At 41.5% G+C, this 71404-nt stretch overlaps 5 protein-coding genes across 8 annotated transcripts in view; 4 read left to right on the top strand and 1 right to left on the bottom strand.

Annotated features, from left to right (window-relative positions):
* LOC129867190 (phosphatidylcholine-sterol acyltransferase-like) overlaps positions 1–4144 on the top strand; it is a 4943-nt gene extending 799 nt beyond the window's left edge. For both annotated transcript variants that reach the window (XM_055940418.1, XM_055940419.1), the window contains 5 exons: positions 1619–1775; positions 2009–2124; positions 2206–2301; positions 2446–2670; positions 2948–4144. In XM_055940418.1, the coding sequence (XP_055796393.1) occupies positions 1619–1775; positions 2009–2124; positions 2206–2301; positions 2446–2670; positions 2948–3570 (1217 nt within the window). In that variant the 3' untranslated portion in view covers positions 3571–4144. The remainder of the gene's footprint in view (positions 1–1618; positions 1776–2008; positions 2125–2205; positions 2302–2445; positions 2671–2947) is intronic.
* A 9544-nt stretch (positions 4145–13688) lies between these two features.
* On the top strand, positions 13689–19491 carry LOC129867191 (phospholipase A2 group XV-like). Its single transcript, XM_055940420.1, has 6 exons — positions 13689–13998; positions 14970–15126; positions 17320–17438; positions 17559–17657; positions 18012–18236; positions 18387–19491. The coding sequence occupies exons 1-6, from the start codon at positions 13851–13853 to the stop codon at positions 18896–18898; spliced, it is 1260 nt and encodes a 419-aa protein (XP_055796395.1). The 5' UTR covers positions 13689–13850; the 3' UTR covers positions 18899–19491.
* Positions 19492–26546: 7055 nt separating this feature from the next.
* LOC129867185 (zinc finger protein 319-like) lies at positions 26547–35238 on the top strand. Of its 3 annotated transcripts, none has more exons than XM_055940414.1 (3): positions 26547–26919; positions 29480–29512; positions 29740–35238. In XM_055940414.1, exon 3 carries the CDS (start codon positions 29783–29785, stop codon positions 31583–31585), a length of 1803 nt encoding a protein of 600 aa, XP_055796389.1. In that variant the 5' UTR covers positions 26547–26919; positions 29480–29512; positions 29740–29782; the 3' UTR covers positions 31586–35238. The 3 variants fall into 3 exon arrangements, with proteins under 3 accessions (XP_055796389.1, XP_055796388.1, XP_055796390.1); XM_055940415.1 differs by lacking the exon at positions 26547–26919 and adding an exon at positions 26933–29217; XM_055940413.1 differs by having other exon boundaries at positions 29480–35238.
* A 4317-nt stretch (positions 35239–39555) lies between these two features.
* ccdc113 (coiled-coil domain containing 113) lies at positions 39556–46093 on the bottom strand. Its single transcript, XM_055940416.1, has 8 exons — positions 45869–46093; positions 45603–45741; positions 45050–45211; positions 41941–42096; positions 41509–41745; positions 41142–41249; positions 40876–41031; positions 39556–40606 (listed from the first exon to the last, which is right to left on the bottom strand). The coding sequence occupies exons 1-8, from the start codon at positions 45997–45999 to the stop codon at positions 40529–40531; spliced, it is 1167 nt and encodes a 388-aa protein (XP_055796391.1). The 5' UTR covers positions 46000–46093; the 3' UTR covers positions 39556–40528.
* A 1372-nt stretch (positions 46094–47465) lies between these two features.
* On the top strand, positions 47466–71192 carry LOC129867189 (casein kinase II subunit alpha'). Its single transcript, XM_055940417.1, has 12 exons — positions 47466–48496; positions 65694–65805; positions 66066–66167; positions 66988–67038; positions 67333–67392; positions 67526–67609; positions 67982–68092; positions 68254–68355; positions 68635–68735; positions 70153–70301; positions 70408–70490; positions 70652–71192. The coding sequence occupies exons 1-11, from the start codon at positions 48393–48395 to the stop codon at positions 70482–70484; spliced, it is 1053 nt and encodes a 350-aa protein (XP_055796392.1). The 5' UTR covers positions 47466–48392; the 3' UTR covers positions 70485–70490; positions 70652–71192.
* Positions 71193–71404: the final 212 nt, after the last annotated feature.

Below are 71404 nucleotides of genomic sequence, written 5' to 3'. Positions count from 1 at the left end.
TTCGCTTTAGAGAATAGAATACATTTTAAAAAATACGTTATTTACATAAGTATTCAGACCCTTTTCTATGAGACTTGAAATTGAGATTCAGTTCGTCCTGTTTCCATTGATCATCCTTGAGATGTACAACTTAATTGGAGTCCACCTGTGGTAAATTCAATTGATTCCACATGATTTGGAAAACACACAGCTGTCTATATAAGGTCCCACAGTTGACAGTGCATGTCAGAGCAAAAACCAAGCCATGAGGTCGGAGGAATTGTCTGTGGAGCTCCGAGACAGGATTGTGTTGAGGCACAGATCTGGGGAAGGGTACAAAAATTGTTCTGCAGCATTGAAGGTCCCCAAGAACACAGTGGCCTCCATCGTTCTTAAATGGAAAAAGTTTGGAACCACCAAGACTCTTTCTAGAGCTGGCCTCCTGCCCAAACTGAGCAATCAGGGGAGAAGGGCCTTGGTCAGGGAGGTGACCAAGAACCCGATGGTCACTCTGATAGAGCACCAGAGTTTCTCTATGGAGATGGGAGAACCTTCCAGAAGGACAACCATCTCTGCAGAACTCCACCAATCAGGCCTTTATGGTAGAGGGGCCAGACAGAAGCCACTCCTCAGTAAAAGGCACAGGACAGCCCGCTTGGAGTTTGCCAAAAGGCACCTAAAGACTCCTAGAGAAACAAGATTCTCTGGTCTGATGAAACCAAGATTCAACTCTTTGGCCTGAATGCTAAGCGCCATGTCTGGAGGAAACCTGGCACCATCCCTACTGTGAAGCATGGGGGTGGCAGCATCATGCTGTGGGGATGTTTTTCAGCAGCAGGGACTGGGAGACTAGTCAGGATCGAGGGAAAGATTAACGGAGCAAAAATAAATCCTGCTCCAGAGTACCCAGGACCTCAGACTGGGGCGAAGGTTCACCTTACAATAGGACAATGACCCTAAGCACACAGCCAGGACAACACAGGAGTGGCTTCAGGAAAAGTCTCAATGTCCTGGAGTGTCCCAGCTAGTGCCCGGAATAACAAGGGTTTAACGTAACAAAATGTGTTTAAAGTCAAGGAGTCTGAATACTTTCCAAATGCACTGTATATTTACATCATTTAGTAGACGCTCTTATCCAGAGCAACTTACTTTTATATGAATACTGGTCCCCTGTGGGAATCAAACCCACAACCCTGGCGTTGCAAGCTCCATGCTCAACCAACTGAACCACACAGGATTCCTAATGCCATTTGCTGAGGGTTGGACTGGACTGAAGAGCGTACTGGTATTCCTTTTTCAGCATTTGCGGGGCCAATCAGCGTATCTGCCTGGACAGGAGAAAGTGTTGGGTTAATAAATGTTTTATGGGGGCAGTAATGCCACACATGATGTCCCAGGAGGTGCTGTGTTGGGGAACTGGTAGGGTTTGGATTAGGGTTGGGGCTTGTGTGTTTATATATAATATATATGGGATTGGTCAATGTCTTGAGTCTGTTTGATGGGACAAATCACACAATCCTGTCATCCTCTTCTTTCTCATCTACCATTGTTGTATGCTCTTTTTGAAATACTTTAATTCAAGCTGTGCTGATTGAACAAGTTGGAGACAAAGTTCTAAAAGTTTATCACTTTTGACCAGTGCCAGGGAACCTAGGCAACCAACTTGAGGCCAAGATTGACAAGCCAAGCCTTGTGCATTGGATGTGCTACAAAAAGACTGATGACTTTTTCACACTCTGGATTGACCTAAATATGTTCATGCCAATTGGGATTGACTGTTGGATTGATAATATAAGGTGAGGGGGATAATTAATATAGTCAATGTCATAATTCTGTTTAGATATGATCATTAATTTCAATGTAATGTTTATGGAGCATTTGCTAATTGTTCATTGTATAAATAAATAATGCACTGTAAGAGAGCAGCATATAACCACAACTCTATTTTCATGATTTTGAGTGTTTTAGTGGTTGGGATCATTCCCTTATGCAATAACATTCTGTACATACTGCATATTTCCTGCTACAGAATTGTATACAACAGGACAACTGGCAAGACCTCCAATTCTGCAGGGGTGACAGTGAGAGTACCTGGTTTTGGACAAACATATAGTGTTGAGTTCTTGGACACCAACAAGCTGGCAGGTGAGAAAAACCATAACGAGGCCATCTTTTTCTGTAAATGTTTTCTTTTTAATTATAATTTCATTAAATTTGTCTTACCAGGTTATTTTCATACTATGGTTAATCATTTGGTCAACATTGGATATGTCCGCAATGAGACCATCCGAGCAGCACCATACGACTGGAGGATAGCTCCAAGTAAGTGTCATCATGGACGCAAACACACACAAACCATCCAACTGACAATCAATTTCCTGTCAGCAAAATTACAAGTACAACTCATTGTTTGTGCAAACATGGTTACACATCATGTGACTGTGTCTATTTGTCTCTACTAACCAGATGAGCAGGATGAATACTTTGCACGGCTGAAGAAGCTGGTTGAGGATATGTATGAGGAGTATCAACAACCTATTTACCTCCTGGGACACAGCATGGGAAGCAATTATGTCCTCTACTTCTTATATCAGCAGACCCAGGCTTGGAAAGACCAGTACATCAAAGGCTTCATTTCACTCGGTGCACCCTGGGGTGGGGCAGTCAAGCCCCTCCGAGTGCTAGCATCAGGTACTCTGTCACAATCCGATGGACAGATTGAAACATCACCCATAGTAGAAACATAACTTAACCTAAAACCGTGCTGAAGTACTTCTTATTGTTCCATAGATCACATTGACAGTAAATCACTACATATTGCAAAATCGTTTTACTTGAGATGATGCCCACATCTTAATTTTCTTGAAAGGGTGGTAAGACTGGTTTGTCTAGATTACTTTGGCGAGTTACACATTGGCTGGAAATTGAAAAAAAAAAAAAAAAAACATTCATAAATATGTCTCTGCAGGTGAAAATGATGGCATCCCAATGGTGTCTAACATCAAGATCCGGGAGGAGCAACGAATGACCACCACAAACCCCTGGATGCTTCCATTCGAAGAGGCATGGCCTGCAGACCACGCCTTCATCTCCACACCCTCATTCAACTATACCCACCAGGACTACCAACGCTTCTTCAAAGATATCGACTTTGAGGATGGCTGGTTCATGTGGGAAGACACCAGAAACCTGACTGCAGGTCTGCCCCCTCCTGGTGTTGAGATATACTGCTTCTATGGTGTGGGGCTGCCTACACCAGTTACCTATATTTATGATGACCAGTTCCCAAATGTAGACCCTATAGACTATGTGTATGCTGATGGGGATGATACAGTGGATAGTCTTAGCATGGGTCAATGTAAGCGCTGGATAGGGAAGCAAGCGCAACCTGTCCATGTCAAGGAATTCACGGCCATGCCCCACTTGGAAATAGTATTCAATAGCAAGGTGGTCAACGTGGTCCAGAGTATCCTGGAAGGAAGATATGAGGAAGAGGATTATGAATTCCATGAGACTGATGAACTTCCTGTTGATCCCACTGTCATGAAATACCGGCCCCTGTTGGATCAGCCTCCCAAATCGACACTGTAAGATGGTGCATGGGATGGCCCTCCCACCTACACTGTAGAGTACCATTACAAACTCTTAAATCTCCATAATAGTAGAGAAAGAGATACACCTTTAGTGAGGTGTACTAGAGTCGACGGCAATAGAGTTCCTATATCATGTGTATATAAATTAGCATTTTTAAATGTGCGTGGCTGACTGCATTTTCCTGACAGGATGCATGAGGATATCTCGTACAATGATGCTGATGTCAGCCCCAGAGTAGCCTTCTTTTTGTCAAGCTTACGCAAGTCACCGTAACAGGCTCCTCTGGGAGAGAGATGTAGATACGCTTCTCAATCCTGAGTGTGACATAATGCACTGATTACAATGCTTGATATGGACTTTATTGTATCCATTAGAAAATAATTTCTGGTTGAACAGTACAAAACACTTCCCATTTAATATCTACAGTGCCTTCAAAGTATTCACACCCCTTTTACTTTTTCCACATTTTGTTGTATTACAGCCTGAATTTAAAAAGTATAACATTGTTCCACTTTGACAATGTTTTTCAAAAATGTTTACTAATTAATAAAAAAATAAATGTCTTGAGTCATTAAGTATTCAAACCCTTTGTTATGGAAATTCTAAATAAGTTCAAGAGTAAAAATGTGCTTAACAAGTCAGATAATAAGTTGCATGGACTCACTGTGTGCAATAGTGTTTAACATGATTTCTGAACGACTACCTCATCGCTGTACACCACACATACAGCTAATTGTAAGGTCCCTCAGTCAGGCAATGAATTTCAACCACAAAGGCCAGGGAGGTTTTCCAATACATCGTAAAAGAGTGCACACATTCGTAAATGGGTAAAAAAAATGTTTTTATAGAATAGCAGACATTGAATATCACTTTGAGCATGGTGAAGTTATTAATGACACTTTGGAAGGTGTATCAATACACCCAGTCACTACAAAGATACAGGTGTCCTTCCTAACTCAGTTGCCGGAGAGGAAGGAAACCGCTAAGGGATTTCACCATGAGGCCAATGGTGACTTTAAAACAGTTACAGAAGTTAATGGCTGTGATAGGAGAAACCTGAGGATGGCTCAACATTGTGGGGTAATTCATTTTGAATTCAGGCTCTAAGACAAAATGTGGAATAAATCAAGGGGTATGAATTGTTTGATGGCACAATTGTTCTACAAACATTTCAAGAAAAATGTAGTATAGTTAGTCCTGAGAAACTTCAATTAACAACTCTCCATGTTCCAACACAAACTCTGGACATCAAAGGGTCTGGTTAGTTTTATAAAGAGGAATGACAAACCACACACATGCAAAGACCTCTGAGCCCTGTGTTTAGTAAGTACCTTATTGTCATACTTGAGTAAAAGTAAAGATACCTTAATAGAAAAAAAGTGAGTCACCCAGTAAAATACTACTTGAGTAAAAGTATTTGGTTTTAAATATACTTCAGTATCAAAAGTAAAAGTCAAAGTATAAATAATTTCTAAATCCTTTTTTTAAGCAAACCAGATGGCACAATTTGTGTTTAAAAAAAAGTATATATTTACGGATAGCCAAGGGCACACTCCATCACTCAGACATAATTAACAAACAGAGAATTTAGCCAGATCAGAGGCAGTAGGGATGTTCTATTGGTAAGTGAGTGAATTGGACCATATTCTGTCCTTCTACGCATTTTAAATGTAACAAGTACTTTTGGTTTTCAGGGAAAATGTAAGGAGTAAAATGTACATAATTTGGGGGGGGGGGGAATGTAGTGAAGTAAAAGTTGTAAAAAATATAAAATGGTAAAGTACAGATACCCCCAAAAACGTAAACGTATTTTTACTTCACACCACCGGTGGTGGCTAAAGAGGCGGGTGTCAACTGCTGTGGCCATCTGCTACTCCCCACATGGGAGACTTCCTAAAAAGAAAGGGTGAAGAAGTGGCTCTCACTGCTCTGGTAGCAGTCACTGAACACTTCTAGAGAGAGAGGAAGGGGTTAACACTCAACACCTGACAAAAATGCTGCAGCACATATCAGCAGTATGCATTACCCTGTAACAAAGAAAAAGGCTAACCTACCATTGGCCAGGTTGTCAAACTTCTGTGCAAACTCCTTCATGGAAAGCTTGGTCGCCGTCTCACTCGAGAAATAACTTAGGCTCTTGAAACGCATCTGTGTTTTGTTTTGAGTGAGCATGTTGTTTTCATTATTACCATCTCCCAGAAGTAGCCAGCCATCTACACTGAACAAAAATAAACACAACATCAACTGTCAGGTGGATGGATCATCTTGACAAAGGACTCATGCTCAATAACAGGGATGTAAAAACATTTTTGCCTAACATTTTTGTTCTTATGGAACATTTCTGGGATCTTTTATGTCAGCTCATGAAACCAACACTTTACATGTTGCGCATACATACATACATACATACATATATATATATATACTGCTCAAAAAAATAAAGGGAACACTTAAACAACACAATGTAACTCCAAGTCAATCACACTTCTGTGAAATCAAACTGTCCACTTAGGAAGCAACACTGATTGACAATAAATTTCACATGCTGTTGTGCAAATGGAATAGACAAAAGGTGGAAATTATAGGCAATTATCAAGACACCCCCCAAAACAGGAGTGATTCTGCAGGTGGTGACCACAGACCACTTCTCAGTTCCTATGCTTCCTGGCTGATGTTTTGGTCACTTTTGAATGCTGGCGGTGCTCTCACTCTAGTGGTAGCATGAGACGGAGTCTACAACCCACACAAGTGGCTCAGGTAGTGCAGTTCATCCAGGATGGCACATCAATGCGAGCTGTAGCAAAAAGGTTTGCCGTGTCTGTCAGCGTAGTGTCCAGAGCATGGAGGTGCTACCAGGAGACAGGCCAGTACATCAGGAGACGTGGAGGAGGCCGTAGGAGGGCAACAACCCAGCAGCAGGACCGCTACCTCCGCCTTTGTGCAAGGAGGTGCACTGCCAGAGCCCTGCAAAATGACCTCCAGCAGGCCACAAATGTGCATGTGTCTGCTCAAAAAAACAGAAACAGACTCCATGAGGGTGGTATGAGGGCCCGACGTCCACGGGTGTGGGTTGTGCTTACAGCCCAACACCGTGCAGGACGTTTCGCATTTGCCAGAGAACACCAAGATTGGCAAATTCGCCACTGGCGCCCTGTGCTCTTCACAGATGAAAGCAGGTTCACACTGAGCACATGAACACATGTGACAGACGTGACAGAGTCTGGAGACGCCGTGGAGAACGTTCTGCTGCCTGCATCATCCTCCAGCATGACCGGTTTGGCGATGGGTCAGTCCTGGTGTGGGGTGGCATGTCTTTGTGGGGCCGCACAGCCCTCCATGTGCTCGCCAGAGGTAGCCTGACTGCCATTAGGAACCGAGATGACATCCTCAGACCCCTTGTGAGACCATATGCTGACACATGCACATTTGTGGCCTGCTGGAGGTCATTTTGCAGGGCTCTGGCAGTGCACCTCCTTGCACAAAGGCGGAGGTAGCGGTCCTGCTGCTGGGTTGTTGCCCTCCTACGGCCTCCTCCACATCTCCTGATGTACTGGCCTGTCTCCTGGTAGCGCCTGCATGCTCTGGACACTACGCTGACAGACACAGCAAACCTTTTTGCCACAGTTCGCATTGATGTGCCATCCTGGATGAACTGCACTACCTGAGCCACTTGTGTGGGTTGTAGACTCCGTCTCATGCTACCACTAGAGTGAGAGCACCGCCAGCATTCAAAAGTGACCAAAACATCAGCCAGGAAGCATAGGAACTGAGAAGTGGTCTGTGGTCACCACCTGCAGAATCACTCCTGTTTTGGGGGGTGTCTTGCAAATTGCCTATAATTTCCACCTTTTGTCTATTCCATTTGCACAACAGCATGTGAAATTTATTGTCAATCAGTGTTGCTTCTTAAGTGGACAGTTTGATTTCACAGAAGTGTGATTGACTTGGAGTTACATTGTGTTGTTTAAGTGTTCCCTTTATTTTTTTGAGTAGTATATATATATATATATATATATATATATATAGCGCTCTCTCAGGGAGAAAGACAGAGCTGCTTCCTGTACAGACACTCTGCTGAGAGGTGGGGAAAGAGAGGGAGAGAGTGAATACAGTAATTACTGGCCATAGAATGTATCACCATAGCAGTGTTGATAAATAAGTACGAGGCCGGAGGAGATGGCTGCCGTTTTATGGGCTCTTAATTAACCAACCGTGCCATTTTGTTAGTAAAATATTTTGTACATACTGTTGCTGCTACCGTCTCTTATGACCGAAAAGAGCTTCTGGACATCAGATCAACAATTACTCACCTTGAATTGGACGAAGAATTTATCCTTTAATGAGTCGGACGAGAGGGATTTACTCCAGACATCCGAACAGGCCCTCATCCCCGTCATTCACAGGAGAAAGAGACAGAGGTTTCGCAGAAGGAGATCGGGGTGCTTTGTGAGGATCCGGCGACGAGTGGCTAATCTGCCTTTGCCATCGGTACAATTGGCCAACGGACAATCGCTGGATAATAAAATGGACAAACTAAAATCACGTCTATCCTACCAACGGGACATTACAAACTGTTGTTGTGTCTTTAGTATCATTAAAAAGGTGAATACTTTTTCAAATCAAAATCAATACTCTGCAATTACTACATGATTATACGAATCATATAAATTTAATTAACTAAGAAGTCAGGGTACCACGGAAAAGCTTCCGATTACAAAGTTATAATTTCCCGAATATAACTCTTCAGATATTTTAATATCTGATCAATTAGTCTTCTATTAATGAATTATTCTTTACCTCACGTCAGTCTCATTCCAAACGTCGGAATATTGTTGGTTATCTGCACGAACCCAGCCTAAACTATAACTCATCCATACACCAATTGGCTTAATCATTTATTTACTAACTAACTAAATAACCACAGAAATGCATAAAACAGTTGCTATTGGTTACTAACTATGATAGGGAAGATCCCCTAGTGGGCTAAACCAATTGACGGCCTCTGGTTACTCATGTTGGTTGCTCTATCAGCGGCTCCTGATAGTGTCTGTTGTAATGGATACGTCAGACATCCATTGTTCTTAAGAGTAGATGTTTCGGCGGTTGTCGGTATTCACATCCCAGGTTTACATAATAATTACTAGTCTGCAGCTAGAAATTATCTAAGATTTGCTCTTATTCTGTAGGGATCGATAGTCTCAGAGTTTAACCATTTCCAGCCGTGTAGCCAATGTTCCACGTGGTATGGTTTTCCTAGTCTTGGTACTCAAACTTGTGCCACCTCAGCTTACAGCGAGGTATGCGTGGTTTGAAGAGGATTTCCTCAGGAGGGGGTTTTATTCGACAATAGAAAAGGCAGTTCCATGATGCCAGATCATGTCTGTGCTCAGGGGTGCAGGCCAATGACTTAGTTCAACCTTAAAGGGAATACAATTCTCTCACATTAAAGGTTTAACATCACATAATTTCACAAATAGTTTCATCTTTACTCATTCATTTTATACAAGAATTAGACGCAAACCTCATAATTGAGAAATGTACACATTCAGAGATATAGTTGTGTGTCCTGTCCTCTGAGTTCCCCAAATGAAACACTCGTCATACCCAACACTCGTCATACCCATCCCTTAAGTGTCCACGGACCCTTACCACATAAGGAAAAGTGGACATAGTTTAATCCCCAAAATGGGGATTTAGGAGTTCGGCCAAGTAAAATCCCTTGTTCTCTCTGTATTCTCTTTATGCATGGCCAGAGTGAGAGTCTCCGCCAGGAATTTACAACCTGAGATAACAACCTGGGTGTAGGAGAAAGTGTGAGAGGGGGAAGCCACGATCTACACTCAGAAAGGGCCACATCATGACACTCTAATATCTTATGTTTCACCGAGTCGTGAACGAACGACAACATGAATAACATACTGACGGGTTATACACTGTACCAGCAGGATAGAACAGCAGCCTCTGGTAAGACAAAGGGTGGCGGTCTATGTATATTTGTAAACAGCTGGTGCACAATATCTAAGGAAGTCTCGAGGTTTTGCTCACCTGAGGCAGAGTATCTCATGATAAGCTGTAGGCCTCGCTATCTAGCTAGAGAGTTTATCTATATTCTTCATAGCTGTCTATTTACCACCACAAACCGATACTAGCACTAAGAACGCACACAATGAGCTGTATACAGCCATAAGCAAACAGGAAAACGCTCATCCAGAGGGGACGCTCCTAGTGGCCGGGGACTTTAATGCAGGGAAACTTAAATCCTTTTTACCTCATTTCTACCAGCATTTTAAATGTGCGACCAGAGGATTTTTTATTTAATTTTTTTACTCTAGGCCACCTTTACTCCACACACAGAGACACGTACACAGCTCTTCCTCGCCCTTCATTTGCCAAATCTGAGCATAATTCAACCTCCTGATTCCTACCTAACTAAAATTAAAGCAGGAAGCACCAGTGACTCAGTCAATAAAAAAGTGGTCAGATGAAGCAGATGCGAAGCTACAGGATTGTTTTTCTAGCACAGACTGGAACATGTTCCGGGATTCTTCCGATGACATTGAGGAGTACACCACAACAGTCACTGGCTTCATCAATAAGTGCATTGATGATGTCGTCCCCACAGTGACTGTACGTACATTACTGAAAAGTTTGGGGTCACTTAGAAATGTCCTTGTTTTTGAAAGAAAAGCACATTTGTCTATTAAAATAACATCAAATTGATCAGAAATACAGTGTAGACATTGTTAATGTTGTAAATGACTGTCACGGTTGTCGTAAGAACGGGACCAAGGCGCAGCGGAGGTTGAGTTCCACATATTCATTTCAAAAGTGAAACTTAAAGCAAAACAATAAATGAAACGTGACTACGTGGTGCACAGGCACAATCACAAAACAATATCCCACAAACACAGGTGGGGAGAAAACGACTTAAATATGATACCCAATTAGAGACAACGATTACCAGCTGCCTCTACTTGGGAATCATACAAAACACCAACATAGAAAATATAAACTAGAACACAACATAGAAATTATAAACTAGAATACCCCCTAGTCACACCCTGACCTACTACACCATAGAGAAACAAGGACTCTCTATGGTCAGGGCGTGACAATGACTACTGTAGCTGGAAACGGCTGATTTTTAATGGAATATACACATAGGCGTACAGAGGCCCATTATCAGCAACCATCACTCCTGTGTTCCAATGGCACACGGTTATCTAATCCAAGTTGATCATTTTAAAGGCTAATTGATCATTAGAAAACCCTTTGGCCTTTATGTTGTTTGCATAACTGAAAACTGTTGTTCTGATTAAAGAAGCAATAAAACTGGCCTTTAAACTAGTTGAGTATCTGTAGCATCAGCATTTTTGGGTTCGATTACAGGCTCAAATGGCCAGAAACAAAGACTTTCTTCTGAAACTCAGTCTATTATCGTTCTGAGAAATGATGGCTATTCCAAAGCGAGAAATTGCCAAGAAACTGAAGATCTCGAACACAAGAGTGATGGTTGCTGATAATGGGCCTCAGTAGCAGCGTACACTCTGTTATTAAATAACTACCTACATGTACATATTACCTCATTACCTTGACTAACCGGAGCCCCAGCACATTGACTCTGTTCCGGTACCCCCTGTATATAGCCTCGCTATTGTTATTTTACTGCTGCTCTTTAATTATTTGTTACTTTTATTTCTCATTTCTTCAGGTATTTTTCTTAACACTGCATTTTTGGTTAAGGGCTTGTAAGTAAGCATTTCACTGTAAGGTCTACACCTGTTGTATTCGGCACATATGACAAATAAAATGTGATAATTGAGAACAATGCATCTGTAAATTCTATATGTAGACTGTTGTGCCATTTTTTCTACTGTGTGTTATCAGGATATTTCTTTTACTAAGGTGATTTGGCATCTTTTGATGCCAAATCAATTCTGATGAAACATTTACAACTTTATTGCACCAGTGTTAAATTCAGTTGCCAATAGGTTTCTCATTTCTGTGGGACTAAGACAATTGGTTTATCCCATACAACATATTTTGGTAGAAAATACATTCATAAAGGCCACAGCTTGTCCCATTGACTGCAAATGAAAATGTACTAACCACTCTTTAAATGCATAGTATTGTTAAAATTTGTCTCTCATGTGTTGCCAAAGAATTCATAAGTATTGCTTGCACAATAATATAATAATTGTTTGAGTGTTCTTCAAATTTAGAATGATCATTGCGCAATGGCTTGAATAAATATTAAGTGGAACAACAATTATGGAGTATTACCACCAATTTATATTTGGGGAATTTTGCAAAGCACTTCTAAATTTCGGCAAAAGTTACTGTTAAATTCCTGACTAACAAAAGTAACAGCTGGAACACCAGCTAATTATTTAACTTAACAATATACACATTAGGAGCACCTTCCTTATATTGAGTTGCACCCCATTTTGCCCTCAGAACAGTCTAGACACATAGGCTATTGTAGCATAGATACTAGGGACTGAGACAGTGGGGGTTGGGGGACACTGTGGCCCTGTAAAAATTGGACATGCAAATGTGAAAATGTTCTCTTCAAAAGAGTTGACAGTAGTTTAAAACCATTACTACTTTTGTATTATTATAGTAAAAAAAGTAAATCGATCTTTGTTAATAGATTTCAATAATATATTGTTATTTTCAATAAATGTATCTTTGTTATTTTAAATCAGAAAAATGTCCTGTAATTAGTAGGTTAATATCTCCCTTTAGTGGAGGTTTTAATCACTGAGGTATAATTAAGCAATAAGGCCTGAGGGGGTGTGGTATATGGCCAATATACCACAGCTAATCCCTGTTCTAATGCACCACCCAATGCGGAGTGCCTGTATACAGGCCTTAGCTGTTGTATATTGGCCATATAGTACAAACCCCCAAGGTGCCTTATTGCTATTATAAAATGGGTTACTAACATAATTACAACAGTAAACAAGTAATTTTGAGTCATACATGTGGTATACCATGGCTTTCAGCATCCAGGAGCCAAACTACTCAGTTTATAGTAAGGTTAACTGTGATGGTTGCTAGGGATGTCCCACAGCCACAGCGCCACCAGGGATTTTGGGCCCCATGAAAAGATATCACATTGGGCCCCACCACCACAGGCCACATCAACCCTGCGCAATTGCTGTAGCCACACACCTCCCAAAGCCAATTGACTCCTTCAAAGCTTTAAATAACTCTACCTTTGCAGGCTTGCAGGCTCTTGTAGTCCAATATTTACTGACATTGAGCTGTGAAAATAGAACACTGTGCAGACATGCACACAATGTTCTGCATACAGTGAAACTCACTATTTGATGCAAGATTGATACCCTTTATAAGAAATGTGCTGAAGGTCATCTTTTACAGTCTAAATGTTATTTTAAATGGTAAAAATCTTGAATGGAAAATTCTCTTAACATTAATGAATAACTTAAAATATAACTTATATACATTAACCTGTTCAATTAAAATAAATTAACATTATCATCTTTGAATGATATTACAAACAAAATAATAAAAAATAAATAAAATCGGCAGCAGATTTTTGAACTAAGTATACATACCAACTAGAAAATAAGCAGCTGTAAAAGTGGAAATGGAAAACAAAATGGAAATGAAAAGGCCTTATGGTGGCGCTAGAGGAAAGGTCATGTGGTCACAAAATCAATAGGTTTCTTCCACTTGAGGTCTTGATTGTGCACAACAATTTTTTGGGCAATCCGGCTATTACTTTGAGATATATCTTGTTCTCAGCCTGTGGGCATCATGTGTGTAGTGATCCAATATCCATGCCATTCAACAGTTATCACTGGCCCTTGCTCAGCCTTACTCACCATTTGGACTTTACAGCCCAAATGTTACAGGGAATACTGAATGAAGAGGTTCCCCCTCCCAGGTACCTGAGCCTGTGTAGTGATCTGAAAATACATTTGAATCTGACTGAAGGAGTATAGTTGTTTACTTTTGAATATTAGAAGTACTGTATATTTTTTTCCACCTTTCCCTTGTTCCAATAGTGCGTTCAAGTTAAACCGTTTTCATCCCATCCAGTAGGTGGGGGCATGCATATTTAGTGTTGTTTGCGGACCGTCATAATACCATAGAAGAAGGTCAATAGATTGATAAATTATCTGTTGCACCCCTGCTTTCAACATCTGCGCAGTTTTGTTTTCATGTTATGAAATGTGTGTCAGCAAAGGGATTTCTTCGTGTTGATAAACACCCACATTTCCTCATCAGGGGAAACAGCGTTATGAATGGGAGAAATGGTATCCTGTGGTTTGACTATCCCAACGCTCTTTCAGCTGTGTTTGTTGTTTTTGGCACCATACATCAACGGCAGAATATTGGAAAATTGTCTCACGGGCAAGTCATGTCGATCAGAAAGACCTCCCGTAGTCCTAAGTAAGTGCCAATTGTTTATATTTGTTGTAGTTAACGTTAACCAGATAGCGTTACTATTTTTATGTAGTCAATAGTGTGTAACAGATTGCTTCGCCAGCTTCTTGGCTAACGTCAGACAGGTAACGTTAGGCTAGTTAGCAGAAACTCTTGACCTGTTACTCAGCATCAGATTTGTTTTGAGATGTCCCTCGAACAGCAAGGCATTGTTTATTTCCTTGATTAGAGAGCGGGTAAAACTAGCTAATATACATACCGTCGTTAACTTGTGTTGGTCAATAATCTATCCCTGTGCACATTACATGTATTTGTCCAACTTTACAATGCAGTTCGGTCTCCGATTGTTTACTCATGAGCAGAGTGATTCAGGCACGCTAGGCTCGAGCGACTGGTGGTCATATGACTGCCAAATGGAACAAAATGTGACCGACACTTTGTTTGCCAACATGTTTTCCCCACTCGCTGCAATGCATCTACTGTTACTATTTAACAAACTTGTAAATTCCCTAATGCTGTTACTTATTTCACCTTTATTTTCACAGCTTTTTAATACACCTTGAGAATAAAAATCCATATTGCAAGCCTAGAAAGTAGTAGTCTGTTCTGTGTTCCAACAAAGGGTATCTCACTGCCTGATCTTCTGTTTGGCAAGTTACAACCCTAGCAGTAGGCTATTTGTTTGCTATCACTTCCATGTATGGCGGCAATCAGTGAAGTTTGTCCTAAGGTCTCCTTTCTGGTTACTTTTAACTTGTGGTTGCCTCGGTCACTCAAGGTTTTATGTAGTCACTGCCTCATGTTGAAATCTCAGTCTGGCCAGAGTAAACACTAATCTCGCCATTCTAAAGACCCCACAAACAGAGTTGTCATATTAGTTAATAAATGTTAACTCATTGCCTGTATCACTCAATTGATAGTGTTCTGCCTTTGGTCAGTCTGATTGGCCATCCTCAACCTATTGTATTGTCCCACAGTTCCTGGAGACCTCGGGAATCAGTTGGAGGCCAAGCTGGACAAGCCCAGCGTGGTTCACTACATCTGCTACAAGAAGACTGATGTCTATTTCACATTATGGCTCAACCTGGAACTGCTAGTGCCAGTGGCCATCGACTGCTGGATCGATAACATAAGGTTAGCACTTAGTGCTATGTGAGGAGGAAAAGCAGGGTGTTGTGTATGGTTAATGAGCTCAGTAGAAAGCTACTGATACCATCTCTACTACTGGCAACTTGATAAAATACTAGTTTAATACTACTAAATAGCTGGCTGAGTAGGTATGCACTAGAACTGTTTCTGTTGCCTAGGTTATCTTCTGACCATTGTACAAATTGACCTTTGAATCCCCTTTGTAATCAATGGTTTCAACAATTAGTCTGTCTCTGAGCTTAGTGTATTTAATAGAAGGTGTAGTGCACAACCAGTTGGGAGTTCAAATCTCGTCAGACAACATTTTAGCTAATTAGAAACTTTACCTACTTACGTTTTAGCTACTTAGCTAACTTTAGCACATTTAGCTAACCCTTCCCCTAACCGTTTAAACGAACTACGGTACTAAACTTAACCCTATGCTAACGTTAACCACCTAGCTAGAATTTGTAACATTATATTTTGCAAATTAGTAACAGTACTTTTTGCAATTTCGTAACACTGTATAGTACGTTTAGCAAATACGAAAAGGTTGGACATACAAATTAATACATACCATACGAACTGTAACATTCTAACTGGAATGTCTCAGGGTTTACATACAGAATACAAAATGCTCTGAGACAGGTCGTTTAGAAGGACGAGTTGCAGACACATGGGTAATCAATATTTATTGAAAATGACAAGGCGCAAAGCTCGCTTACCATGGTTGCCTTTTTTCAATTATCAAATTGATTGCACCTCGTCTCACGTTGGTTGAGCACCCTCCACTTTCCATTATCAACATTTATTTAGACACTAGTCTAATCATATTTAATTTACTAGGAAAGATAACTAACGTGATTCTGTACATGCATAGGCAGCCTATTCGATTTCATTGAGACCACACAGAGTGCATTCGGAAAGTATTCTGATCCCTTGACTTTTCCCATATTTTGTTATGTTAGCCTTATTATAAAATTGTTTTCTCATTGGCACACCTGTATTTGGAGTTTCTCTCATTCCTCTGCAGATCCTCTCAAGCTCTGTCAGGTTGGATGGGGAGTGTTGCTGTACAGCGATTTCAGGTCTCTGCGTGTTCGATCGGGTTCAAGTCCGGGCTCTGGCTGGGCCACTCAAGAACATTCAGACTTGTCCCAAAGCCACTCCTGCGTTGCCCTGTTGGAAGGTGCACCTTCAAGCTGAGGTCCTGAGCGCTCTACAGCAGGTTTTCATCAAGGAGCTTGCGGTACTATGCGCCGTTCATCTTTGCCTCAATCCTGACTAGTCTCTGTTGGTGTACATTCCCCGGATCTGTACCTCTACAAAATTTTTTGCTCGGAGCTCTTTTCCTCATTTCCTTCGACCTCGTGGCTTGATTTCTGCTCTGGCATGCACTGTCAACTGTGGGACCTTATATAGACAGGTGTGTGCCTTTCCAAATCATGTCCAATTAATTGAATTTGCCACAGGTGGACTCCAATCAAGTTGTAGAAACACCTCAAGGATGATCAATGGAAACAGGATACACCTGAGCTCAATTTTGAGTCTCATGGCAAAGGGTCTGAATACTTATGTAAATAAGGTATCTGTTATTTGTAATGAATTAGCAAAAATATCTATCCCTGTTTTCGCTTTGTCATTATGGGGTATTGTTTGTAGATTGCAGAATGTATTTATTTAATCAATTTTAGAATAAGGCTGTAACGTAACAAAATGTGGAAAAAGTCAAGGGGTCTGAATACTTTCTGAAGGCACTGTATACTAGGCGCACTTGATCTCGCACGCCCAACTAGTAGAGGAGAGGTAGGCTCTACTTGTGAATTCTGAGCGTGGCTAACGCATACAAAGCAGAATGACGTCCATTTCCAAATAATCTGTGGGACAACAAAAATATTTAAAGTTCTGTCTGACCGCCCGCTCCCAACCACAGCATGAAAAATGTTGACTGTTCCACAATGATCTCTGTAGGGACCCGCAGGTGCAGCTCTCTATACTGAAATTAATTGAAACAGGTGTTGCTTGTGGAGTCTCTAACCAAAATAACCACATGTCAGTGTGCTGTGGGTTTATTTCAGGAACAACTCATGAATTAAGCTAAGTGAAAGTTTCCAGTTCTATCCCATGTCATCTCCATAATACTTAGAATGTATACTGTAATGAACTTTTCTAATATTCTGGCATCTGTCTGTGTATTAGACTGATTTACAACCGCACAACAAGGCAGACCGAAGCTCCTCTGGGGGTAGATGTCAGGGTGCCTGGCTTTGGACAGACCTTTTCTCTGGAATACCTTGACCCCAGCAAGCGCGACGTTGGTGAGTGGGCCTATCATAGTAGCGTGCCTAAACTATTTATTCAACGGTCTATCTAATAGTGTTAGTATCTGTCTTTGCTTGTGTGTGGGTTTGACTAAGCTACTACTGTGTGTATTGCAGGTATGTATTTCGTCACCATAGTGCAGTCGCTGGTAGAATGGGGATATACAAGAGATGACGATGTTCGAGGGGCTCCGTATGACTGGCGTAAGGCTCCAAGTAAGTAGCCTACACCCCTTACAGTCCATTGCATTCTGTTACATTTGCGGTCTGATGAACCGAGCTTGTTGGCAACAGGTCTTTGGATGAATTGCATGTCCTTAGTAAGAGCTAGCTATGTGTTATTGCCACCAACCTTTTATAATGTTTGTTGGGTAGATTTTAGCCTGTAAGTTGTATTACTTTGTATCTAGTCATTGGAATTATGATCAACATTTTAATAGAGAAACAGAATATCAATTTAGACCTTTTAGATGTATTGTTTGCTTTAAAATATTGTTATAGGAATCGCAGTAGTTTAGAATGACCAGTCTCATGCAAGTTTTCCCCCTCGCTTTTATATGATTTTGACAGATGAGAACAAGGCCTACTTTTTGAGTCTGCAACAGATGATTGAAGAGATGGCAGAGAAGGCTGGAGGTCCGGTTGTACTGATTGCCCACAGCATGGGGAACATGTACACCTTGTATTTCCTAAACCATCAGCCCCAGGCCTGGAAGGATCGCTACATCAAGGCCTTTGTGTCCCTGGGTGCTCCTTGGGCTGGAGTGGCCAAAACCATGAGAGTTGTGGCTTCTGGTAAGAGTGAGTAGGCTTTTCGGCATGAAGTTACATAGGAGTCAGACGCAATAGTGGAGTTACTGTGGGCTGCATACCAATCATAATGTCTAGCAACTATGTACTTTATATTAACTATTGCAGTGGTTTATATTGGGTCTTTCCTTGTAGGTGATAATAACCGTATTCCAGTCATCAGTTCACTAAAAATCCGCTCGCAGCAGCGCTCTGCAGTCTCAACCACATGGCTGTTCCCATACGCACATTCCTGGCCCGCTGACCAGGTCCTGATCCAAACACCCACCACCAACTACACCGTCAAGGACTACCAGCGCTTCTTCAAGGATATTGATTTTGAAGATGGCTGGGAGATGCGTCAAGACACTGCGCCACTGGTCAGTGCACTGGAGCCCCCTGGGGTGGCCATACACTGTCTGTACGGCAGTGGAGTGCCTACAGCGGAGGGTTTCCTCTACACCAACTTTCCTGATACAGACCCCACACTGATTCTTGGAGATGGGGATGGGACAGTCAACCTGCTGAGTGCCACCCAGTGCAAGCGTTGGATAGGCCACCAGAATCAGCCTGTCCATATGCTTGAGCTGGAAGGGAATGAGCATGTGGCAATGTTGCTTAACTTTACCACGGTCGCCTACATCAAGACTGTCCTTTCTGGCCCTTGAGCGACCAACTAGATCTGATCTTAAGAGTCACAAACATGAAAAATTGTGATAGTACAAAGAAGATGAACGATAGGCTTGTGGATAGATTATGACCTCGGAGCCTGAAGAGGAAATGTTTTACCCTATTCCTGATTTTTATTATAAATTATCCCCTCAGCAGACATGTTTTTTTCCCCCATAGTGTCTATTCAAATTTGTCAGTCAATTGATCTTATAAGTAATGATTCAGTTTTCTAAGATCTTTTCCAATCCATTTAACTCAGATTACCAGATTGTTTCCTGTTGTGCTAAACCAAAACACGTTATGATTTTATATACAGATTTTACCATATTGTATTTAAAGCATTGGGGGCATAGCTACAATAAGTCAGTAATATGTTTACCATTAACATCAGTGATTTTACTGTACACATTAGCCATGTGAACACAGAAATAATAACTTTAGTATGATTTTTTTTTTTATTCAGACCTTTTCTGCTGTTACATTTTGTTTTCTTCTGTAGGTCACCGTATGTATAGTATACCGGTTCATATTCTGTATGTATAACATAAGAAAATAAATGACGGTAATGCCTGTAATTTTGTTACAGAAACATGTCAGCTATTCTTTTTTTTCCTTTTTTTTTTTAACACTTCCAATCTAAATCAAACCAGGTTATGAGAATGTTAACTGTTTAATATGTGATCCTCAGAAGTAGCAGTATGTCCAGTATTGTGCTGTGATTAATGCATAAATTCAGGGCCTTTTGTCAAGGCTAGATTGTTTACTGGGACAGCACAGGAAGATGCTGTCCAATCAGCTTGATTGTAACTGTGCCATTGCTCTATGGTTGGGCTTGACCAATATGTTATTGCTGGAACTATCATGATCTGTTTGTGTGCTGCCCTGTGATGATTAAGTCAAATGTAATGTTGAACATTGCATTAAGCTGGCCTTCTGTGGGAGCTCTGTTAAAGTAAGAGGGAGTGAAAATTGGAACTGTTTCATCAGCCTCAGAGGTTCCTCTTCCCTAGTCTCTTCTCACATCCTCCATGGAGCGTGTGTGCAAGCGCGCCCATTGTCTGGCGAAAAGAGACTACCTCTTCCCCTCAGACGTCTTAACACATCTACTTCAGTACTTTCACGGATCAAACAGGACCTACCATATGAACATGCAACACTTAATCAGGGTTTCTGAACTCTTAATCAGAAAGCCACGAGTGATTGCGCCATAAGTCATTGGGTCCTGTCGTCTGGAGTGTTAGTTCAGGATTATTCTATCCTCTTTAATCAAAAAGGTTCATTAATGAATTCTATCCTTCTAGTTCCCAAGTCACACTTTAAAAATGGTTTTAGGCCTGTAAAGCTTAATCAAACAAAAGCTTTAGTTGACAACTACTATTTCATTCTGTAGGTCATGTTGCTTTTAACTTGGTTAATAATGATTCAAGATAAATTGAAATACTCTTCTCAGGTCTTGTCATACATTACCTGAAGGAGCAATGCTTGCATACCAGAGGGGGCTGGTGGGAGGAGCTATAGCAGGGCAGCTCATTGTAATGGCTGGAATGGAACACAGTATGTGGTTTCCATAGGTTTAATAGTTTCATTAATTATATTCCAGCCATTACGATGAGCCTGTCCTATAGCTCCTTCCACTAGCTGCCTCTGTTGCATACTTAAGTGTTTTATCAAAACAAACCTCACACTTGAAGATGTTGCCATCTTTTAAGGAAGTTGTTTGACTTCAGGAGGTACAACCCACTTATTTTACAAAAATATAGACACTTTTGACTGTCTCATAATTATGAGCGTTTGTCAGGTTTCACAACATTACAGTTGACCACAGAATGAATGAGAACTGGTTGTCAGTGTAGCGGAAAGGAAAAGGTCTTGTTCCCAGACTAACGTTGCAACTCTTGACAGTCCAGTCTCAACAGGAAGGCTCCATCCTCATGGGAGTCAACCAAACCCTAACGGGGGAGAGAACAAGACTTGAGGCTCTGAGTGAGACACTGGGGCTGTTTCATTTACTTGCACCTTAACATCTGCACATCTATCACTCCAGTGTTAATGCTAAATTGGCATTATTTTGCCACTATGGTCTATTTATTACCTAACCTCCCTAATCTTACATTTGCACACACTGTGTATAGATTTTTCTATTGTGTTATTGACTGTACGTCTGTTTATCCCATGTGAAACTGTGTTGTTTTTGTCACATTGCTTTGCTTTAACTTGGCCAGGTTGCAGTTGTAAATGAGAACTTGTTCTCAACTGGCCTACCTGGTTAAATAAAGGTGAAATAAATCAAACCAAATAAATTCCCCTGATAGGATTAGATAGCCGGTGAGATCAATATGGCAGAAACTACATGAAGTTAGCCTATTGCTTGCATTTATGATTTTTAATAGGATCCCCATTAGCCGACGCAAATGGCGACAGCTGTCTTCCTGGAGTTTAACAAAAAAAGACTACAAAAATACTTGACAATTTACATACAGTTGAAGTCGAAAGTTTACATACACCTTAGCCAAATACATTTAAACTCAGTTTTTCACAATTTCTGACATTTAATTATACGGAAAATTCCCTGTATTAGGTCAGTTAGGATCACCACTTTATTTTAAGAATGTGAAGTGTCAGAATAATAGTAGAGAGAATGATTTATTTCAGCTTTTATTTCTTTCATCACATTCCCAGTAGGTCAGAAGTTTACATACACTCAATTAGTATTTGGTAGCATTGCCTTTACATTGTTTTTCTTGGGTCAAACGTTTCGGGTAGCCTTCCACAAGCTTCCTCCAATAGGTTGGGTAAATGTTGGCCTTTTCCTCCTGACAGAGCTGGTGTAACTGAGTCAGGTTTGTAGGCCTTCTTGCTCACACACGCCTTTTCAGTTCTGCCCACACATTTTCTATATGATTGAGGTCAGGGCTTTGTGATGGCCACTCCAATATCTTGACTATGTTGTCCTTAAGCCATTTTGCCACAACTTTGGAAGTATGCTTGGGGTCATTGCCCTTTTGGAAGACCCATTTGCGACCAAGCTTTAACTTCCTGACCGATGTCTTGAGATGTTGCTTCAATATATCCACATAATTTTCCTCCCTCATGATGCCATCTATTTTGTGAAGTGCAACAATCCCTCCTGCAGCAAAGCACCCCCACAACATAATGCTACCAACCCCTGTGCTTCACGGTTGGGATGGTGTTCTTCGGCTTGCAAGCCTCCATTTTTCCACCAAACATAACAATGGTCATGATGGCCAAACAGTTCTATTTTTGTTTCATCAGACATTTCTCCAAAAAGTACGATCTTTGTCCCCATGTGCAGTTGCAAACCGTAGTCTGGCTTTTTTATGCCGGTTTTGGAGCAGTGGCTTCTTCCTTCCTGAGCGGCCTTTCAGGTTATGTCAATATAGGACTTGTTTTACTGTGGATATAGATACTTTTGTACCTGTTTCCTCCAGCATCTTAACAAGGTCCTTTGCTGTTATTCTGGGATTGATTTGCACTTTTCGCACCAAAGTACGTTCATCTCTAGGAGACAGAACGCGTCTCCTTCCTGAGCGGTATGACGGCTGCGTGGTCCCATGGTGTTTATACTTGCGTACTATTGTTTGTACAGATGAACGTGGTACCTTCAGGCATTTGGAAATTGCTCCCAAGGATGAACCAGACTTGTGGAGGTCTACAGGTCTTGGCTGATTTATTTTGATTTTCCCATGATGTCAAGCAAAGAGGCACTGAGTTTGAAGGTAGGCCTTGAAATACATCCACAGGTACACCTTCAATTGACTCAAATGATGTCAATTAGCCTATCAGAAGCTTCTAATGGGAATTTTCCAAGCTGTTTAAAAGGCACAACTTAGTGTATGTAAACTTCTGACCCACTGGAATTGTGATACAGTGAATTATAAGTGAAATAATCTGTAAACAATTGTTGGAAAAATTACTTGTGTTATGCACAAAGTAGATGTCCTAACCGACTTGCCAAAACTATAGTTTGTTAACAAGAAATTTGTGGAATAGTAAATCTCTATTGATAAACTGGGTAAATCAAGATGTACCCTAGGGCTATTCATAATACAAGTGAATGCATATTTAATATGAGTGTGTGCATGCATTGACATAGTGAGCTTGTTTTGGCTAATTTCATGGGGCTACAGATGACAATCTGTTTCCCTTCCATGTGGCACTTATTTTATTGTACTGATCAATAACATTTGCATAGAAGTTGCTTATTTTATTAAAGTGGGCTGTCGCTTTAACCAGTAATGATGTAATTCACAGAGGGGTGCGGCATGTCGGAGCCAATGATGTATATAAACACTCGATTGCTGATGCTACTATGTATTGGTCATTGAGAGGCTTTGACGCCATCGGTTGGCAGTATTGGCACTCCCCAGTAGGAGCAGTCCTCCATAGGAATGAATGGCATTCTACAGTATTTCAATTAAATGTTTCAAGGACAAAATTACATGTATTTAAGTATCGTGTTGTTGTCGTGGGGACAGTAACATTAGTAATTTAAAACAAATACACTAAGAAATGTTTTTATATATTTTTTGTATAGTTCACATAATAATTTAAAAGTATGCATTAAGGTGTCTGTAATAGAATAAACATGGCAGAAACAAATTAATAAATTAATTTCTATAGCTTTTACAATGGTGAGGGAGTGCCAGGATGAAGGCACGGTGGCTCCAACATCTAGTGTATATATAAATTATTGGTCGGAGCTGATGGGGTCACCTTAGGGTCATGATAGGGGCTGCACCAAATGATTGACGTATTATAATAATTGATTATGCTTATGTTGTATTAACAGAAGGGGAAGGGCTATAAGACCCCTCCCCCACTAAATTAGCGATATATATGCATTATAAGCCTTAATACTGTTCTTTTCTAGTCTCTGCCTCTTATAAGAAACGGTCTGAGAGATGTTTGAGTTATTGCAGTCAACACAGGGTGTCTGTGAGAAAGCACCTCAAGGCTAAAAGAGATTCATAGACACAGAACCCTGCAGGGGAGTGGAAGAGATAAGAGACATGTCAGACATACCACTGTAAGCCACACGGGAGTGGAAAATTACTGCTGAGCCCTTAGAAAACAATATACTATTGTTCTCTCCTGCAAGTTTGTATAACTGTATATGCATGGGCTTAGGCTCATGAGTAGAAGGTGTTGACGTAGGCAGTTACATCACTCGGGGTTGACTGCAAGCATATTACAGCAACTTGGACTTTTTTTATTTTGCAGAACTTACTCGGAAACATGCGTGCTATGTTCCCGTTGTCAACTTCTGTCTGCAATTGCATTAATAAAGGTTTGATTGATTTACTTAAAGATATTGTCTGACAAGGAACAAGGAACCTTCCGCAACAGAGCCCTCAGTTCGCTGAGGTAATAGAAACTTTGGCTGAGGGAGAGACCAATTAAGTGAATGAATAGCGTTTTTGGTGGCAACAAGCTTTGAAATTAGCATGTTTTGCATCACAAACAAAGTACTTTGGTTGTGCATTGATGTTAGCTTCAGCTGTAAACTAGCAAGGAAGTTAGCCTACAAAGCTGGAAGCTACCGGTAACTTTTTGCATTGTAAAGTTATTGTAGTCTGTATGGACATTGTTTTGCGAACAGTAAGTTAGTTTCAACATTTCTACATGCCGTGTCGCATTATTCAAGTGTGTTAACGTCTTTGCAGCATGAGGGGGAGATAAACATGATCCATCCCAGACTCCCAGTGCAGGTTAGCAATGAGTATGTGGAGCAGGCACGGTGCACTCAGTGGGGGACATCGGCTGCGCTGATGGACAGACTTGATCCGTGAGACACAATTGACAGAAGTACCGAAAGTAACAAATTCTAGGACCGAACCGTTTTAATGCGCTACTAGCGTCTGAAACATGCTCCTGCAGCGACATAAAACCAATGCACCTAACAAAAGAGAGGGCTATAAGATAAGAACAAAGATGTTTGGCAGATGTAATTTCTATTTATTATTACCTTTATTTAACTAGGCAAGTCAGTTAAGAGCAAATTTGTATTTACAATGACAGCCTACATGAGGTGTCAGAAGAAATTGGTGAAAGAGAACAGTGATGGGTTGGAATTGAATAGTGTATTTGTAATACGCTACATGGTTTTGTGTTCAGACCTTGTAAAAAGTGTCAAGGGTGAACTCCTCCATGGTGCCGGCCACTGCTTTCATAAGCTCTAGTAGCTGAGCCTGTCCTGTGGAGACTTCCATAGCCAGGAATGTCCTGTAGGGGAGAGCAGAATACTAGATCGTAAGACTATGATCTTGTACATGATCATGCTGTCAAATCAAGATTTTTTTTTGTTGGTGTAGACTACTGTGAAATGCTTACTGACAAGCCCCTTCCCGACAATGCAGAGTTAAAGTAACCTACATTTGCTAAATATAAAAGGAAATGGTGACAAAATAACAAGGCTATATACAAGGAGTACCAGTACTGAGTCAATGTGCAGGGGTACGAGGTAGTTGAGGTAATATTTACATGTAGGTAGGGGTTAAAGTGACTGGGCAATCAGGTGGGACTAGGCCTATTGAGTAGGGTATTGGAGGCTATTTTGTAAATGACATCGCCAAAGTCGAGGATCGGTAGGATGGTCAGTTTTTTAAAATAATTTAGCCCAAACAACTACCTCTTCCCCTACTGTATTTGCTTATTTTGCACCTTTGCACCCCATTATTTCTATTTCTACTTTGCACATTCTTCCACTGCAAATCTACCATTCCAGTGTTTTACTAGCTATATTGTATTTACTTCGCCACCATGGCCTTTTTTTGCCTTTACCTCCCTTATCTCACCTCATTGGCTCACATTGTATATATACTTATTTTTCTACTGTATTATTGACTGTATTGTTTGTTTGTTTTACTCCATGTGTAACTTTGTGTTGTTGTATGTGTCGAATTGCTTTGCTTTATCTTGGCCAGGTCGCAATTGTAAATGAGAACTTGTTCTCAACTTGCCTACCTGGTTAAATAAAGGTGAAATAAATAAATAAAATAAAATTAAAAAAATCCTCTAATAGTATTTTCTATTTCCTCTTCAGAGCTGTTACTGTAACTGACTAACATTCTAATATGTAAAAGCTTTCAATTACAAATTCATAAATAAACTTTCTTGATTTTTGTCATAAAAATAAGAAATGGGAACATTGAAGTTATAGAAGCACTGACCAATGAACGGATTGCGCAGCCTTGCGATATACTTCCGATAAAAACAAACCATTGTTGTGGTCATTTATGTCCCCCTGAAACAAAGTACCGTTCAAATTGGTTCCATATTCAGTGACGTTCTGAAAACATTTTCACAGTAAACTATATTTAATCAACAATTTATATAATGGTAGTATAATTTAAGTAGCTGCTTCTGTGGTATATTTTTATTTAAATGTGATTATCAGAACATAAGTGATTATCTGAAACAACCTCTTCATATCAGCATCCTCATGGGTTACAAAACACAGCAAGGCACCACACATTTATATACCTTTCCCTTACTTACCATCAATAACATTATTTGTGAAAATACATAACAATATTACTGTAATGCATAGCTATAAATAGATATTCCCTGAAGAAAGATAAAAGCTATTCGTTGCAGGTTCCGGGTGTATGTTGTGAGCGTGCCAATTAAACCTTGATTATTCATGTTCCCGTGCCTGGGCAGGATCTCTGAGGCTAGTCAGTTAGCTAGCTAGCGTTTTATTTTATTTTTTTAATCGCCTTTTTAAGCGGGAGGAGTATGGCCTAGCGATCACATATTGACAGGGCGTTGACATTCTGGGTAAAATAGAATATTACACATTTAGTGGGATCCTTTAGAACGACACAAAAGCTCTGATTTCTTCGGCCCTGGTGCCAAACCCGCTTCACAAGAGAGCGGGCAGATATTCGACTGACCGAGGCTGAATGCGGATATGAAAGGAGGTATTATTGGGCCTACGAATACTTTTTCTGTCAAAATCGTCAGACGCTACAAAAAACTCCGCAAAACGTTAAAGGTATGTTGCCAGCAATACTGTCCCAAATATGTTACTCATTTATTTACTGCTTCTATAGATCAGTTTAATACAATAGCTGAATATTTTCCAATCCCAACATTAAAAGCAAACGCAACGTTAGCTAGCTCGCCATACAGATGTATGCAGCTATGCTTCTGCTATATGAGACAGCGACTGCCGCCCGGCTCCGTTAACAAATGCTGGGCCGTATGCTTTTCTCTCTCGTGTGGAAAATGCAATGGCGTAACTAGCTAGGTAAATCGAGTTGTTTTTCTTCGGTTTACATTCGTGCGCAAACACCGACCAAATGGATGCTTATTGATTGCGCACGCTGTGGATGATTTGAATATGCCTGTCACCAATACTGTAATCTTGGGGAACACCGATCGTAAATCAATCCAAACCAATATGATTTACATATTCTGAAAGGAGTAACGTTAAGAGCATTACTAGGCATTAGTGCTCACCCGATAGAATGTTTTGAAAAATAGCCTGATGTACTCGGACGCACCAGTTAAAATATTGTCTGCCTCCCTATAATACATATAAATAACAACCTGGACTCAGTGGAAGACGGAATATAGTACATTTAACGTGTTTTCCTCCATTTAGTATGATATGTTACGTTTCGTATGGTATGTATTAATTTGTGGATGTCCAAGTATGATGTTACAAATTACAATTTGTAAAATATGTTACGAATTTGTAAATAGGTATGATACGTTAGCTAGGTGGCTAATTTTAACTAGGCTAGGGGTTAGGTTTTTATTTTTTTAACATTTATTTAGGCTAGGCAAGTCAGTTAAGAACGAATTCTCATTTACAATGATGGCATACTGGGGAACAGTGGGTTAACTACCTTGTTAAGGGGAAGAACGTCAGCTTGGGGTTTCAATCCAGCAACCTTTCAGTTACTGGCCCAACGCTCTAACCACTAGGCTACCTGCCGGGCTAAGGTTAGGTGAAGGGTTAACAAACATGCTAAGTAGTTGCAAAATAGCAACCCAGCTAGCAATGAGGAATCGTCCCAGAAGCGCCCTCTTCTGGGGGGGCTGGAACTGATTGCATTGACCCGGTGTCGGACTCTGTCCAAAATCAAAATGAATGACTGCCCAGAATCGGACCAAGTACTTTGGGCTATTTCAGTCTACCAACTTTGCCGGCATCTTACCAGAATCGCCCCAATCCAAGTTGAAATAAATGTATCCAAAATTACCCTGTTTAGTCATTTTAAATATTACTATTATACATTTTATACATACAAATTATACCCATCCACAAAAAAAAAAAAACTTTGTCTCGGTGGAAACACCACACATCTGGTGTGTGCCTAGCCTGCCACAGGAGTCACTACAGCGCAATGGGACAAGGACACCCCTCCACTAACTCGGGCCGACGCTGGGACAATTGTGCGTCCCCTCATGGGTCTAACGGTCACGGCCGGGAAGGGTCTCGAACCAGCATCTGTAGAAACGCAGTTTGCACTGCGATGCAGTGTCTTAGACCACTGCGCCACTCGGGAAGTTCCATCCACAAAGTTTTTAATGCTTATCAATTGCCTTGCACAAAGTATCAAAATACTACACAGGACTCTTAGAGAATTTAATTTAAATCTTAGTTGTATTTTTTTGATCACAGAAACAATGAGGAACAATAAATAAATAATGAAATGTTAATTATATATAGCAGCCTGTGTAATCATCTGCCAGGGAGCAGCCCCAATCGGCCCGAGCCCCAAGTAATACATTTGGGCCAGATAACTCTCACCGAAATCGGCCCGAGCCCCAAGTAATGTATTTGGCCAGATAACTCACACCGGAATTGGCCCAAGATCATTCCCCGCATCCTAGTAATACTGCCGAAGGCGGCCCAGACTCGGCCCCGACTCTCAGCTGTAATTGGCCCAGATCCACTGTGCTAGCTGGGTACAAAGTAGTAAGTAAAGTTGTCCGAGATGAGATTCGAACACGCCGCCTTTCGGTTGCCAGACGTTTGCGTTTTATATGCCCACCCATTCTCCCAGACCAATCATCCTCTTTTAGTTTTTGCCTGAAGTAACCTATCTTATGTAACCATACCAAACCTAACATATCATAGTAATTTGAGTGTGCCGGATTTACATTTTACTATGATATGTCTAATCTATGAGACCAGGTTGAAAATAAGGGCATGCCTTTTGATTTTGATTGTTTGGATATGGCTATCTTGTAGTGTGTTTGTGATGATGGATCATTAGTCAAGTAAGCAGGAATGAAGTAGCCCTCTACAGCTGCTAGATCGAATCCCCGAGCTGACAAGGTAAAAATCTGCCATTCTGCCCCTGAACAAGGCAGTTAACCCACTGTTCCTAGGCCGTCATTGTAAAAAATAATTTGTTCTTAACTGACTTGCCTAGTTAAATACCATAAAATAAAAAAAAGTATCCTTTTGGGCTCTGATAATTATTCTGTTGTCTAAGGGGAAGTCTCTGTGAAACTGAGATCACGCACTTCTTCTAGGATGCCATACCGCACACAGTACTAGTGAATAGTTTAATAATAATTGTTCCCTTTTTCTGCAGTCATCAGAAGAGGACTGAAGACGCATGGAGACAGTGGGTTTAATTTTTTCTAAATTTAAATGTCTTTGCAGCAGGTGTTCTTCCTCTGCATATAATTTTCAGACACCCAATCTATTGCATCCTAAAAACAAGCCCTTTTTATATGTATATATTTTTATATTTAGTGATGTTCTCCACTGAAATGTCAGACTAAATTACTGACTTTCCACCCTACCCACCCTTCCACCAATCAATGTACCTTTGATTTTTCTTCATAAAAGCCCCCACTACGATACAAAACTGAATCCCTACACGAGAGCCAGGATGAGTGAGGCGTGGCAGCAGCATGCTGTTGCTCCCCCTCCGGTGGTGCACACCATACCACCGGGGGCGGAGAACGCGTTGGGCTGCGCCGTCTATGGTATCGTCCTGCAGCCTGACCCCGCTCTGCAGCAGTCGCAGCACCAGCATGGCCAGCAGCACAGCCAGCAGCATGGGCAGCAGCAACACCCTACCCAGGTACAGCAGCCCTCTCTGCAGGTAGGGGGCGAGGGCGGTCACAAATGTGGAGCATGCGGCCACGACATCTCCCACCTGGCCAACCCACATGAGCACCAGTGTATGGTGAGCCAGGACCGCTCCTTCCAATGCACCCAGTGCATGAAGATCTTCCACCAGGCCACTGATCTGCTGGAGCACCAGTGTGTGCAGGTGGAGCAGAAGCCCTTTGTGTGTGGTGTGTGTAAGATGGGCTTCTCCCTGCTCACCTCGCTGGCACAGCACCACACCTCGCACAACAGCACCAACCCCATGAAATGCTCCATCTGTGAGAAGACCTACCGACCGGGCTCCTCTGGGAACACCACACCCTCCTCCTCTTCCACCAACCATCAGCAGCCGTCTGCTGATGGAGCCTCTTCAAGTGGGAGTGTGGCAGTGGGATCTTCTTCCTCGATTACATTTCCATCGGCCCGTGACAGGCCCTACAAGTGTTCCGTCTGTCAGAAGGGTTTCAGGCACCTGTCAGAGCTGGCCCGCCACGAGCGTGTGCACACTGGAGAGAAGCCCTTCAAGTGTGACACGTGTGACAAGAGCTTCAGCCAGTCCTCTCACCTGGCCCATCACCAGCGCACCCACAGCTCTGAGCGCCCATACAAATGTGCTGTGTGTGACAAGAGCTTCAAGCACCGCTCCCACCTGGTGCGCCACATGTACGCCCATTCTGGAGAGCACCTGTTTAAGTGCAACCTGTGTGAACTGCACTTCAAGGAGTCTTCTGAGCTGCTGCATCATCCATGCCACCCACAAGGGGCACGCCCCTTCCGCTGTGCAACCTGTGGAAAGGGCTTCAAGCGTCCATCAGACCTGCGGCAGCATGAGCGCACTCACTCTGAGGAGCGTCCCTTCCACTGTGAGGAGTGCCAGATGAGTTTCAAACAGCAGTATGCCCTGGTGCGCCACAGGCGCACGCACAAAAACCCATCTGACCGCCCCTTCAAGTGCAACCTTTGTGACAAAGGCTTCTTGCAGCCATCCCATCTGCTGTACCACCAGCACGTCCACGGCATGGAGAACCTGTTCAAGTGCGCATCCTGCCAGAAGGAATTCAGTCAGTCAGGAGAGCTGCTGCGCCACAAATGCGGTGAGTCGTCCTCTTCATCTAGGGAGACAGACAAGCCTTACAAATGTGACGTGTGCGGCAAGGGATACAAAAAGAGTTCAACACTGCAGCGACATCAGAACTCGCACTGTCAAGAGAAGCCCCTAAAGTGCTCCCTATGTGACCGCCGCTTCCTGTCATCCTCAGAGTTTGTGCAGCACCGCTGCGACCCGTCCCGAGAGAAGCCCCTAAAGTGTCCCGAATGCGAGAAGCGCTTCAAGTACTCGTCTGACCTGAATAGGCACAAGCGTGTCCACACCGGGGAGAAGCCCTACAAGTGTGCTAGCTGTGATAAAGGCTTCAAGCAACGGGAGCACCTGGCCAAGCATCAGAGTGTGCATTCCAGAGATGCCCAGTTCAAGTGTGTTTGGTGTGGAGAGCGCTTTGGAGACCTGGGAGCTTTGCAGGAGCACACAGTCCAGCACACAGCTGAAGGAGGGGGTTACCCTGTGCCACCTTGCATATAGTCACGCCCCTCCGCTCTGTACAAGTTCATAGCAAACGTCCCTGTCTACCATTAATTTGCAGCACCCAGCTTAACACACTTGAACTGGGCATCTCTGGAGTGCACACTCTGGTGCTTTCCAGAGATACCCAGTTCAAATGCTTTGGAGACCTGGGAGCCCTGCAGGAGCACACAGTCCAGCACACATCTAAAGGGAAGGATTACCCGATGGTAGGTTACTCTGTGCCACTTCTTATCCAGTCCATAGCAAATGTCCCTGCCTACTCTTAATTTGCCCCCAGCATATACAATCCATACCCTCACTTCCCATCTGAAAACTGATACCAGTCCACTTCCCCACCATAAGAAACCAATACAATTTATAATTGTAAAAAAAATAGAAGTCACTGCCAAGTGTCACTGCTTTAGGGCTACTGTCTGAAGGACAGAGGAGACACCAACAAGGATATTTCTTTCACTTCAAACTCTAGGGTGGATGTTCTAGCCCAGGTCATTTACTCTATCTATCCTTACCTTCTTGAATCAACTTCCCTGCAAGTGGGGAACAAAATAAATGTAAATCACCACATTAGCCTACATTTCTGTCTATGAAAAGCTTTGCATTTGTACATAAATTACCTTGTAGATTAAAAAGAAAAAAGGTGATGTGGACCAGTTCCCCTTGTGATGACCTGCTTGACTGGTGTGTTGCAACATGACCCAGAACTATTCTCTTGTCAACAGTGGTTGTCACTCTAGAATGCATCTACAGAGATCCTGCATGCATTAATGTTCCATTCTCTTACCCAGGATACTCAAGACTTTTATGATTGCTAAGTTTCAGCAGCTACTACAGTCTACTGATGGCCTCTTGCTTTTTTATTTTGGAATCAATGACGCTGTATCAACTCAGATATAAAATGTTTTGTTTGGTGGGTGGAGGGTTGAAATTATTGTGTATTGGTTACTTTTCCACAACCTAATCACTGTAGTAGCAGTGTATGCATATCAGGAAATGGAACCGGTTCAGGGAACAGAAGACCAGAAATATCACCAAAAAAATGAGGATCAGAACCGGGAACGGAAGTGATCTATACTTTTCCGGAACAGAACCGTTATTTTAAAAGCATGGGAACCGGGTAATAATGTTATTTTATGTTCCAGGTATTTTTTTACAGTCCCACAATGCGCCTATGCAAAGCCCTCACTCTGTCACTCAGAAAATCTTTGCGTGTGTGTGTAGTTTACCTGTCCCTCCCCCTCCGAAGCACTGTATCCTACTGACGTTACATGCGGGATTCAGAAATTTAGATTTTTTTTTTTATTAGAGAAGAATGGATTTACTTTATCAATGCTGGTTAACTATAGTATCCTTATCATGTTTCACATTGGATTTATTAACTACAAAAAGATAAGATGTGTTTTTATTTTAATTCTGATGCCGCTCTGCACACACAAGTTTGTTAGCTAGCTCTCGTCCAACTTTCAGCCAAGTCTTTTCAAGTTCAAAGACATTCAAAATTCCTTCATATAAGCCGCTCCTCGTAGGTATAATTCTGTGGGCCTAGTTCAGATAATGCATGTCATCACAAGATGCCCAGCGCTTCAAGCCTCCTCCACCCTCTCTCGATCTTTTCCCACCTGGAAAATTTCAATCGCATCTCGCGCTCTACACTTGTTTACACATGCAGTAGATGTCAGACAACTATTGCTTGCCCGTGCCATAGCAAGCTGCTCCATCCTCACTGATTGGGGAAGTAATTTAATGTTGAGCTAAATGTAGAGGTTTAAAAAGGAATGATATAAATCATTACTTTCTTGGGTTCAAACCGGTTCAGAACATTCATTTTGCTAATGGAAACAGTGCAACATAATGAAAAAAATAATGGTTCTGTTCTTCAGAACAAAACAATTGGAAAATAATTTTGGTTCCAACCCCTGACGCATATACAATAAAATCATACACCTCTGCTTTAGTATTTTTTTTATTTTATGTACACGAATCAACTCCAACTAGAAGTGGTTTATTTTTAAAATTGTTTTTGTGCTATTGTGAAATATTACAAAAGTTTGTGACTGTATGTGGACTCATTGTGGCAACTATAGTTTGTACCAAAACACCATTGTACTGCAGCAAATCCCAAAGGTGTGGAGATTAACCAGCTGAAGTATCAAGACATCTCACTGGTATATAGAAATATATATTTCACACTAATATACAGTTCATATTCCTACAGAGATCAGTGAAGAGTATCTGTGCTGAAAATGTCTAAAACCTGATCAAGCTTCCTCTTACGGCGTGTATGTAGTACAATATGTATGCGAGTATGTTTAACAGTTCGGTTACAGAAGTTGCATAACTGTCTTATTTCTAAAACTGCATTGGCTGTTTTGTATGTTACAACTTTTTATCATATGAGGACTTTAAATGTTTTTCATCTTTTGAAGTTATAGTTATGATAGTGGTGGTATGTTGCAAGTTTCCAAGGAGAACATTCTGTCTCTAAGCCCTACAAGGATTCTGACCCCTGGTGCTCCTTTGTGTTTATTCGATGAATGATTGTTGAATCATGTCTGTGAAAATGGAATCCTGGCTGTGAAGTGAATTGTATAAAACATACATCTGGTGTAGAATTTTGTCAGGTCTGTATAGTTTTCGTTAACCCCAGTTATGTCAAACTTATCTGCAGTATATTTGTGCAGATCATTTTAACTTCTGGATTTTATAGCCTTATTTTTTTATAGCATCCTTACCAAAATGGGCTGCTTAAGCTTGATTGCAAAAGTTATGGATTGAACCTCTTTATAGTCTGTAAGTGGTAAGACAACTAATAAGGCAAAAATCTGTGTCAACTTTGAGGGCAAATCAATGTGGCGCAAAGTGTTTTTGTGTGTGGGGGGGTCTTTTTTTCAAAGGAAGTATTTCAAGGGGATGTATTTGGTTGTGGTTTGAGTGCAGTATTGAAAAACTATTTTATGATAAGGTAATGCTAACTTTGAGGAAGGCTCTTTTTTAAAATCAGTTTCAGTAGACTGTTCAACTGGGGTCAGGGTTATTTAGAAACCCATTCTACTCCAGAACTGACTGCCTCAATGTTGTTGCTCTGTTTCTTGTACTGTGCTGTGTTTTTTTTGTTTTCTCCATCGTCACCTGAGGTGGGCTAACAGTTTGTCATTTGTCTGTCGTCGTTCGTCTTTCATCTGGCATTAAGACAACATCAAAAAGCAGTTGTGAATTGAATTAAAAAGAAAAGTACTGTATATGTTTAGTTTATATACATTTTTTTTTTAAATATTATTTTAAAATCTATATGAATATTTCCATTCTTGGGAGGAGGTAACAGGGCCTTTTAGGATGTAATGGGGGAGATGTTTGATTGATGGAAGGGTCATTAGGACTGTGATTGACATGACTTTTGATCTGGTGTAGTGCATAACGGTTAGCCCCTGCCTATTGACCCTGCTTTCTCTGTTCTGTGCATGCCTGCTGTGTTAGTTCCTGTAATCTGTCCTAGGTATTAGTGCTTCAGATGGCACTTATTCCACATAGCTTTTTTCAAATTGTTATGTGAAGAAATTATTGTGACAACGTACATTATGTGTACATTCATGCTAAAATATCTGTATGTAGCATTCAATACACACAGCACTAACAAATAAACTTTTTATAAAGGGGGGGGGTGTCATGTATGTTTAATTGCAGAGGGGACTGGCATGTATTCTTTCAGGATTTTTAAGTATGTAGATTAGGTAGTTAAACAATATGACAAGATGTGTACATTCACTAAAATAACATTTTCTAATTTGTAATAGGGTGTGTAATGCTTGCTTAAATACAGACTATAACATGTTCTTTATGCCACCCAGAATAAATACACTGCACTTACTTGATAATGTAATGTACAAATATAACACTCATGTAGTTAATTGTAATGTCTGTTAACCTAGAACCAAAATCTTGCATAATTTGGTCAGATGCCATTTTTTTACATAGTCTGTCAATAGTAGAGTGGTTACGTTGCAAAATGTTACTCAAGCGTTCACTAAAAGCAGCAAATTTGGTACAGCTGTAGATGTGTATACCCTGAAAATGTTTAGATATGGAGCCACTGCAGATATGGTCCCTGGGGGTGTGTAGCAGCCATTTTTCAAAATGGCCTCTGACTGTAATACTCAATATACAATTTATATAGAGGACTGCTTTGTGGTAAAGGCACCAAATTAGTCAGAGCTGAAAAGATTTAGATATAGAGCCACCCCAGATTTGGGCCATCTCACAACATGGCTGCCGACTAACTGTTTTACAGTTCAGAAGGACTATTTTGAGAAATGCAGTTGGCAGAGAAGTAGATTTACGAAGCCTGAAAATATTTTGATGCGGAGCCACCACAGATTTGGCCCCTGGGAGCTGTGGCAGCCATCTTTGAAAATGACTGCCTAGCAGTACCAATATTTTACAATGACTATTTTAAGAGAAAGGCTCCAAATTTTAAGACTTAGGCTTAGATATGGAGCCACTACAGATTTGGCCCCTGGGGCTGTGATGGTATCTTACAAAATGGCCACTATCGGTAATACTTTACAGTTTTGAAGGCTTTTTTGTTAGAGAAACAGAACAAATTTAGTACAGAGATGAATGTATGTACAATGAAAAGTTCAGGCAGCATTCTTAAATGCATTTGACCCCAATTAGGCAAGATGTTGTACTCTATGTTATAGTTTAGAGATTCTTGTGTACATCTCCCAATGTTTTGGTAACATACCTGCTATTGGTTCATATATGGCATTGGTTGATGTACATTGTACAGCATACAATTGAATACAAGCTGTCTGGTCGGGTCCAAAGCCACAAGATTTTGTTTAGTAGACAATAGTAAGTTAGCTGCTTAGTTACAGTGCTTTTGATTCTGTGCTCATCTCTTTTGATATTCTGTTTTGCTCCACTGATCCAATAATACAGTGTATTCGGGAAAGTATTCAGGCCCCTTGACTTTTTCCACATTTTGTTTCGTTACAGCCTTTTTCTAAAATTGATTAAATCGTTTTTTCCCCCTCGTCAATCTACACACAATACCCCATAATGACAAAGCAAAAACAGGTTTTTAGAAACTTTGGTTTTCCTTCTGGAAGGTTCTCCCATCTCCACAGAGGAACTCTGGAGCTCTGTCAGAGTGACCATTGAGTTCTTGGTCACCTCCCTGACCAAGGCCCTTCTCCCCCGATTCCTCAGCTCTAAGAAGAGTCTTGGTGGTTCCAAACTTCTTCCATTCAAGAATGATGAAGGCCACTATTTTCTTCGACTTTCAATGCTGCAGAAATGTTTTGGTGTCCTTCCCCAGATCTGTGCCTCAACACAATCCTGTCTCTGAGCTCTATGGACAATTCCTTCAACCTCATGGCTTGGTTTTTGCTCTGATGTCCACTGTCAACTGTGTAACCTTATATAGTCCAGATTGTAATTTTTATTAGGATCCCCATTAGCTGACGCTGTGACGCTAGCTAATCTTCCTGGGGTCCAACACCAATTAACAAGACACTACAAACAACCACAAATCAAGATTTCACAAACATTCAACAAGTAGACAATACAATTAAAATACCTGACATTTAACATTCAGTTGATGCTTTCTATTTCTGTGTGCCTTTTCAAATCATGTCCAATCAATTGAATTTACTAAAGGTGGAGTCCAATCAAGTTTTAGAAACATCTTAAGGATGATCAATGGAAACAGGATGCGCCTGAGCTCAATTTCAAGTCTCATAGGAAAGGGTCTGAATACTTATGTAAATATAAGGTATTACTGTTTTTTAAATATTTTTTATATAAATTAGCAAACATTTCTAAAAACCTGTTTTCATTTTGTCATTATGGGGTATTGTGTGTAGATTGATGAGGGGGAAAAAATAATTTAATACATTTTAGAATAAGGCTGTAACGTAACAAAATGTGGAAAAAGTCAAGGGGTGTGAATACTTTCCGAATGCACTGTAATTATCTTAAAATATAGCTGCAAGCAGAAATTATTGGGGTTCACAGGATAACAAAGGACACAAGACCAGTTGGATAACAAAGCAAGCACTATCATGTAGGAACTATCTTCCTTTATGTGCAATCATGAGTCTAAATAAAAAATGTGCTAATATGCATCTACTTGTATAGTTTAGCCATCTTTGAATGCATCAACATTATTTTTTCAAACTCTTCAGGAAACATTGTGATGAGACCAAATTTAGAGTGAATCAGACTTATTCCATGACAAGATTATTTTAAGCAATAGTGTTACATTGTAAAAAAAAAAAAACTGAATTGTTAATATACTGAACAAAAATATAAACGCAACATGTAAAGTGTTGGTCCCATGTTTCATGAGATTAAATAAAAGATCCCTGAATTTTTCCATACGCACAAAAAGCTTATTTTTGTGCACAAATTTGTTTAGTTAGTGAGCATTTGGCCTTTGACAAGATAATCCACCTGACAGGTGTGGCATATCAAGAAGATGATTAAATAGCATGATCATTACACCGGTGCACCTTGTGCAGGGGACACTAAAATGTGCAGTTTTGTCACACAGCACAATGCCACAGATGTCTCAGGTTTTGAGGGAGCATGCAATTTACATGCTGACTGCAGGAATGTCCACCAGAGCTGTTGCCAGAGCATTGAATGTTAAATTCTCTACCATAAACTAACTCCAACATTGTTTTAGAGAAGTTGACAGTAAGTCCAACCGTCCTCACAACCGCAGACCACTTGTAACCATGCCAGCCAAGGACCTCCACATCCGGTTTCTTCACCTGTGGGATTGTCTGAGACCAGCCACCTGGACAGCTGATGAAACTGAGGAGCATTTCTATCTGTAATAAAGCCCTTTTGTGGGGAAAAACTAATTCTGATTGGCAGGGCCTGGTTCCCCATTAGGTGTGCCTATACCCTCCAAGGCCCACTCAATCCCCCTGCCCGGTCATGTGAAGTCCATAGATTAGGGCCTAATGAATTAATTTCAATTGACTGATTTTCTTATATGAACTGTAACTCAGTAAAATAGTTGAAATTGTTACATGTTGCGTTTTTATATTTTTGTTCAGGATAGTTTCCTTATTTTTTAAGATATCAATGCCAAACGTAACATGGTTCATCATGGTAATGTTTCTGATGACCCTAAAATAAAGTTTCACGTTAATAGGCCATTGTGAAGTGGATGTACAAAGGATTGAAAAGAACACGTAAAATCTGATTTCTGGATTCATCAATAACTCAGCCATATCTTATTAACCAATCCCTTAGCTTTTCTCAAATTAAGTAAAGAGATGTACCATGGGCCTACGAATTTGGTGTTATTTGGACATAGTTCATGAGAAGAAGATTTCTAACATTTCCAAGATGGAGGAAAATCTATCCTGATGGGTTCTTGAGCCACATTTGTTCAGCATGAGGAAAGATGCCTACATCCAAAGTTTAGGCCAATTGGTGCCATTCATTTTGACCAAGTTACTTATTGCCTCTAGTTGCTCTGTGCCAAATTAGAAAAAAAGTTACCATTCTATGTATGACTTATGTGACCAAGTCAAGTAATGTTTTAAAATCTAAGAATAACAATAGGTTTCACAACTTTGCTGTGAACCCCTAATGATGGTTTTGGAGGTCTCTCAGATCATCAATCGCCACCAAAAGTCCATGGTATACTAAACTGTTGCATAGCCTTTACTTTGATGAAATAGCAGAAAAGTATATTAAACTGCAAGTAGAAAAACTAGTGTCATACTTTTGTTCATGAAACAGAGTTTTAAAAGTAAAAGATTATGTGTGCCAGCTAAAGCTCTTGTCTGACTGAGAAAATTGTCCACAACAATTGTGAACTATTCCAACTTAATGGCTGGGATATTTCCCAGGTACAACTTTTTTTTGGCCCCTCCCAAGTTTTCTGAGCAAAAAAAAAGAATGTTGTATTTTTATTGTTGGACATAAAAGACTGTAAAAACACCAGCAAATTAGCTCAGAGTGATTTTAATTTTTGAAATCTGTTCCATAGTATTCCCACACATAATAGAGAGATGTATGTGATCATATACAAATGTAAGCAAGATTTGAAATTATAGTTATATATGTTTGGTCTTCTTGCGGTCAATTTGCAAATTATTTGTAATTATGTTCCAGCCCCTTGACCATCCGCTCAATAAAAAATTATTTGCAGCTTAATCTAGTTGATCCCTGTATTATACTGTGTGTAACTGTTAAACATTTTATGTTTCAGGAGATCCAGGCCAAGAAGTATAGGCCATTACTTTTAAGTCAAATAAGTATAGGCCATGACATTTTGTAGATTATTTGTTTGCAAAATAGTGATACAGTCTGGGGACATTTAGTAAGATAGCTGCCAGGGCCAAATCTGCAGTGGCGCCATATCTAAATTGTTTAAGGGTATCTAAGGCTACCATAGTGTTACCATCGGCAACCATTTTGTAAGATGGCCGCCACAGCCCCCAGGGGCCAAATCTGGTGGCTCCATATCTAGATCTTTTCAGGGACCATAATTCTAGGATCTATGACAAGGTTGGTGCCTTTACCTCAAAGCAGTCCTTCTGAATTGTAAAATGTTGTTAGTTGGGGGCCATTTAAAAGAATGGCTGCCACAACCCCCAGAGGTCAAATCTGGGGTGGCTCCATATTGAAATCTTTTCAGGGTACATATTTTGTGTTTTTATCAAAAAATGAACGATTTATCAGCTTAACCACCCTATTACAAGCGATAAGTTCAATTGTGACTTAAGGCATGATTGTTCAACCATTCTACAAATGTTCCATATACTGCAAGTTAAAAACAGCTAAAACACATGAGTTACTTTATAAGGGCATATCTCCGCTAGTTTACAAAAGAGACTGATGGATTTTTGACAATTTTTTGACTGCTTTGGATGATTGAATATTTGCAGAGAATAGATTTATTAGGAAGCATGTGCGGGTTCACCGGGCTGTGACTGGTCCTACTCCTGCAGCTTCCTTCAGCTTGTTCCAGGTCTTGGTATGTGTCTTCAGAGCCATCTGTATGGATGGCATGGAAATCAGGAACTTTGGTTCTATAATGATAATTTCAGAACTGCATGTCCCTTACCCAACTTGATAACATTACTTAAAAAGGGTACCTATGTAGGTAAGGACTTCATAACATTTACAAATTCATAAGCAGAACAGAAGCCAAAATGAAAATACAACATGAAACTATTATTATCAATGTGTTATGAAATATGTACTTACCTTCTGTAGGTACCCTTCGTAAGTAAAGTTATAACTAACCTACAACTGACTCTCACCTCAGAAATCTCAACTTTTCGCTCCCAGGCTCGGACACTCTGCTCGAGCTGGCTATGGGAGGCCTTAGCTGTGATGTATTGCAGCACGTGGGGAACACGGAAATCTGCCAGCTGGCCTCGCAGCTTCCTGTTAAGAGTCTCAGCCTTGGCTCGCTCCTGCCCAAGAAGGACACAGAGAGGGGGATATTTATTAGCCTACCCACCAGCAGTGTTGCAAACATAGCTGAATAGTTGGCTACAACTAAACAGGTGAATGTTAAATTGACCTCTTCTGCCTGCAGTGTCTCCTCCTCGATCTTCACCAGCATCTCCTTACGGGAGGTGATGTCACTACTAAGCAGCTTTGACTCACATGTCATGCTCTGCAGCTTCTTCTACAATGGGAAAAACAACACATTTCCTTATCAAAGTCCCAAACCCCCACGTACGTACTAACACAACAAAGGTCAAGTACCTTAGTTGGACCTGGGTGATGAAAATAAGCCTTGAGTTTTATCAGTTTATCTCAAGGGATCTACCTCTCAAGTTCAGATTCCCCAACCAGGAATATATAATTCCGCTCTCCTGAACCTGATCACACCCCTGCACAAGAAAAGAGATGTACATACAATAGTGTTTGAATAGGAATCAAACCTTGTAGGAGTTGAGAACCTGTAGGGTGTTTCCTGCCAGGAGTTTTAGGCGCAGAAGGTCCTGGTTTCTTTCATCAATGCGTTCGAGATACTGGCTGTTCTCGATCTTCAGCTGCTGGAAATCCACCTCGTGCAGGGCTTCACCCATTTCCTCTTTCTGTCGTAGCTGTAACTGCAACTTCCTCTTCTGCACATGGAGAGCTGCATTCTTCAACCGCAACTTCTCAACCAGTGTGTCCTGTAGGATGAAGTAAAGGTAGCAGCAGGATGAGATGAACAGGTGATGAGGTCAGAGAAACAGGGCAGCAGTCGGTAACAGTGAATGCTGATATTGAAGCTTGCATTACTTCCAAGATGTGTAATTCAAGTGAGGAACCAAATGTGATTTAAGAACTCTGACCTGACCACCCTGCCTGACATGCAGCTTGCTTACCTTTGCTCTCATCCTGTCCTCAAAATATCGAATGACCTTCTCTGCTCCCATCATGACACCTCTCTTCTCCCTCAACACCTTAGCGACATCACGTTCAAACTCATAACTTGCTTTCTTGACCTCCACAAGTCGAATATCTGCTTCCTCCAGAGTTGCCTAATATGGGGAAGGGCCCAGAAATTATTGGTTATCAAGCTTTTGATACAATATACAGTACCAGTCAAAGGTTTGGACACACCTACTCATTCAAGGGTTTTTCTTTATTTTTACTATTTTCAACATTGTAGAATAATAGTGAAGACATCAAAACTATATATATAAAAAAAAATGGAATCATGTTGTAACCAAAAAAGTGTTAAACAAACCAAAATATAATTTATGTTGAAGATTCTTCAAAGTAGCCACCTTTTGCCTTGACGACAGCGTTGCACACTCTTGGCATTCTCTCAACCAGCTTCACTGGGAGTGCTTTTCCAACAGTCTTGAAGGAGTTCCCACATATGCTGAGCATTTGTTGGCAGCTTTTCACTCTGCGGTCCAACTCATCCCAAACCATCTCAATTCGGTTGAGGTCGGGTGATTGTGGATGCCAGGTCATCTTATGCAGCACTCCATCACTTTCCTTCTTGGTCAAATAGCCCTTACACATCCTGGAGGTGTGTTGGGTCATTGTTCTGTTGAAAAATAAATTATAGTCACACTAAGCGCAAACCAGATGGGATGGTGTATCGCGGCAGAATGCTGTGGTAGCCATGCTGGTTAAGTGTGCCTTGAATTCTAAATAAATCACTGACAGTCACCAGCAAAGCACCATCACACCACCTCCTCCATGCTTCACGGTGGGAACCACACATGCAGAGATCATGCGCTCACCTACTCTGCGTTTCACAAAGACACGCCGGTTGAAACCAAAATTCTCAAATTTGGACTCATCAGACCAAAGGACAGATTTCCACCGGTCTAATGTCCATTGCTCATGTTTCTTGGCCCAAGCAAGTCTCTTTGCTGCAATTTCTGAGGCTGGTAACTCAAAGGAACTTCTGCAGCAGAGGTAACTCTGAGTCTTGATGGTTTTTGAGACTGCACTTGAAGAAACTTTGATGGAAATGTTATACATGTGCTTTTCTTATAACCAATTTCTGTGTTCATGCAAGTGAGTGATTGAACAAGTCCTCATTTATCAGTATCTGCAATTTTCCAGTACGCCCAGACCTTGTTTTGAGAACGAAAGATATCTCAGTTTCAAGGTCTCAGCTTAGAGAGAAGAAGCCTCGTGAAGTATTGGTCTGTCACATGTTATGAACCAGTATTGGTTGGTCACATGCATGAAAAACGGTAATGATGAATTAATTATGCAAATAAATAAATCATGCAAATATAACTTGTCTGTATATAGCTGTATATAAGACAACTGCTGGGACTGCCGCAGCAGAGCTCCTAACAGACATTCACTATGGCGCATCGGGTTTGTTGGAACCTCTCCAGCGCTCTGATAATAAACAATGATTCATTTAAGATTGACTTTGAGTACCTACAAGTCCGACACTATTTCTTAAGGGACATAAAAGTGACTGACCCTCGAGCACCTCCAAAATTAATCCAAATATTCACTAACGCAACTTGGGGAGTAACAAAAAAACGATTTCAAATCTCTACTTGGGAATTCAATTCTCAAAGAAACTTTCTACAAACGATATTAAAAAGAAATGGGAGGAGGAACTTAACATTGAAATAACTGATGAAACATGGTTGAACATATTAGAGACTCAACAAAGCTCCACCAACTCAAGATCATGGAGAGAATTCTGTTGGAAGAATGTTATATGTTTCTTCATAACACCTAAACTGAAATCGAAACAGACTGGCTCACCACACCCTTGTTGGAGAGAATGCGGTCTATTGAGGGCAGACCACTCTCATATCTTTTGGTCCTGCCCCGCAATCGAAACTTACTGGGGAGAAATAAGATTTAACATTGGAAAAATAATGGGATTTGACATAGAACAAACATTAATTTCTTTGTACTTGGGTGAAATACCTGATAACTTACACAATAGAGAAAAGTACCTCTTGAAGGTCCTACTGGCAGCCAGTAAAAAGGCTATCACTAGGAAATGGCTACAAAAAGACCCTCCCACAGTGACACAATGGATAGACATTGTAGAAGAAATATACCACATGGAGCGTATGACCTTTGCTTTAAGAACTCAACAGGAGAGAGGTCAGGAATACTAGGAAAAATGGGTTTCGTACTTGGAAAAGGTCTAATTCAAAGATGCCAATGTAACTAATATGATGATATGATGATGAAGGTATGAAGTGCACTGTAACTGCCAGATCTTTTTTGTTCTTTTATTTTACTTTATTTGTACTTTCTTTGTGTTCTTACAATAAAAACAAAGTATTTTTTTTTTTAAAAAATTTTTAAGATCGACTGAGTGTCCCTGTGTAAGAATTTCCACAACAAAACTTTCAAAGTTCTTGAAATTTTCCGGATTGACTGACCTTCATGTCTTAAAGTAATGATGGACTGTCGTTTCTCTTTGCTTATTTGAGCTGTTCTTGCCATAATATAGACTAGGTATTTTACCAAATAAGGCTATCTTCTGTATACCCCTACCTTGACACAACTGATTGGCTCAAATGCATAAAGAAGGAAAGAAATTCCACAAATTAACAAGGCACACCTGTTAATTGAAATGCATTCCAGGTGACTATCTCACAAAGCTGGTTGAGAGAATGCCAAGAGTGTGCAAAGCTGTCATCAAGGCAAAAGGTGGCTACTTTGAAGAATCTCAAATATTAAATATATTTTGATTTGTTTAAAAAAAATGGGTTACTACATGATTCCATATGTGTTATTTTATAGTTTGATTTCTTCACTGTTATTCTACAATGTAGAAAATAGTAAAAATAAAGACAAATCCTGGAATGAGTAGGTGTGTCTAAACTTTTGACTGGTACTGTAATAATGCCAGAAATCTGAATGGGTTTCAGTGCATCTTAAATAGACCACAACTAAACCAAATCACAGATTCCTCTGCAGGTTGCACAGATCCAGAATAGTCTTTCTCTATCCGTTCTCTCTCTGTTTGTATATTGTGTTTACCTTATAGTTGTGGAGCACTCTCTCTGAGCTCTCATTCAGTTTCTCCAGGTCCTCCTTGGTTTCATCTAACTCTCTCTGTGCCACGTCACACTTTTGCTCCAATGTCAGACGTTGTAACTGCTCCAGAGCCGTTGTCCGTGTTTTCATCTTTCTCCCACGGCCCTAAAGCCACAGAAATACAAGCAATCAAACATGCAGTAAAACCCCTTATTTTCGATGGTAATAACACACACACTTTGTGTTTTCCACCCAAGCCTTAGCCAACCATATAATAATACAGAGAAGGCTTAGGGCTATACATCCCCAGCTCTGCTATCCTGAAATTGAGAAAGTTAACAGGACTCATACTTGGAACTAATAACCGGCCAACACGAGGATGGATATGTGTTGTCAAACTTGCACAGTAGAAGGCTTATACCTACGAGGTTATAGTGGACGACGAGACTATAGTGCATGAGTTAATCACAAGAGGTCAAAGAACATATAGGGTAGGGAAATCAATTTCATTCAACACATTAAGTTTGTGGAAGTTGTGCAAGATGCTTTCTCATACCCCTCCAATCTCCAACTGTGATGCTGCAGCTGCTCCCAGGGAATCTGATAACGGCTGAGGAACCAAGTCCCTGGGGTCCAAGCGGCTTATATACCGCTCATACATATCAGTTTCTGCCCGTAGCACCGCATTGGAGCGTCTGGAAAAAGAGGCAGTGAGGGACAAGGCTGTGCTAGGCCTTTTGTTTTTTTGCTATTACTCTATGTAGCAAATCTGTGAGTTAAGACAAGAGTTAAAAGTGTTGAAACTGAAAAATATTTTTATACCTGAGTTCTTTGACGAGTTCAACGAGATGTCGCTTATCTGCTTCAGAAACATCTTGAACCGTCTCTGCCATGGTTGCTAAGGTAAACAAACTGGTGGGGAGGCGGTTTCTGCGTCTGCGCAGACCAGCCATGGACGGATAGAGTTCTAAATTACGTGACTAGCACACGTAAAATCTGATCATTTATAAAAGGAAATTGTTGCGAATTTTAGAAAATTCGCATAAAAATCTGTGCCAATTGGATGGAAACCAATTATATAAATATAATATATATAGTAGCTAGGTTTCCATCCAATCCGCGATCGATTTTCATGCAAATATTCCCAAATCAGCATAAAGAAAATAGGCGTATTTTCCCACCAGTGGTGTTTCCATCAAACAGATTTGTTGCAGATTAAAGTCAGTGCATGATGAGGTAGTGCACATAAAATTACGTTTTCGCAAAAGTTTTAATGTACCCAGGAAAAATCTAAAGTTCAATGTCTTTCCATCATATGTTCAACTCTACGTATAGTTTTGTCACAAAAAACTGTTGCTTTAAATAGTATACTGCCTACTCTGGTTTCGGCAGATGGCTCAAGCCAACAGTTTGCACATACAGTGCGGGTAGGCTAGTCTGCATGATAAGATTATTATGGATAACAGCGATAATATATGAGTTTGTCAAACGGCAGTCAAGCAACAATCATCACGTCACAAGAATAAGCCTCGATATTTTTAGGAAAGGAGCATCAAGATAACCGTGCACTTTCACCACCCCGTGAAGTTAATCATAATTGTATTCAATCTGTAGACTAATAACTGCATGGTCGTAGTGGGAGGACCACACACCAATCGCGTGACTCCAAATGTACTTTGATATGATGGTTATATTAATATTTGCGCATAAAAGCGTTTCCATCAGATAATTAATTTTACCGACACAAATAGATCCCACCATGTCAAATGAACAAATTATCTGTTGCCATTTATACAATTTTACAGAAACTATCTGTTTCCACCACAGCTGTGGTGATTAAAAAAAATGGTATGATTTTAATCTCATAAAAACTGGATGTGAACATGGTTAGTGATGGAACAATTGTTTCCAATGCATTTGTATATCCTACACACTAGAAGGCGCTGCAGCCTTAGCTGAAGCTGGAGCCATGTGGCCACAGAGTTTCTAAACCTAGAAGTGCAACATCGCGAGACTTCCGGGAACGTTTGCGAAACAGCACAAACAGGCCAGGGTCTGGGATGAGAATCAATGAGAGAAGTGAAAAGTCAATGAGAGAAGTGAAAATGTCTTCCTTAGTTGTTGTTTTTTATATCGAATTCTAAAGACACAACCTAGATTCGAGCCAATGTCTAAAGTAGATGAACATGTTACTACTCCAACCTCGTGAAAGTGATTAACTGAAACGGTTTCATATTTGTCTTTATATCAAAGTGTCTTTGATACGACTGTGCACTTGGCGCGAGACGACCATTAGACCGTATAACGTGTCTCTACGCATGAGCTTTGCTAGCCAACGTCGCCATGACATCGCCTACAAACGTGATCGGGGATTTAAATTGCAGAAGCAGTTTTAGCTTATCTTCATACTGTACTGTCTTTGATATGGCCATTCCACAAGCGTATCTAGATGGTGTTCGTTTCCGGGTGCGCCTTAAATCGCAATCCGGTTCCCTGCGGTTCGGAATAAGGACCGGGGCGTTTCTAAGAGAAAGCCTCAAAACCCGACCTCCAACAGGCTTTTCAAGGGATTTTGAAGCGGTGTTCCCTCCGCTTTCATATGCTACGCGCCCCGGCGAGGGTGCACTGCACCGGCGCTCAATGGTGGTGCAATTCTCTCTGCGTTAGCATACTAGCTAACAACATCGATTTCTACTCCACCCCCTCTCTAACCGGCTGTAGCTACTAGGCAATACCCAGTAGCTAGGGGTGAGCTGTAAACCCCAACTTGCCCATTCAATTCCTCCTCATCACATCCATCCACACCGCTGGAAGATTGTTGACTTGGGAGGGCCATCGCAAGACTATTCTTGTAGGATCCCTGCATCGGATTCGGTATTTAAGGCCCTCGTGGTTTTAACCCGCAATAATTTCATTCATAAACTTCCCAAAGCCTGGCATCTCAGTCACTGCTTTGGTCCGTTTTAATACAATGTTTAAACTTATTTTACGTAAATAGTACCAGTTCGTGATTTTTCCTTTCTACCTCAACACTTAATTTTAATTCTCCTCCCAGCCGTCTTAGTTAACACTAGCTATATCTGACGGCCCCTTTCCTCCCCATCAACCTTGAAACCCAATTCGGTTTAGCTGCTTCTGGCAATCTGTGCAACGATCGCTGCTCAGTGGTAACTGCTCGCAGCACACTGTGGTCATCTCTCGTGGGGAAGATATCAGATAATAGGACCCCTCCTACTCGGACAGCGCGAGACCTCGGGCTCCGACACGAAGACCGTGGTCTGTGTTGCCAGCAAAAGAGCTCTGTGGCAATCGAATCCTCCACACAGACGGTGCTCCGGTGCTCGCAATGCCCGGCCCTGCGGCCGGCAGTAAATCTCGGGTGTACGCCGATGTCAACACTTTGAAGAGCAGGGAATATTGGGACTATGAAGCCCACGTGCCTAGCTGGAGGTGAGATGTTTAGATATTCAAGACCAAAATATTAAAACATCATAATGCACTATTTAGTATTTTATTGGCAAATGCTTTATCAACCGTATGATAACACTGTTGATGTCGATACGTGTATTCTATTTGTCTTTTGTTTTATTGTATGTCTAAATACTCAGCGATGTCCAGCTACTACAACACCGGCACATAATATTTTACTACTTACTGGATTATGTTCCAATGGCCATAATATTGTTCGATTGCTTTTGGATCTTTGTGGGCGGATGCGATATTGATATATTATATATCATAATAATAAATTAGTATCAATAAGGCGTTTTTTGAAAACGACCTATTCTGGAGAATAATGTGTATTTTTGGAGACCTAAAGTTTTGTCGGGAACGTGCATGGTTATGTCACTCTTGATTGGGATGGGAAAGTCATCAATCTGCGAGATCGAGCAGGCCTAGTTGACGCTGACAAGGCAGTACCGAATGACGCTTGTGAATTTTACTACTATAGCTACTTCCTATTTTCTACTTTTCGATATTTCCACATAAGCAACATGTGAACTTCGTAGGAGCATATCAAATTGGATGTCAAATGAAAGCTAAATATGTTTTGGGGAAATTAAAGGCATAGATAGATACATTTTTCTTGATAAACAGATGGAAAAGGGGTCTTAGAATTCTTCTACCAGAAAAAGTCTTTAAGGGTATCAGAAATACATCAAAACACAATGTTGACATAAAGACCCCTGCCAACTAATATCAACACTTTAGTTTTAGAGAAATTGTTTACCTTCTGTAAGTTTATGAAATATTGCCTTGTGCCTTGAAATTCCGTGACCAAAAACCCACATATCTGTAAGATATTTTCAAATTTCTCTCCCTCATAAGGAGGGAGGATAATGAAAGTTAAAATCACATTTTATTTGTCACGTGCTGAATACAACAGGTGTAGACCTTACCGTGAAACGCTTTCAAGCACTTAACCAACAGTGCAGTTTTAAGAAGATGGAGTTAAGTTACAAAATAAAAAAAATTAATATACAAAATAAAATAAGGTAAAAAAATAAAATAAAAATACCACAATAAAATAACATTAATGGCATACCGGTACCGAGTCAATGTGTGGGGGTACAGGTTAGTTGAGGTAATTTGTACATGTAGGTAGGGGTAAAGTGGGTGGGGGGGTATGGCCTTGATTAATTGTTCAGCAGCCTTTTGGCTTGGGGGTAGAAGCTGTTAAAGAGCCATTTGGACCTAGACTTGGCACTCTGGTACCGTTTGCCATGCGGTTGCATAGAGAACAGTTTATGGCTTGGGTGACTAGAGGCATTGTCGTGCCTTCTCCACAACTTTCTTGGTGTGTTTGGACCATGATAGTTTGTTGGTCATATGGACACCAAGGAACGTGAAACTCTCGACCCGCTCCACTACAGCCCCGTCAATGTGAATGGGGGTGTGTTCGGCCCTCCTTTTCCTGTAGTGCACGATCATTTCCTTTGTCTTGCTCGCGTTGAGGGACAGGTTGTTGTCCTGGCACCACACTGTCAGGCCTCTGACCTCCTCCCTATAGGCTCTCCCATCGTTGTCGGTGAGAAATTGCATAGAGACATTTCTCGTAAGTGTCTGGATTAGTGTCCCGCTCCTTGAAAGCGACAGCTCTAGCCTTTAACTCGGTGAGGATGTTGCCTGTGATCCATGGCTTCTGGTTGGGATATGTACGTACGGTCACTGTGAGGACGACATCGTCGATGCACTTATTGATGAAGCCGGCGACTGAGCTGGTATACTCCTTAATGCCATTGGATGAATCCTGGAATATATTCCAGTCTGTGCTAGCAAAACAGTCCTGTAGCGTAGCATTCGCGTCTTCTGACCACTTCCGTATTGAGCGAGTCACTGGTACTTCCTGATTTCGTTTTTGCTTGTAAGCAGGAATCCGGAGGACAGAATTATGGACAGATTTGCCAAATAAGTCGCGCAGGTTAGAGCGTTGGACTACTAACCGAAAGGTTGCAAGATCAAATCCCTGAGCTGACAAGGTAAAAATCTGTCATTCTGCCCCTGAACAAGGCAGTTAACCCACTGTTTCTAGGCTGTCATTGAAAATAAGAATTTGTTCTTAACTGACTTGTCTAGTTAAATAAAGGTTCAGCTCCTAGCAGTTTTCTTTGTCTTTCTGTTGTCTGGTGGTCAAACCAAGACTGTTTTAACAGTCTGGATAACCTCTCCCTCGCTCTGCCGTTCTCTCTCTAAATATCCAGTTAATGTCAATTCTTCCAGCTCTTACTGACACCTACCCATGAGTAGGGCTGTTGCAGTGACCGTATTATCAACACACCGGCCGTCACGAGTCATGAAAGCAGTCAAAATCCACATGACTGTTCTGTCACGGTAATTAGGCTTCTCCAAGCTCTGATGCTGCTGATGGTCATTAGTAGCCTACCAAACTTGCTAACTGTGTCACGCCCTGGCCTTAGTATTCTTTGTTTTCTTTATTATTTTAGTTAGGTCAGGGTGTGACATGGGGAATGTATGTGTTTTTGGATTGTCTAGGGGTTTGTATGTTAAATGGGTCAGTGTCTTGTCTAGGTGTTTGTATGTCTATGGCTGCCTAGATTGGTTCTCAATTAGAGGCAGCTGTGTTTCATTGTCTCTGATTGAGAGCCATATTTAAGGCAGCCATAGGCATTGGGTATTGTGGGTAATTGTCTATGTAGAAAGTTTGTAGCTTTTTCTATTGCACTTACGTTTGTAGCTTCACGGTCGTTTGTTGTTTTGTTTAGTTTTGTTGTAAGTGTTCGTTTCGTGTTTCACTCGTCTCTAAATAAAAGAGCATGTATTTTTCACACGCTGCGCCTTGGTCCACTCAATATCCTCAAGACGATCGTGACAAACTGCCTGTTACTCAACACTCTTGTCACTCTATTCACTTTGACATCCATGCAAATGTTTTTTTGAAAATCTAATCAAATACTTAATCAGAGCTCATGTTGCGCAACATTTCAATAGGCTATGCAATTGTGCAAGAAAACAGAGTAATGGCCTCTACTACAAAGAGGAGGATTTGCTTTCTACAGGCTAGGCCAGGGGTGGGCAAACTTTTTGACTCGCGGGCCACAATGGGTTCTAAAATTTGACAGAGGGGCCGGGCCAGGAGCATTTGGAGGGAGTGTTTGGGCCGGATATACTAAAGCATTAAATGTAGTGTGTGCAAACCTCATAGCACAGTAAGAACACTACAACCCAATTTATTAACTGTCTTTCAAATGTGAAAAATAGCCCTTATCAGTTAATAAATTTGTCTCAAGGAATATGCAAGATATGGCATTTACATACTATTTCGCAGATACCGGGATGAGGAAATGTAAATAGATTAAAATAACATACGCACTGTGATTTATCAAGATTGCGTCTGTTTTTAATAAGTTTCAATCGAAGGTGCAAAGTTAAAGAAATCAACATTTATTGAAAAATGGAATCACTTTCAACATTCAAAACATATTATTACACAACGAAATACTCAAGCTCAATAATATCTACTTGTGTTAAACTCCGCAAAATCATGGATGGATTGTCCTGACCGCGCGCTCTACAAACTCGCCACGGACGCCCTCGCCTTCACGCGCAAACAGTACACGTGTATCGTTGCCAAGCACACAGACATAGGCTGTATTAAATATCCTACCTGCAGCTGAAAATTTAAATTTAAATTAAGAGCGATGTGCGGCGTGTTAATAAAGCTACTGTACCGTTGCTGTGCGTAAATGCGCATTGCTCTTAATTAAAAGACGCACTTCCAAACTTTCCATATGCATTTTTTCATAACACAGCAGAAAAACTCACCATTTCAGTGGGAACAGTGTTGTTGGTCTCCCTTTTTTGCCAGTGCATCAAAGTCTGGAGTTAGTTTTGTTGTGGCAATTCTCAGGACAGATCTGAGGTGTTGGTCAGTTAACTTGGATCTGTGATGGGCTTTGTTGATTTTCATGACGCTAAACGTCTGCTCACACACGTAGGTCGAGCCAAACAACACCAGCATCTTCTGCGCCGTCCTCCGGAGGTTTGGAAACGCGGTCTCGTTAAGTGAAGCGTAAAAGTCATTCAGTTTAAGAGACTTGAACTTCTCCTTTGAGACGGAGTCAGACTGAAGATCGATCAGTTCCAATTGCAGCTCCTGCGGTGCTGATTCGGGGTCTTGTGACAGGGGACAGGACACCAGTTGAAGTGACTTGTCAATTTTTTCAAAATCACAGAACCGACGGCAAAATTCTCTGTGCAGATCGTCCAGTGATTTGCAGTATTTCTTCGCATTTCGGGCGGCCTCTTTCTGCACGGCTAGTGTGGGGAAATGTGTGAAAGATTTGTTTGACATTTGCCTGGAGAATAAAACCAGCTTGGATTTGAAGGCTCTCACATTTGTGTACATGTCGTGCGCAAACTGATCTTTCCCCTGTAGCTTCACGTTCAGCTCATTCATGTGTGAAAATATGTCCACAGCAAACCCAAAGTCACAAAGCCAGTTTGTGTCGCTCAGCTCGGGGAATTCTTCGGATTTCCCCATTAAATAAAAAAATGAGCGAATCTCGTCTTTGAGCTCCCAGACTCGTTGAAACACTTTCCCCAAACTTAACCAGCGGACGCGAGAGTGGTAAAGTAGGTCCTGGTGATCCGCATTAGTTTCTTCCAGGAACATAATGAACTGACGATGATTAAGTCCCCTTGCTCGTATGAAGTTAACAAGTTTTACAACTGGATCCACGACGTGATTAAGCTGCAATACAGACTTACACAGAGACTCCTGATGAATGATGCAGTGAAGTAAAATAACATCCTGGTCAGGGTTTTCTTCTTTCACTTTTCAGCAGCCCGATGTTTTTTCCAGTTAAATTTGGCAATCCATCCGTGGTGACATTGGCAAGTTTACTCCAAGGTAGCTTCATTCTCTCGATGACAGCAGACACCTGTTCATATAAGTCCTCTCCTCGCGTTTTCCCTTTCAGTGATTCCATGCTCAAAAGCTCCTCCGTTATCTCAAAACTGTCGTTAATCCCTCGGATAAAAATTAGGAGCTGAGCAGTGTCTTTTATGTCGTTACTTTCATCCAGTGCTAGCGAATATAACTTAAAGGACTCCGCCTTTATGTTTAACTCGCTGACTATATCTTCGTCAATCAGTTCCACGCGGCGAGTCACTGTCCTGCGTGCTAAACTGATTTTTTCAAACTTGGCTTTGCTCTCCGGACACAAGAGACCTGCTGTCTCTACCATGCACTCTTTCAAAAACTCGCCTTCGGAGAAAGGCTTGCTAGCCTTTGCTAATTTGAATGCCAGCAAATAACTTGCCTTGGTACTTGACTCTTGAATTGCAGTTTGTCGGTGAAAAAAGTTCTGTTGACTCTGTAAATTAGCTGCCAACCTCTGAGCAGTAGCCGCCCGTTCTTGTGTTGACTGCTTGCTAGCATAGTTTGCATGCTTCGTGGCAAAGTGACGGCTGATATTGTACTCTTTGAAAACCGCAACAGCTTCTTGGCATATCAGACATACAGCCGTTGATCGGACTTCAGTGAAGAAGTATTTTGTTGTCCACTCCTTATTAAACACTCGGCATTCGCTGTCCACTTTCCTTCTCTTTGGTCCGCTCATTTTCACAGAAGGGCTTAATGGTGACGTGAAACGAAGTGAAAATGAAAGTGAAATAAAGAGAAATACGCGCCACTCCAACAACGGTCAATGTGTTTTGAGTGCGCCATCTATTGGGGAAACGTGGGCATTGCAGGGAAAGGGGAAAAAAATGAGGTTTTTACTATAATTTGGACAAGTTCGGCGGGCCGGATTAAAAAGCCTAACGGGCCGTAGTTTGCCCATGTCTGGGCTAGGCCTACTCTGTGTATTTCTTAACTTTCCTAACATTAAGCACATTGCTTATATTTACAACAGCAGTATAACCTACCTGGCTGGCATGAAAATGAACCACAGGGAAAAGCGTCCTCCATTCACACATTATTTAGTATATGTAATTACAAAATTAAATAAAGATTATGGGTGACAATATTGCTTATCACTTGTGAATGATGCCCAGCATAAGAAACAAAGCCTTTTCTTGCTACTTTTTCGAATAATAGTCGCACACCCCATGTAGCCTAGCCCATAGGCCTATGTTTTAATAAGCTTTGTATCACATCTAAAGTGGCCAAATAACTTCTTAAAATTAAGCACATTAGGCTCAACACGCCTTGTAAAGCAGATTAACTGGAATACATGAGCGGCACGTGAGTTTCAAATTTGGGGAAGATCATTTTCACCATAAAAATGCACCTTTATAATAAAAGCATTACATGCATAATTACATTTGCAGTCACTTTTTATGTTTTTTCCCGCTAATGGAACATTTGCATTTATAGATTACTACCATGTGTGCATTGCTGCGCTTATAATGTGAAGATATAGCCTAATAGTTTATCAACATTTTAAGCTAAATGTTCTGATCTGTTGCGTAAGCCACATTGCGTAAAAGTTTTTTTTGATGCTAGTGGTTAGATTCCAAATGAATACATTGCATTCCACAACTGTCCCATACTATGTTTGGAATATTTATTTCTCGCACAGAGTAGAATAGGTTGACCTTTGTACTATGGGGGATAGTAGGTTGACATAGGCTAGTGCTTTTGCTGTTCGTTAGGCCTACTCATCTTGTTGGCTGACAAAGTAAATGTGGACAGTTCTTCCAATATCTTCAATATGCACCTCGGAATTGGATAAGGACACGCGCAGTTGCGTCCCCGATGTGTCTGTTTTCACTTGTGGCCTGTGAGAAAGACCCGATCATGTGTTGGAGCGTGCAGCACTCAGGGAGAAGGGCACAACGGCCACTGGCTGCAAACGGCATGGATTCTTTTAGGGTGCATTACTGCACACAAACGGGATGCCGGAGTTAAATTCTAGGCATTATCAAGTGCTTGTCAAAATGTGAATGAGTGACTGATATAGTGTGTACAGCCTGTGCAAAAAACTAAGCAGAGCTCATGCCTTTCAAAGGGACTATTTTTCAAATCCTTATTAGTCGCATCAAAAATAAAAACATAGCCCAATGTTTGTGGAACAACTAAAGTTATTGTCACGATCGTCTATGGGAGAGAGAGAGGACCAAGGCGCAGCGTGTGAAAAATACATCTTTTATTTAGAAGAGAGAAAACACGAAACGAACACTATACATAAACTAACAAAATAACAAACTGACGACCGTGAAGCTAATATGACAAAATAGTGCTGACGACAAACACTACACAGACAATTACCCACAAACACCTAAAGCCTATGGTGACAGTACCCCCCCCCCCCCCCCCCCCCCCCCCCACCAAAGGTGCGGACTCCGACCGCACAACCTGACATAGAAGGGGAGGATCCGGGGTGGGCCTTATTATGGCGGCGGCTCGGGTGCGGGACGTGGCCCCCACTCCACCATTGTCAATACCCGCTTTGGTGGCGCCTCTGGAGCGGCGACCCTTGTAGCAAGTCCCGGACTGAAGACCATCCCAGAGGGCGCCACCGGACGGATGGGTAGCTCCGGACTGAGGGGTAGCTCCGGACTGAGGGGTAGCTCCGGACTGAGGGGTAGCTCCGGACTGAGTGGTAGCTCCGGACTGAGGGACGGCAGCTCCGGACTGAGGGACGGCAGCTCCGGACTGACGGATCTGGCTGCTCATGGCTGGCTGACGGATCTGGCTGCTCATGGCTGGCTGACGGATCTGGCTGCTCATGGCTGGCTGACGGATCTGGCTGCTCATGGCTGGCTGACGGATCTGGCTGCTCATGGCTGGCTGACGGATCTGGCTGCTCATGGCTGGCTGACGGATCTGGCTGCTCATGGCTGGCTGACGGATCTGGCTGCTCATGGCTGGCTGACGGATCTGGCTGCTCATGGCTGGCTGTCAGCTGTTCAGCTGTTCCTGGCTGACTGGCGGCTCTGGCGGATCCTGGCTGACTGGCGGATCCTGGCTGACTGGCGGCTCTGGCGGATCCTGGCTGACGAACGGCTCGGGACAGACGGATGGCTCAGACGGCGCTGGGCAGACGGGCGGCTCAGACGGCGCTGGGCAGACGGGCGGCTCAGACGGCGCTGGGCAGACGGGCGGCTCAGACGGCGCTGGGCAGACGGGCGGCTCAGACGGCGCTTGGCAGACGGGCGGCTCAGACGGCGCTTGGCAGACGGGCGGCTCAGACGGCGCTTGGCAGACGGGCGGCTCAGACGGCGCTTGGCAGACGGTGCTTGGCAGACGGGCGGCTCAGACGGCGCTTGGCAGACGGTGCTTGGCAGACGGGCAGCTCAGGCTGATCCTGTCTGGCAGGCGGCTCTGGCTGATCCTGTCTGGCGGACGACTCTGGCTGATCCTGTCTGGCGGACGGCTCTGGCTGATCCTGCCTGGCGGACGGCTCTAGCGGCTCGGGACAGACGGCAGCTCTGACGGTGCTTGGCAGACGGGCAGCTCTGACGGTGCTTGGCAGACGGGCAGCTCTGACGGTGCTTGGCAGACGGGCAGCTCTGACGGTGCTTGGCAGACGGGCAGCTCTGACGGTGCTTGGCAGACGGGCAGCTCTGACGGTGCTTGGCAGACGGGCAGCTCTGACGGTGCTTGGCAGACGGGCAGCTCTGACGGTGCTTGGCAGACGGGCAGCTCTGACGGTGCTTGGCAGACGGGCAGCTCTGACGGTGCTTGGCAGACGGGCAGCTCTGACGGTGCTTGGCAGACGGGCAGCTCTGACGGTGCTTGGCAGACGGGCAGCTCTGACGGTGCTTGGCAGACGGGCAGCTCTGACGGTGCTTGGCAGACGGGCAGCTCTGACGGTGCTTGGCAGACGGGCAGCTCTGACGGTGCTTGGCAGACGGGCAGCTCTGACGGTGCTTGGCAGACGGGCAGCTCAGACGGTGCTTGGCAGACGGGCAGCTCAGACGGCGTTGGGCAGACGGGCAGTTCAGGCGCCGTTGGGCAGACGGGCAGTTCAGGCACCGCTGGGCAGACGGCAGACTCTGGCCGGCTGAGACGCACTATAGGCCTAGTGCGTGGTGCCGGAACTGGAGGTACCGGGCTAATGACACGCACCATCAGGCTAGTGCGGGGAACAACAACAGGGCACACTGGACTCTCAAGGCGTACTATAGGCCTGGTGCGTGGTACCGGCACTGGTGGTACCGGGCTGAGGGCACGCACATCAGGGCGAGTACGGGGAGAAGGAACAGTGCGTACAGGGCTCTGGAGACGCACAGGAGGCTTGATGCGTGGTGCCGGAACTGGAGGCACTGGGCTGGAGACACGCACCACAGGGAGAGTGCGTGGAGAAGGAACAGGGCTCTGAAGACGCACAGGACTCTGGAGACGCACAGGAGGCTTTGTGCGTGGTGTAGGCACTGTCTTAACCAGACGGCTAGCACGCACCTCAGGACGAGTATGGAGAGCTTTTCCCGGTGACATTAACTCACCAACACGTTCAGTCGGACGGATGCCGTGCCTCATGCACCAAACCAGTACATCCCTCATAACTCTCTCCTCCAATTTCTCCATTAACTCCTTTACTGTCTCTGCGTCACTCACCTCCAAATCCGCCCTCATCAGCTCCTTACGGTAAGCAGGAGGAGTTGGCTCACGTCTCCTGACTGACCCAACTACACTACCCGAGAGCCCCCCCCCCCAAGAAATTTTTGGGTTTGACTTACGGGCTTCCAGCCTTGTTTCCGTGCTGCCTCCTCATATCGCCGCCTCTCAGCTTTAGCTGCCTCCAGCTCTTCACGAGGGAGGCGATATTCTCCCGGTTGTGCCCAAGGTCCCTTTCCATCCAATATCTCCTCCCATGTCCATGAATCCTTTATGCGCTGCTCCCGTTGTTGTTTTACACGCCGCTTGGTCCGATTCTGGTGGGTAATTCTGTCACAATCGTCTATGGGAGAGAGAGAGGACCAAGGCGCAGCGTGTGAAAAATACATCTTCTTTTATTTAGAAGAGAGAAAACACGAAACGAACACTATACATAAACTAACAAAATAACAAACTGACGACCGTGAAGCTAATATGACAAAATAGTGCTGACAACAAACACTACACATAGACAATTACCCACAAACACCTAAAGCCTATGGCTGCCTTAAATATGGCTCCCAATCAGAGACAACAATAAACAGCTGTCTCTGATTGAGAACCAAATCAGGCAACCATAGACTTTCCTAAACACCTACACTGAACACTACCCCATACCTACTACAAAACCCCCTAAACAATACACACACCCTAAACTAGACAAAACACACAAACATTCCCCATGTCACACCCTGACCTAACTAAAATAATAAAGAAAACAAAGAATACTAAGGCCAGGGCGTGACAGTTATATTAACTCTAAATTAATCATATAGGAATTAGTGATGGACCAATATTACATTTTTGGCCGATATCCAATATATTCCTTGCCAAAAAAAAAACGATACCGATATTTAAAATTTTAGCGGCGTTTTAAGAATTCTAGTACAGTTAAATAGTTAACACACACGGACGCAGCGGTCTAAGGCACTGCCTCTCAGTGCAAGAGGCGTCACTACAGTCCCTGGTTCGAATCCTGGCTGTATCACATCCGGCCTTGATTGGGAGTCCTATAGAGCGGCGCACAATTGGCCCAGTGTCGTCCGGGGTAGGCCATCATTATAAATAAGAATTTGTTCTTAACTGACTTGCCTAGTTAAATAAAGGTTACACACAAACCATACAGACCAATAAGTTATTTTTTTGGCATTTACGTATGTCCCCATTACCAGTAAAACAATCAACCTATTTCTTTCACTTACTTGCTGTGCTGTTTCGTTGTTCATTGTTCAGTCGTTTCATTCTCAACCAGGATTTATATGGAACGCCGTTTGGGTCTTTGCGTGTCAAATAACACTATTTGACATGTCAAATAAGCCTGTTGACCAATCAGGACCTAAATTTGACTGCACGTCACATAATAATTTAACGCGTTCATCATTTTTCACGTAGTTATTACACATTGATTACACTATCACTCGTCACAAGATTCATCGATACGTATGCTATGATGCTTGTAAAGTTGTCTCACGCACTTACAGTGCTGGTCATTAAAAAAAAGCTAGCTAGCTCATGGATGCAAACCATTTTTTAAAATTATTATTTTTATTTATTTATATATTTTTATTTTTTATTAACAAATATCAACAAACAGATGAATAGTCACATGCAAACAAGCATACAAACAAACTATTTACATTGCCAGGAATCCTAAATAAACAAATCATATTCATTAATAATACAAGTTTTAATTGCCTTTTTGTTTTTAATTTTAGTTAAACTGGTGCCATATTGTTTAAACTCATTTTATAAAGTGAAAAAAGTTAGGTTTTGAATTAGACCATTTGTGAATGTGAAATTTACCTAGAATTATTAGCAATTGAATTAAATTTACTACATCTTATCTATGTCAGAATTTCTAAAATAAATCATATCAAAGCCATTAAATAGTACCACCGGTCCTATTTTTGCTGTAACAAAATTCTCTATGTCAATCAAAAACATTGTACTATAAATACAGGCAAAAAACAAATGTTAAATGGTCTCCTTCTCCATTCCACAGAAATCACAGTTATATTCAATATCAGCTTGAATCTTTCCAAAACATGTTTCACAGGATAAATTCTATGTAACATTTTAAATGAAACTTCCTTTACTTTGTTACTGATACAATATTTCCCATTGTATATCACCATAGATATTTCACCAAAAGAATCTTGCTGAGGGAATTGTAGTATCACAAACAATATTCCGAATCTGTTTATTACTACATTTATCATTGATGTTAATATTGCCAATGAATAGATTTACATGAAAATATATTGTGTTACTTACATCAACCACAGAGGAATTTAAAAGAGATACAACCACCTCTGGAATCGCATCAAAAACAATTGCATATTCTTTGGGGGTTATTGGAATTTTAAATTTATCAAGAAATTCCCCATATGAGAGTAGATTCCCATTCTTATTCAGTAACTGACCAACCAAAATAATTTTATTCTCAAACCAGTTACGGGAAAAAAAGAGACTTATTTTTAAATTGTATATATCTTTGTTGTTCCATAAAAAGTATCTGTGAGGGGAAAAATTGTGTTTATACGCTAACATCTAAGGTAAAATTGCCTGTTTATGGAATTTGGCCAACTTTACTGGGATTTTATCAATATCAAAATTACATCGAAGCAAAAATTCTAAACCACCAACAGAGTCAAATAAATACTTAGGGAAGATATTCCAAATACTGTTCTGGTTCTTAACATACTTCAGAATCCAATTTATTTTAAAAGTATTATTTAGAGTATTTAAATCTAAAATCTCAAGACCTCCTTGTTCATGGATGCAAACAATGTTCTTCTCCAAAAACATAGCAAAACGTCATAATCTTGGTGTCGTCATCTAAAACAACCCTAATTTATAAAACCGTTCTTATTTGATTAATGGTGGTCAGACCCATTTCATTTTGAAGGCAAACCGCAAATTCCTTTATTGTGCCTAATCCTTATTGTGGCTACCTTCACAACACATAACCCGGGCCGGTCGAGCTTCACTAGCCAGATGAAGCTAGCTGACTGCTTATAACGTTAGCTTTGTGCAACAGGGTTAAATTGCTGACTAGCTATTTATTTTCATGAACTGAAGTTTATTTTCAATAGGCAAACAACAAGTTGCAACTTAGTTATTACTTTTTTAAATGTATTTTACCTTTATTTAACTAGGCAAGTCAGTTAAGAATACATTCTTATTTTCAATGACGGCCTAGGAACAGTGGGATTTGATCTTGCAACCTTTCGGATACCAACGCTCTAACCACTAGGCTGCCTGCAACCACAAGGATTTCTAAATCATTGCTAAGAATAATGAAAATGACTGCAGTTTCTACTGGTCATTGTTTTCAGGCTGGTTGTAATGGTGCTAGCTAGGTACCAAGCTAAAGCTAGATACCCCAGAATTTGCGGTCGAACATATAATGATTTATTACCAACGCGGTATTGTAAACACATCGTTCGTGGCCGGTGTTTGCTCGTTTGCAGACTTTTTTGTACAGCTTTGACAGTGCTACTGTATCTTTTTTGACATACAAAGACCCAAACGGCGTCCCATAGTATGTATGTCGTGAAGCTAATAGCAGTGACGCTATTACTATGTAACAGAGAACGGTTCATTTTCAAGGGCAATTAATTCCATTGTCTTGGCTTTAATGTATTTCTCCTTTCCGTTGTCTCGCTGAAATGTTCTTACTCTGTCAAATGACTGCTCGATCCTCCTATGTTAGGAATTCTGTGTTGCACGTGTAGCGCAACATTTTAAGTGGCGTCATTACATCATGTACCTACGTTATATAGGTATGTGTCACACGCCGGCTCATAGCCTGTGACAAATGAGAGGACACGAACAACAGGTATAGGCCAATTCAAAAGTGTTCTTTATTATTAAACCAACTACTAACTTAAACTAAGAAATAGGAATGAGGTGTGGATGTATCATAATGTAAGGTGTATGTAAAGTGCATGGGTGCATGAATATGTGTGTGTGAACATGACTGAGTGAAAACTATGCAAAACTAAAAAGGAACAAACAAATCATGAGCATACCTGGAGGAGCAGAGAGAGAGAGAGAGCAAGAGTGATTAGTGACAGCTTTATACCCTGAGCCCAGGTGGCTCCAATCACTAACGACCCTCCTCTGCCTGCAGGAGGAACCGCCCCCTGCACTGCAGAGGAGGAGCCGTGACACCCCCCTCCTTAAAATGAGGGTCCCACCCTCAACCCAACTTCCTCCAACATATTCAAAATAATTCAAATTTCCCAAAAAAACAAATAAACAACAAAACAATCCCGGCTCCTAGCAGTATCTCCGTGTCCCCCAGTTGACTGTCCGCCCCTCAAACTCAGCAGCCCTGGTACCTGGGGAGCAATTTAAGAGAAAAGAGGCGCAGATAGCCCGTAGGGGTCAGCAGAGAAAAGCTACAAGCTAGGTTAAAGGAGCACGGGACAGAGCATCAGCAATGATATTATCCTTACCACTAATGTGTCTAATATCAAGGTTGAAAGGTTGCAAGAACAAAGCCCAACGCATCAGGCGCTGGTTTGGGTTTTGCAGAGACCTCAGAAAAACAAGTGGGTTGTGGTCAGTGAACACAGTTAAAGGGGTCAAACCAGAACCAACATAGACCTCGAAGTGCTGTAAAGCCCAAATGAGACCTAAAGCCTCCTTTTCAATTACAGAATAGTTTTTCTGATACTTATTAAATTTTCGGGAGAAGAAACTGACTGGACACTCAACCTTGTCGTCATTCTCCTGGAGAAGCACAGCCCCAGCACCGATTTGACTGGCGTCTACCTGCAATTTGAAAGGTTTCCCAAAATTTGGTGCTGCCAACACAGGTGCCAAACACAAAAGAGTCTTAACTGCATCAAATGCCTCTTGACACTGGGTGGACCAGATAAATTCAGCCTTGGCCTTCAACAGATTGGTCAGTGGGGACACTACTACCGAAAAGTTTTTACAAAAAGCACGGTAGTACCCCGCCATTCCCAGGAAGCGCATGTCCTTTGTGTGGTGGACCATTCTTGATACACACAGAACTTTTAGGTGTGAAAAACCTAGCAGCGTTGCAGTTCTTGACACAAAAAGAATACTTTGGAACAGATTTCCAAAATTAAAATAACTTGGAGCTGATTTACTAGTGTTTTTACAGTATTTTATGTCTAACAATAAAATATATATTTTGAATGACTACCCCATCTCTGTACCCCACACATACAATTATCCGTAAGGTCCTCAGTCGAGCAGTGAATTTCAAACACATATACAACCACAAAGACTATTCCCCCCCCCCCCCCCCCCCCCCCAATGCATCACAAAGAAGGTAAAAAAAGCAGACATTTAATATATCCCTTTGAGCATAGGGAAGTTAATGAATTACACTTTGGGTAGTGTATCAATACACCCAGTCACTACAATGATACAGGCGTCCTTCCTAATGAAGTTGCAGGAGAGGAAGGAAACCGCCCAGGAATTTCCCCATGAGTTTAAAACAGTTACAGAGTTTAATGGCTTTGATAGGAGAGAACTGAGGATGGATCCTATTTGAAAAAATGAAAAGAAGGACACCTGTACAGAATACAAATATTCCAAAATATACATCCTGTTTGGAACAAGGTACTAAAGTAATACTACAAAAAGCAATTAACTTTGTCCTGAATACAACGTGTTATGTTTGGGGCAAATCCAATACAACACATTACTGAGTACCACTCTCCATATTTTCAAGTATAGTGGTGGCTGCATCATGTTATGGGTATGCTAGTAATTGTTAGAGACGGGAGACTTTCAGGATAAAAAGTAAATGGAATGGAGCTAAGCACAGGCAAAATCCTGGAGGAAAACCTGGTTTAGTCTGCCTTCCACCAGACACTGGGAGATTAATTCCCCTTTCAGCAAGACAATAACCTAAAACACAAAGCCAAATCTACACTGGAGTTGCTTACCAAGAATACCATGACGGTTCCTAAGTGGCCAAGTTACAGTTTGGACTTAAATCTACTTGAAAATCTATGGCAAGACCTGAAAATGGTTGTCTAGCTATGATCAACAACCAATTTGACAGAGCTTGAATAATTTTGAAAAGAATAATGGACAAATGTTGCGTAATCCAGGTGTGGAAAGGTCTTAGAGACATAGCCAGCAAGACTCACTAATACCCCATAATGACAAAGCGAAAACAGGTTTTTAGAAATGTTTGTAAATTTATTACAAACAAAAAATAGAAATACCTTATTTACATAAGTATTCAGACCCTTTGCTATGAGACTCGAAATGATGCTCAGGTGCATCCTGTTTCCATTGATCATCCTTGAGATGTTTCTACAACTTGATTGGAGTACACCTGTGGTAAATTCAATTGATTGGATATGATTTGGAAAGGCCCACACCAGTCTATATAAGGTCTCATAGTTGACAGTGCATGTCAGAGCAACAACCAAGCCATGAGGTCAAAGTAATTGTGGAGCTCTGAGACAGGATTGTGTCAAGGCACAGTTCTGGGGAAAGGTACCAACAAAATTATGCAGCTTTGAAGGTCCCCAAGAACACAGTGGCTCCCATCCTTCTTAAATGAAAGACGTTTGGAACCACCAAGAACCCTTGTAGAGCTGGCCCCCGGCCAAACTGAGCAATCGGGGGAGAAGGGCTTTGGTCAAGCAACCCGATGGTCACTCTGACAGAGCTCTAGAGTTCCTCTGTGGAGATGGGAGAACCTTCCAGAAGGGAAACCATCTCTGCATTACTCCATCAATCAGGCCTTTATGGTAGAGTGGCCAGACGGAAGCCACTCCTCAGTAAAAGGCACATGACAGCCCGCTTGGAGTTTGCCAAACGACACATAAACGACTCTCATACCATGAAAAACAAGATTCTTCTGTCTGATGAAACCAAGATTGAATTCTTTGGTCTGAATGCCAAGTGTCACGTCTGGAGGAAAAGGTGAAGCATGGTGGTGGCAGCATCATGCTGAGGGTATGCTCCAGAGAGCTCAAGACCTCAGACTGGGGTGAAGGTTCACCTTCAAACAGGACAACGACCCTAAGCACACAGCCAAGACAACGCAGGAGTGGCTTTGGTCCTTTAACCCGATCTAACATATCTTGAGAGACCTGAAAATAGCTGTGCAGCTACGTTCCCCATCCAACCTGACAGAGCTTGAGAGGGTCTGCAGAGAAGAATGAGAGAAACTCCCCAAATACAGGTGTGCCAATCTTGTAGCTTCATACTTAAGAAGACTCAATGCTGTAATCGCTGCCAAAGTAAAGGTTCTGAATACTTATGTAAATGTGATATTTCAGTTTTGTTTTTTAAATAAATTAGCATTTACGTGGTATTGTATGTAGATTGAGGGGGAAAAAACTATTTAATACATTTTAGAATAAGGCTGTAACGTAACAAAATGTTGAATACTTTCCGAATCCACTGTGTCTGTATTTCATTTTCAACTATTTAGCAAAAACATTTTTAAACATGTTTTCACTTTGTCATTATGGGGTGTGTGTGTACATGGGTGAGGGGGACACAACAAAATGTGCAATAAGTCAAGGAGTATGAATACTTTCTGTATCTGTTCCCTTATTCTCGCTCATCTAGTAACCAGGAAGACTACCAGTTGGTGCGGAAGCTCGGCAGGGGGAAGTACAGTGAGGTCTTTGAGGCCATCAACATCAACAACAATGAGAAGGTGGTGGTCAAGATCCTCAAGGTAAGATGTTCACGGGCTGCTTTGTTTGTCTGTATGCCCCAGTAGACGTGGATTTGTGGTCTGTTTTCTTTAAACTCCTAGTCTAAGTAAGAATCAACCAGGAAAACATCTAAGTATCTAGGTAAGGTGGATACCTGGATGATGCTGTCACCATTACAGTTAGGCTATATGTTGTTATAAATGAAGTTACATCCGGCATGGTCAAACGTTTAGGCTACATCCTGGTCTGATTGTATGTCTGTTATTATGACCCTGATTAGCCTGTCAAGAAAAAGAAAATCAAGCGGGAAATCAAGATCCTGGAGAATCTGCGAGGGGGAACCAACATCATCCGATTGGTGGACACAGTGAAAGACCCTGTGGTATGTCTTACAGCTCTGCTTTCTTCTAGCCATGGGCTAGTTCTTAGTCACCTGATTACCTGGCCACTTCCTTACCCCTTCAAAGATAAGATTTGTTTGTTTATATTGTGAATTCATTTTGTGAATGTTCCTATACATATAATGGCTGTTGAATTAACATTCTTACACTTTATAATATCAGCACAATTAACTTTACAGATTGTGAACGTGTTTGATATTCTTTTAGGGGAGTTCACTTGACTGTTTGAAAGTTCTGCAAACTAGTCGTCTTACTCACATATGAAGTCTTAGACTAACTAAATTAACTGACTAATGATCTAGAAGCAGGTGAAACAGGACTCAGTCTTTCTCACATTTTGGCAGGGTTATTTTGAGAATGTTTATGGATGCAAGGGAGATATCATTTCTTCATCACATGTTCACTATGCTGCCACCTACAATAACAGAAATGGGAATTTTGATCATGGGAATTAATAAGGCTAATATTAAAATGGCTTTATCTTTAATTACGAAACACATGATTTCAATAGCAGCTGGGACAAAATTGGGATGTGATGCCTTGTAATTATATTATTTCATGCTTTATCTGTGTTGATGTGCTTCTGCTGTGTGTGATGGGTGTTAAGCCACTGCACAATGATGTGTGCTCTACTTTTTCTTTCCAGTAAATATCGCTCATAGCCTGATGTCATTTTTAATGTTTGATTTATCAATGAGATTGGAATATTTCCACGTTTCTCTGATCCCCCCCCCCCCCCCCCCTGTGTTCTGTCTCATCTCTCTCTCTCTCTCTCTCTCTCTCTCTCATTTCTCTCTGCAGTCCCGAACGCCTGCTCTTGTCTTTGAATGCATCAATAACACAGATTTTAAGGTAGAATCATTCCCTCTAGGCATGGGGATTTACTGGTTTGGGATAGTGTCATGAGTGTGGAAACTTGGTCATGTTATCCAATAAGGCTTATATAGCTTATTAGTTTCAAATACCGTGTTGGTAGCCATGACTTAGCATTGCATTGTCCAGAGAATGTTGCACCCAATGTGTTTCTGTGTGTCTGTATGGTTGGTTGAAGGATGTTTAGTTAAACAGTGTGTGTTGCATCATGGATGCATGCATCACATACTTGCTTTCTGCAAATTAAATCTGAAACTTTTCTTCTCTCCCCAGGAGCTCTACCAGAAGTTAACAGATTTTGATATACGTTTTTACATGTATGAACTACTAAAGGTGAGCCTTGCAGTTTTACCCTGTGTGTTTTCACATGCACTCCCAGTCCTACCTTTTTACCTTCCGAACTGTGGGATTAGTTTGTGGTGTCTAGTCATTATTTTGCTGCCTCTGACATGATTTGTGTTTTTAGGCTCTGGACTACTGTCACAGTATGGGTATTATGCACCGTGACGTCAAGCCCCACAATGTGATGATTGACCACCAGATGAGGAAGGTAGGGGGAGCTCTTAACCTTTTTCAACCTTAGTTGTGTAGAACCTTGGTAATCTCGGAGTCAGATGATGTTATGTGTCTTGTCCAAAAGTTTTTTGGCTCTGCTCAAGCTGTTTGTGAAGTCTACAAAGCTTACATAAATTGTCAGAGATTTGTCTGAAGTGACTTCAGTTATTTCTTCGGCAATATTGAGTGGCAGTTTATAACTCTTTTAGTCTTTGTCAAATACAGTATTCTCATTGCCACCAGATGGCATCAGGGCACATACAGGACATCAAAACTTTTTTAGTAGCTGCAGCAATATCCCTTGTGTGCCACATTTTCAGTGTGGTTTCTATTCTAACACTATGTGGTTTGTGTTTTTGTGCTGCAGCTACGCCTGATAGACTGGGGCCTTGCAGAATTCTACCATCCTGCACAGGAATACAATGTCCGAGTAGCATCTCGCTACTTTAAGGGACCTGAGTTACTGGTGGATTACCAGGTAAATCCCCAGCACATGCAAGCAAACACACACACTGACACAAAGTCATCCTGTAAATGAATAGTGCTCCAGTGTTATTGTGTACCAATTTAATTGTAATTGGTAGCTGTTTGTGTATTGATGTATAACCGTAACTGATGCCCTTTGTGGTTTCCTGTCAGATGTATGACTATAGTTTGGACATGTGGAGTCTGGGCTGCATGCTGGCCAGTATGATCTTCCAGAAAGAGCCCTTCTTCCATGGTCAGGACAATTATGACCAGGTATCCAATTCATTTACCAATGAACTGACCCTTTCTGTTGTCACTACCGAACTTCCTTTAATCTCACTACAACCCATCTTATTCCACCCTTTATAACTACTTACTTGTCTCATCTAGACCTCTCATAATATGATAACACTGACTGCTACAATCTATTAGAGCAGATAACACATTCACTACCTGATGATAACATGTACTTACCAAATTAGATTGTACATGAACAAATATTCCCTAAAACAAACAAACACAAATGTAAAATTGACACTGTTCTGATTTCAGCTGGTCCGAATTGCCAAAGTCCTGGGGACAGATGAGCTTTTTGGTTACTTGCGCAAATACCACATTGAACTGGACCCACGCTTCAAGGACCTTCTTGGCCAGTGAGTACCAACAGGGAGTGCCATTGAGACACGTACAGTACCTTCAGAAAGTATTCCTACCCCTTGACTTATTCCACATTTTGTTATATTACAGCCTGAATTCAAAATGGACTAAATAAAATAAAATTCTCACCCATCTACACACAATACCACATAATGATAAAGTGAAAACAAGTTTTTATAAATGTTAGCAAATTTATTTAAAATTAAAAACATAAATATCGAATTAACATAAGTATTCACACCCCTAAGTCAATACATGTTAGAATCACCTTTTGCAGTGATTACAGCAGTGAGTCTTTCTGGGTTAGTCTCTAAGAGCTTTGCATACCTGTATTGTACAATATTTGCACATTTTTAAAATTGTTTTATTCTTCAAGCTCTGTCAAATTGGTTGTTGATCATTGCAATACAGTAATTTTCAAGTCGCTAATATTTTCAAGCCAATTTTTAAAATCAAAACTGTAACTAAGCCACACAGGAACATTCAATGTCATCTTGGTAAGCAACTCCAGTGTATATTTGGCCTTGTGTTTTAGGTTATTATCTGTTGAAAGGTAATAACCTAAAATTATAATTACCTGTTCATTTGTCTCCCAGTGTCTGTTGGAAAGCAGACTGAACCAGATTTTCCTGCAGGGGTTTGCCAGTGCTTAGCTCTATTCCATTTAATATATATATATATTTTTTTACTTCCTAGTCCTTGCTGATGATAAGCATACCCATAACATGATGCAGACACCACCATGCTTGAAAGTGTTACTCAGTGATGTGTTGGATTTTCTCCAAACATAATTCTTAATATTCAGGACATAAAGTACATTTTTGCCACGTTTTTTGCAGTTTTACTTTACTGCCTTATTGCAAACAGGAAGCATGTTTTAGAATATTTGTTTTATGAACAGGCTTCCTTTTCACTCTGTTATTTAGGTTTGTATTGTGTAACTACATTGTTGTCGATCCATCCTCAGTGAGTTTATGCGATTTATGTGACTTTTTCAGCAGATTTTTACTCCTGAAGTTATTTAGGCTTGCCATAACAAAGGGGTGGAATATTTATTCAATCAAGACATTTCAGGTTTTCATTTTTAATTAATTTGTACAAATGTCTTAAGAACATAATTCCATTTTTGTTATTTTTAGTTCAGGCTATAACACAACAAAATATGCAAAAAGTCTAGTTGTGTGAATACTTTCTGAATGCACTGTATTTAACTTAACTGAGTGTAGACTATAGAGATGGGTCAGTTCCACACAAGTACAAATTCTCCGCTAGATGAATCCCTATAGATTTAGACCATCTTTATCAGACAGTGGCCTTATAGATCCAGAAAAGGAAACATTCTTTCCCAGGTGATAATACTGTTGTATTGAAGTGACAGCCTAGGGTAAGTTAGCTCTCTGTCTCCCCCCTCAGGCAGACACGGAAACGTTGGGAGCAGTTTGTCCAGACAGACAACCAGCACCTAGTGAGCCCCGAGGCTCTGGACCTGCTGGATAAGCTGCTGCGCTACGACCACCAGCAGAGACTGACGGCCACAGAGGCCATGGAGCACCCCTACTTCTGTGAGTAATACAACCTGAACGATTCCTGTTGACTACCTCTGTTGTAAATTGCCGGTTATTATGGCATTGAGGATATGATCTTTAACATGATGACTCTTCTACACAGATCCTGTGCTGAAGGAACAGTCTCTCTCTAATGCGGATGGCAATATGGTGTCCAGTGGATCCACTACAGCTCGATGAAAGCAGGTGAGTGAGAGAAACACCAACACTGGTCTTATTGTACATTTTGACATTCTTTTGGTCTGAAAGAAATTTAAAATTTAAATATTTTTAATAAAATCACTTTTACATTTCTTAAGATAAATAAGCATCAACAGTATCATTTCTCTTCCCTTTTTGTCTTTCAGAAGAACATTTGTTACCTCAAATTTTGACCCCTTTGTGGCAGAAACCTCTTCAAGTGTACAGTGACAATGGATCAAAGCACCGCCGACCAGTAATACTCAGATGTTCATACGGGCACACACACACATACATGAACACACTAACACCCTCCTCTGTGTCAGTCTATGGTTGGTTTGCCCCAGTTACATGTGAAGCAGCCAGACCAATGAGCTTGATATCTCACCTCTGCCCCTGCCCCCCTTCCTTATATCATTAGGTAAACAGAAAGTTTCAAAGACTAGAAAAAAAGGATACTTTCCTGTCATTATCCCCCCCCCCCCTCCCTCGTTAAACTAAGCATGAAGAATGAAAAGGAGCGTGAGCCTGCCCCCCGCCTTCCCTCCCTCGGTCTGTCTGTCCGTCTGTCTTCAGTATTCAGCCCCTCGGCAGACTTGAGCTCAGCCTCCACACACTGTAGTACTGAAGTGGCATGGTGGACCTTTTCTCTGCTCTAGGTAGAATGATGATAATAATATTAATCAAAATAAATGATTTTTATTTAGATTGATGTGTTTGTGTGATTTTTGTGAAATGTATTTGCCATGAGCAGTACATTTACATTACATTTAAGTCATTTAGCAGACGCTCTTATCCAGAGCGACTTACAAATTGGTGAATTCACCTTATGATATCCAGTGGAACAACCACTTTACAATAGTGCATCTAAATCTTTTAAGGGGGGGGGGGGGGGGGGGTTAGAAGGATTACTTTATCCT

This window comes from Salvelinus fontinalis, chromosome 12, assembly GCF_029448725.1.
Source record: "Salvelinus fontinalis isolate EN_2023a chromosome 12, ASM2944872v1, whole genome shotgun sequence".
Taxonomy (NCBI): Eukaryota; Metazoa; Chordata; class Actinopteri; order Salmoniformes; family Salmonidae; genus Salvelinus; species Salvelinus fontinalis.
This window is presented reverse-complemented; position numbering and strand designations above follow the sequence as displayed.

Excerpts from the sequence above, each read along its gene's own strand:
- LOC129867185 (XM_055940414.1), top strand. The coding sequence starts at position 29,783 with ATGAGTGAGGCGTGGCAGCAGCATGCTGTTGCTCCCCCTCCGGTGGTG.
- ccdc113 (XM_055940416.1), bottom strand. The coding sequence starts at position 45,999 with ATGGCTGGTCTGCGCAGACGCAGAAACCGCCTCCCCACCAGTTTGTTT. Across the intron at positions 45,742-45,868 it reads GAACTCGTCAAAGAACTCAG|ACGCTCCAATGCGGTGCTAC; the intron begins GTATAAAAATAT and ends CTCTTTTTCCAG. Across the intron at positions 42,097-45,049 it reads GAGTGCTCCACAACTATAAG|GCAACTCTGGAGGAAGCAGA; the intron begins GTAAACACAATA and ends TCCCCATATTAG.
- LOC129867191 (XM_055940420.1), top strand. The coding sequence starts at position 13,851 with ATGGGAGAAATGGTATCCTGTGGTTTGACTATCCCAACGCTCTTTCAG. Across the intron at positions 15,127-17,319 it reads TGCTGGATCGATAACATAAG|ACTGATTTACAACCGCACAA; the intron begins GTTAGCACTTAG and ends TCTGTGTATTAG. Across the intron at positions 17,658-18,011 it reads TGACTGGCGTAAGGCTCCAA|ATGAGAACAAGGCCTACTTT; the intron begins GTAAGTAGCCTA and ends TGATTTTGACAG.
- LOC129867189 (XM_055940417.1), top strand. The coding sequence starts at position 48,393 with ATGCCCGGCCCTGCGGCCGGCAGTAAATCTCGGGTGTACGCCGATGTC. Across the intron at positions 67,039-67,332 it reads TCAATAACACAGATTTTAAG|GAGCTCTACCAGAAGTTAAC; the intron begins GTAGAATCATTC and ends TTCTCTCCCCAG. Across the intron at positions 68,093-68,253 it reads AGTTACTGGTGGATTACCAG|ATGTATGACTATAGTTTGGA; the intron begins GTAAATCCCCAG and ends GTTTCCTGTCAG.